At 51.1% G+C, this 69,446-nt stretch overlaps 9 protein-coding genes across 9 annotated transcripts in view; all 9 read left to right on the top strand.

The window, feature by feature from the left end:
* The first annotated feature begins 3,085 nt into the window (after window positions 1-3,085).
* On the top strand, window positions 3,086-4,273 carry LOC116997341 (inositol 1,4,5-trisphosphate receptor-interacting protein-like 1). Its single transcript, XM_033061890.2, has one exon. The coding sequence runs from the start codon at window positions 3,086-3,088 to the stop codon at window positions 4,271-4,273; it is 1,188 nt and encodes a 395-aa protein (XP_032917781.2).
* Window positions 4,274-8,953: 4,680 nt separating this feature from the next.
* On the top strand, window positions 8,954-10,495 carry LOC116997342 (inositol 1,4,5-trisphosphate receptor-interacting protein-like 1). Its single transcript, XM_033061891.1, has one exon. The coding sequence runs from the start codon at window positions 8,954-8,956 to the stop codon at window positions 10,493-10,495; it is 1,542 nt and encodes a 513-aa protein (XP_032917782.1).
* Window positions 10,496-17,312: 6,817 nt separating this feature from the next.
* On the top strand, window positions 17,313-19,120 carry LOC116997343 (inositol 1,4,5-trisphosphate receptor-interacting protein-like 1). The gene is given in 3 exon segments (XM_042779374.1): window positions 17,313-17,372; window positions 17,670-19,029; window positions 19,032-19,120. Coding segments are annotated over 3 exon segments (1,509 nt in total).
* A 4,525-nt stretch (window positions 19,121-23,645) lies between these two features.
* On the top strand, window positions 23,646-25,094 carry LOC116997344 (inositol 1,4,5-trisphosphate receptor-interacting protein-like 1). The gene has a single exon (XM_033061893.1). It carries the CDS (start codon window positions 23,646-23,648, stop codon window positions 25,092-25,094), a length of 1,449 nt encoding a protein of 482 aa, XP_032917784.1.
* A 10,723-nt stretch (window positions 25,095-35,817) lies between these two features.
* LOC116997345 (inositol 1,4,5-trisphosphate receptor-interacting protein-like 1) lies at window positions 35,818-37,359 on the top strand. The gene is given in 1 exon segment (XM_042779375.1): window positions 35,818-37,359. A coding segment is annotated over 1 exon segment (1,542 nt).
* A 4,553-nt stretch (window positions 37,360-41,912) lies between these two features.
* On the top strand, window positions 41,913-43,559 carry LOC116997348 (inositol 1,4,5-trisphosphate receptor-interacting protein-like 1). Its single transcript, XM_033061897.1, has 3 exons — window positions 41,913-42,719; window positions 42,813-42,911; window positions 42,996-43,559. The coding sequence occupies exons 1-3, from the start codon at window positions 41,913-41,915 to the stop codon at window positions 43,557-43,559; spliced, it is 1,470 nt and encodes a 489-aa protein (XP_032917788.1).
* Window positions 43,560-48,101: 4,542 nt separating this feature from the next.
* Window positions 48,102-49,644, top strand: LOC116997349 (inositol 1,4,5-trisphosphate receptor-interacting protein-like 1). The gene is given in 2 exon segments (XM_042779376.1): window positions 48,102-49,205; window positions 49,207-49,644. Coding segments are annotated over 2 exon segments (1,542 nt in total).
* Window positions 49,645-56,788: 7,144 nt separating this feature from the next.
* On the top strand, window positions 56,789-58,237 carry LOC116997351 (inositol 1,4,5-trisphosphate receptor-interacting protein-like 1). Its single transcript, XM_033061898.1, has one exon. It carries the CDS (start codon window positions 56,789-56,791, stop codon window positions 58,235-58,237), a length of 1,449 nt encoding a protein of 482 aa, XP_032917789.1.
* A 10,737-nt stretch (window positions 58,238-68,974) lies between these two features.
* The window catches only part of LOC116997352 (inositol 1,4,5-trisphosphate receptor-interacting protein-like 1), a 1,542-nt gene continuing 1,070 nt past the window's right edge, over window positions 68,975-69,446 (top strand). Inside the window, exon 1 of the mRNA XM_033061899.1 lies at window positions 68,975-69,446. This exon is cut by the window's right edge and continues 1,070 nt beyond it. Within this exon, the coding sequence (XP_032917790.1) occupies window positions 68,975-69,446 (472 nt within the window).

The raw sequence follows: 69,446 nt of genomic DNA on the forward strand, positions 1-69,446 counted from the left end.
TATTCAATGGCATTTATTTCTCAAGAAGGAGCTGAAGAAATGGAAATGAGGCCTCATCACTGTAGGAAGCCAATAGAACCATCTACCAAGAACTTCTCCACAAACCATAAATGGACAGGACTTCTGCTGGTCCAGTTCCCTCAGGAGTGCCCCACTGCCACACAACCTGTGGCTTGTGGTTACAGCAATAAGATCCGCTGGGCTGCCCGAGGCTGTGGTGGGTTGGGGTGTAGTTTCCTCGCAAGGGGTGGTGGCAAAATGTGGCAGCCATGGCACTGCAAACCTTGTGCCCAAGTGCAGTGAGGGCTGGCAGCTCCCTCAGGACCTGGGAGCTGAATGTTCTAATTCTGGTCTGTCCCACTGCCCCCATCCATGGAGCAGGGCAGACCTGGAGATTCTCAGTAGGTTCAACCAGCCCTGCTGAGTGTTCATGGAGCATGTTCATGGTGATGAGACAGGATGGGTTCAAGTCAGGAAGTCATCCTGCAGCTCAGCCAGGCAGAGCTGTGGGGACCGAGCCAGGCAGGGTCTCCTGGTGGGCTTGGCTTTTTGGGACCCATGGCTGGGCTGGGCAAGCTGGAATGGGCAACCTGCAGTCCTGCACTGGAACAAGGACTGACAGCCCTGGTTTGGGTTGGAGGTGGATCCTGGGCCAGGGAGGATAGAAGGGAAGCTCAGGTGGGCTGGTCACAGCCTTGGCAGACATGGAGACAGTGTGTCTGCTAAGGCAGTTAATTAATACTTTTTGTTCCTGAGCTAGAAGAGATCCATGACGCAGTTAAGGGACCAGAGAAGGACAAGCCATGCTGACTTTTTTCCACCTGCATTATTTACCCAGTCCGTTGCAGGGAAATCCAGGCAGTGAGATCCAGTGGTAATAGAGGGCAGGGACCATTTCCTGCCTGTAACATCGTGTGCTGGGACAGGGTTTTCTTACACTGAGTCCTGCTTTTCCTCCTCCACACTCCAGTCATACCCACAGTTCAGCCATTTTCTTTTTCTGCATATGGAATCTTGCTGCAGCATTACGCATTCTGTGTCATTAAGCAGATTATAGGCTGAAATAAATTCCAGTTTAATGGAAAATATTGTCAGTTTCCATGGCAATTACTTACCATGTGATTGTGGTTGTAGTTCCTGTTGTGCTTAGGATAAAACCATTAAATTATCTGTCATTTTACACTTTCTTACAGTTCTCCTATAAATATCTATTCATCATAACTGGTCAGAACATTCAATCTTCTAACGTGGGTCATTTTGGTTTTGATGCTGTGATTTTACACCAGATTATTAAACACTTAAGCTAAAGCTGGATTCAACAGAGATCCTCATACTTCCTAGTTTATTTCAGGTCTGCAAAGCCAAATTCCAGCAGATAGTTATCAGCTGTCAAGGAAATGGGCTGATATTCATAAGTGAAGAAAATCCTGAAGCTGATAATCTGCCTTTGGTAGCTGACTAAGACCTCTGGTGTTCAGGAGGTAAGGGCTGTTGTGTCAGACAACCCAGTATGGAGAATTACCCAAGTGCTGTGTGAGTCCTGGCCCACAGCATTGGCAGAGGTGATCAGCTGAGCCCAGGAAGAAGGGAGAGGTGTGGTAAAGAGATTTTAAGGTTTGGTTTTACTTTTCTTTATCCCACTCTGATTTGATTGGTAGGAAATTGAATATGTTTGCCCTAGATGAGCCTGAGAAATCTTTCTGTTCTTGTCTCAACCCACAAGTTTTGATCCTTATTTTCTCTCTCTGTCAGCCAAGGCCAACCAGCGATGAGCAGTGAGTACTGGTTCCTGCATTTGCTGCCAAAGTGAGGCACAGACACTCATCAGAGGAAGCATTTCCTCAAGGTGCCATTTATTGGCATATTTTCACAGGGTGAAAATTCCAGAGGGATTGAACTCTCTCAGAAAGGGAGGGCATTCAGTGTCCATGTGGTGACAGGACTCTGTAGTTCCAGGCTCCTTGCCATGGCCTCTTCATCTTTGGTTCTGACCCCCAGAGTGAGCTTTTGCCACTGGAGAAAGGTGAAGCAACAATTTCCAACGCTGACGTAGCTGTGTCTTCTCCAAGTCCTGTGTGTTCAGAAATGTGGCAACTCCTTCCCAGGGAGTCAAGGATGGGTGGATACTAGTCCTAAACAACAGTGAAGGAATAGAGGCCCATTGGTGGTACAACACACATGGACCCACCATAGTCAGATCTTCCACTCCACTGTGAATTCTATCGGCAAGAGAGCTGCTGAAGCTGCAGCCATAACCCTTGAAGAAGGTTCTCACAGAAGCCAGACCTGTAGTCCTTCCACTACTGAACTGCAGTTTGATTTACACTTATGTGTATCAAGCCTTTAATTGCTTCAATATACTCTAGTGGCTGAGTGGGGGTGGGGATGAAGGGCAGGGCTGGCTTGGCTGGGTTGTGATGTGCTGTGACACCTGTGACATCACAGGGGACATGTCACAATGGGGGCAGCTATCAAAGGCCCCAGCAGGTAACGCTGGCCCAGTGTTGCTTCGGCAAGCGGTGAGTGCACACGTGGTGGGTAGGCTGGGCTGGGGACAAGGGCCGGGGCAGAAACGCTGCACCCAGGGCTGGGTTCTCCCCCTGCATGGAGGGACAGCCCCTGATGGGAGAGCCTTGGGCAGGGCGCCATTCTACTCCTGCTGCTGTTGCTGCTGCTGGGGCAGCAGGACAGGCGTTGCTGCCTGCCAGCTGTCTGGGGCCCTGTCCTTCCTGCCCTCAGAGCCCTCAGCATTCCCATCCCTGCTGCCCCCACTGCTCGCTGCCTCCCTCACAGCCCCACTCAAGGCCTTCTCTCCATCTTCCTGCAGACCATGAATTCCATTGTTCTGCTTTTTGTGCTTTTGAAAAGCCTCATCCACTACCCACAGCTCGTGGGTGATGCTTGGGATGAGGAAACACGTTTCCGCATGGAAGTGCGGGCAAAGCAGCTGGAATGGGAGAGGATTCGGCTGGAGCAGGAGATGGAGCAGCTCACCCTAATGCAGAGTGGAAGTGCCTGGGGACACTTGCTGTTTTTCTTGCATCCCTGGCTCCTGGTCCTTCTCTTGGGACTGTATTTTTTCTGGATGAAAACAAGAGATGAGGCAGAGAGCAGTGATGAGGAAGATGAAGAAGATCCTGTTCTTGACAATGATCTGAGATGGCTTCTAGAGGAGCACATACAGTGGCCGGCACTTGACCTAAAGAAAGGCTGTGAGTGGACAACTGACCTCATGGACAATTATACAATTTTCTTTGGACACGTCTTATCAAACAGCTTCTACCCAGGCCTGCAACGAGCCATTGGGGTGGGCAGCGCCTTCGAAGGTTGGAGTCCACGTGAGCAGGATGTTGTCTACAAGGTGCTCATTCCCATGACTCCTCCCCAAGGCCACAGCTTCCACCTGGAGCTGGACTCTGCAGAGCAGAAGCACGTGAGGAACTTCCGTGTCCGCGTGCAGCTGGAGTGCACCTGCACGAAGGAGCAGCAGGCTGAGGGCATGCTGTGCTTCCTGCACCACCCCGAGGAGGAGCTGAAGAGCAATCAGGATCCCAGCCTCCTCGACACCCTGTGCACTGACTCCTACCTGGACGTGCAGAAAACTGCCCGCTGGTTCTACCAGCTGGTGAGAGCCATCTGGCCAGCATTGCCTCAGTCACACAACTGGCATTTAAAGCTGCTGCCCTCCAGACGCTCCTGCCAATTCCAGGTGACCAATGGCAGAGAAAGCTTCAGGATTGAGATTCTGTTTGGGGTGCGGAGAGGAGGCTCAGACATCTTTGTGAGCAGCCAGCCTCAATATGCCGGAACCCCAAATACTCTGTGGCCTGAAACTTATGCTGTGGCAGAGGCTAAGTTCTTCCAGTACATTTCTAGGACGGCTCCCCCTGACAGTTTACATCTAAGGTGCCTGCAGCTCTTCACCCGTGCTCTTCTGGGCATAGGCTTTTCCACCTACACAATGAAGACCATAGTCATGCACCTCCTGAACACTGTCCCCATGTCACAGTGGAGCAGAAGGCATTTTTTGCGGCGTCTGGGGGATATCAATGTGAGCCTGCGAAGCTGCCTGGAGGAGAAACACCTTAACCACTTTGTCATAGGCAACAAGAGATTTCCTCTGCATATCAGATTGCCCCGGGACATTGCTTCAGCCGAGCCACCCAATCTCTTCCATCACCTGTCACAGTATCTGGCTGCCCACTCCCAGGCGATGAATGAGTACCAGGATCTTCAGCATCGGCTCGCAAGTATGCTGCTCAATGGCCACTGATAGAGGTGCTCATGCACAGAGCTGTGTTTCTGGGTTCACAGACAACGGCAGAAAACCATCTCATAGTGCCGGAATAAATAGAGGAGAATGTGGCATGCAGAGAGAGAAGAGAAAACGCTGTGCAGCAGCACTCTGCCAGCAGTAGCAGCAAGAGAGTCATCTCGACAGTCTCCCCAGCACAGAATCCAGTGATGACTATGGTGTGGAGGCCCACAGACGGCAGTGGGGAAGGTGGGCACAGGGTGGGCGCGAGGCCCTGCCAGCTGGAGCAGAGAGTTCTGGAGTGCAGGTGGCACAGAACAGCAGGCTCCCGCACCTGATGATTGAAAGACATTCCCCTTCACAGAGCTGTGCTTGTGCTGCTCACAGCTGGCAGCAGAGAGACACCTCAAAGTACAAATTTGGTGCTTTAAGCAGAAGAGGATGGTGCAAAGGCTCTGGCAAAGGTCCCACATGGGAGGGTTTATTCTACCTCCTTGTATCATTTCATTTACCAAAGAAGGCACCCAGATCTCCATAAAGCCCTGCTGGATTTTCCCCACTCTGAAGAATGCACGTGAAGAGAGAACATGCCGTACATGCAGGGCCAAAGTCACCAAATCCCACTTATAACATGCACTTGTTCCTGGCCTTTGAGAAGAGGCAAATTTAGAATATAAAACAAACCAAAATGTGGGACAGGAAAAGGAAAAAGAAACAGAACAAAAACAAAAATAGGAAAAATCAGTGCTGCTAGGCCGACATCACTCAATGGACAGTGTCTCTCCTTCTCCCCTGCAAGGACCCCTTTAGGTCAGCATTAGAAAAACTGCCTTGGAGCTGACCTGAAATTTTGTATATATAAGAATTTAGATGTTTTTTCATAGATTGTGCATACCCATTATATACTGTAAACAGTATAAATTATCACATATATATTGCTGTAAAGAGTACAAAAAGAGTGCATTTATGTCTGGAAAGATTTTCATAAATTAGATATATTTATAACATATATAATATAAATAGTGATATAGTATTTCCATTATATATAACTATAAAAACATTATATATATTATGCAACATATTTATATATTATATTTATGATATTATTTTTATACACAAGTAAAGTCATATCCAGACTCACTATCATTTGTGACCCATATTAATGCTCTATAATTAGCGCATTTATAAGCAGCAACCTGGAAACTGCTTTGATTTTGATTCAATAAAATACAATATTACAGAATCTGGATTGTGCAAGACTCTATTTGTTTACCAGACCTATAGTACTGGTAAAAATCACTCGCTGTGAATGTGGAGTTGTGAACAGAATCATTGAACTCAACCAAACTGACAGTGCCCAACTGGTTCTCATCAGAAACTGAGCCCAGCTGCACCCAGTCCCTGTGATCACAGAATCCCAGAATGGCTTGGCTTGGAAGGGTCCTTTGAAATTGTCTTGTTCCTGCCCTGCTGCCAAGGACAGGGACACCTTCCACTAGGCCAGGATGCTCCAAGCCCCACCCAGCCTGGCCTGGAGCACTGCCAGGGACTGGGCAGTCACAGCTTCTGTGGGCAGCGTGGGCCAGGAGCTCAGCAGCCTCATTGCCACAATTTCCTGCACACCTGCAGCCTAAGCCCTCCCTGTGGCACTGGGAAGCCACTGGGCCTGGCGCTGTCCCTGCAGGCCCTTGCAAACAGCCCCTGTGCAGGTCTGTGCAGGCCCGGGCAGGCACTGAAAGGCTGCAGGAAGGTGTCCCTGGAGAAGCCCTGGCAGAGCCCTGGGGCCAGGAGTGCCACCATGAGGGCAGCAAGCGGGGCCTGGCACGGCCGGCGGGGCAGGAGGGCACAGGGCGGGCGCCGAGGCCCTGCCAGCTGGAGCAGGAGCTCTGCAGTGCGGGCGGCACAGAGCCGTGGGCTCCCGCAGCTCTGCATCCCTCACGGCTGAGGCAGCTGCCCAGGCACAGCCGGCTGGGGACACGCGGCCACCCCGGGGCCACCCGCAGGGGGACCCTGCTCTGGGGCCAGGCCAGGCTGCAGCAGGGAGCGCCCATGGGGCTGTGCCCGGGGAGGGAACGGCTCTGCCCAGGGACAGGGCTCTGCCAGCAGGGACAGCAGGGACAGCAGTGCCTGGCACAGGGACAGCAGGGACAGCAGTGCCGGGCACAGGGACAGGGGGACACGTGGCTGCAGTCACAGCCAGCAGCACACAGGAACCTTCTCACTCTCTGCAACTCCCAGACAGGATGGTTGGGCTGGTGCAGGTCAGGCTCTGCTCCCAGGAAACAAGGGAGAGGACACAGGGAATGGCCTCAAGTTCTACCACGGGAGACTTAGATTGGGTCTTAGGGAAAATTTTCTTCTTTGGAAGGGTTGGCAAGCACTGGCACTGACTGACCATGGAATTGGCGCAATTTCATTGAGGCACTTGGGGAATGTGTTGATGAGGCACTTGGGGACATTGCTATGAGGTGGACTTGTCAGTGTCAGGTTTGTGCCCTCTGACTTGATGGCAGGATCAATGTGGGCATGACACAGCCCAGGTGCTGGCAGCTGGCTGAGATGACTCAAGCCATACAGACGACCATTGCATGTCAGTTTGCACCGGTGCTGGCAGCTGAGCCACTGGCAACAGGCCACCTTACCCTGCTGCAGAACCCTTTTAGGGTCTCACTGAGGAAGGGGAGGGGGTTTGGTGGCTCTCCCAGCTCCTGTGAGCAAGGTGAGAAAACAGAAATCCTGTTACATATCAAGGTCTTGAACTGACACATGGTAACAGAGGAAAGACAGAGGTAAAGGCAAAATTTTGAGATCCATCTAGGCAGCACCAAGATGGGTCCACTCAAATCCAGGTCCCCAGCATTGAAAATGTCACAGGTTTTCCTGTAGGGGAAAAGGCTGCACACCAAAGACAGCACAAACCCCAAAGCCAAACAGTAAGGTTTGAATTTTCTGTGATTGATGGCTGAGAGAAGCTGCTGTGCAGTGCTGATGGTCTCTTCACTGCACACTCCTCATCCTTGATCGTCTCAGGGCTTCTACAAAGCCAGGTGAGGGTTTCTTCCTGCTCTTGCCTGTGCTGAGACCAAACAGCCTTGGGGTGCCCAGTGCTGTTAGCAGGAGAGCTGGTGAAGGTCACTGCAAGCCACGCAGCTTTCCCCTCCAAGGCTCCAGAGACACAAGGGCACAAAGCTGTAGCCCAAGCTGGTTTGCTGTAGCACTTTGTTGAGCTTGTCTGTCCTCTGGCATCCCTCCTTCAGGCTGGGCAGTGTAAATCTGAGCTGCTTTCACAGGGAATTCAGGGTTTGGCCAAACTGGGGCCTTGCTGCAAGCAAATCAAGGGAGGGCTCTCACTTGTGCTGCAGGTGCCATGGAAGGCCCCAGAGCAAGAGGGCATTTCTTGTCTGGTGGGACCCCCTCTTCACAGTCTGGCCTTGCAGCTTAGCAAAATCCACATGGACCTGCGGGGACATTCCAGCACTGACTTTCACTCCAAACCTTTCCATTTTCTCCTAGGAAAATTCTGAATTTTCCTTCTGCTTGGAAGGTGATGGATGCCCTCCATTGATGTATTTGGCACAAATGTTCTCCTTACATGCAAATGCTTCCAGGCAGCCTGAAACACATCTGCCCCCTGACAACCCCTTTTGTCCCACTGGATCATGTGAAGCACAGTGCAAAAGCAGCACCCTTCACTCCTGTGACAGGAGCTGGATTCACAGCCCAAGGGCCTGACACTATGTAGATTTTCCCTGTGTCTAGCTGTGTGGGGTGGTTCCATTAGTGCAGGGAACAAACAAAATGACAAAGGAAAATGACCTGAAGTCGAGCCATGGGAGGTTTAGATTGGATCTCTAGGAAATATTCCTTCAACAAAAAGTATATTATGCTTGGGAACAGGCTGTTTAGGGACAAGGCTGAGTGCCCAGCCGGAAAGGTTTCAAAGTCATGTGGATGTGACATCTGGGGACGTGGCTGATTGGTACAGTAGGAAGCGTTCAGTTTGCCATTGGACTCTGTGATCTTCAGGGACTTTATCAACCTCACTGACTCCAAGACTGAAGTGTAGCTCAAGCATGAGGAGTCAAAGCTTAGACTCAATGATCCTCAAGGAGACCTTCCAACATGGGTATCTATGAGATTGTCAATGGAGGACAGATGAGAATGAATCCAAAAGAAAGAGCAATGGCAGATCTTTGAAGAAGCTTCACTCAAAGGCTGCCTTAACCAGTACACCAGGGCCACTCTAAAGAGCTGAGCCAGGATGGGGACAAAGGGTGGAGCTGGTTGGGTTGTGATGTGCAGTGACACCTGTGACATCACAGAGGACATGTCACAATGGGGGCAGCTATGCAAGGCCCCAGCAGGTAACGCTGGCCCAGTGTTGCTTGGGCAAGCGGTGAGTGCACACGTGGTGGGGAGGCTGGGCTGGGGACAAGGGTTGGGGCAGAAACGCTGCACCCAGGGCTGGGTTCTCCCCCTGCAGGCAGGGACAGACCCTGATGGGAGAGCCTTGGGCAGGCCACCATTCTTCTGCTGCTGCTGTTGGGGCAGCAGGACAGGCGTTGCTGCCTGCCAGCTGTGTGGGGCCCTGTCCTTCCTGCCCTCAGATCCCTCAGCATTCCCATCCCTGCTGCCCCCACTGCTCGCTGCCTCCCTCACAGCCCCACTCAAGGCCTTCTCTCCATCTTCCTGCAGACCATGAATTCCATTGTGCTGCTTTTCGTCCTTTTGAAAAGCCTCATCCTGTACCCACAGCTCGTGGGTGATTCCTGGGATGAGGAAACACGTTTCCGCATGGAAGTGCGTGCAAAAGAGCTGGAATGGGAGAGGATTCGGCAGGAGCTGGAGGTGGAGCAGCTCACCCCGAAGCAGGTGCAGATCCTGCAGCTGTCAGCTGCTGCTGTGCTCGTGTTCCTTATCTCGGTGCTATGGTTGATGGGGTGCAAAAGGAGCATGAGGAGAGAAGGCCATGAAGAAGACGACAATGAAGAGGAAGTCGCCAATGTTGCTGCAGATGAAGAAGATAATATTGAGAATGAACTTGTCAATGAGGCTGCAAATGCAGAAAACAATGATTTTGCATGGGCAGTATATGAAGGTGGCAATGATTTGGAAGACAACACTGGAAGAATTCTTATGGAACACATACAGTGGCCTGTACAGGAGCTGCAGGCAGGCTGCGAGTGGTCAAAGAACCTCATGGATAATTTTGCACTTTACTTTGGACACGTGCTAGCAAACAGCTTCTACCCAGGCCTGCAACGAGCCATCGGGGTGGGCAGTGCCTTTGAAGGTTGGAGTCCACGTGAGCAGGATGTTGTCTACCAGGTGCTCATTCCCATGACTCCTCCCCAAGGCCACAGCTTCCACCTAGAGCTGGACTCTGCAGAGGAGAGGCACGTGAGGAATTTCCGTGTCCGTGTGCAGCTGGAGTGCACCTGCACGAAGGAGCAGCAGGCTGAGAGCATGCTGTGCTTCCTGCACCACCCCGAGGAGGAGCTGAGGAACAATCAGGATCCCAGCCTCCTCGACACCCTGTGCACCGACTCCTACCTGGATGTGCAGAAAACTGCCCGCTGGTTCTACCAGCTGGTGAGAGCCATCTGGCCAGCACTGCCTCAGTCACACAACTGGCATTTAAAGCTGCTGCCCTCCACACGCTCCTGCCAATTCCAGGTGACCTCTCGTAGAGAAAGCTTCAGGATTGAGATGTTCTTTGGGGTGCGCAGAGGTGACTCAGACATCTTTGTCAGCAGCCAGCCTAGAGAGGCTCACACCCAAAGCACAGCCTGGCCTGAGACCTACGCTGTGGCAGAAGCTAAGTTCTTCCAGTACATTGCTAGGCAGGCCTCCCCTGACAGTTTGCACCTGAGATGCCTGCAGTTCTTCTCCCATCTTCTGCTGGGCATTGGCTTTTCCACCTACACCATGAAAACCATTGTCATGCACCTGCTGAACACCATTCCCGTGTCACAGTGGAGCAGGAGACATTTCCTGAGGCGATTGACTGATATCAGTGAGAGCCTGCGCTTATCCCTGGAAGTGAAACGCCTCAACCACTTCATTGTGGGCAACCAGAGGCTTCCTGAGAAGATCAGTTTGCCCCAAGATGTTCAAATGGCTGAGCCACCCAATCTCTTCCACCGCCTGGCGATGGATCCGGTTGCCCACTCCCAGGGCATGGGCGAATATCTCGATCTGCAACGTCGGCTCGAAGCAGTCCTCAAACCTGATGATTGAAAGGGATTCCCCTGCACAGAGCTGTGCTTGTGCTGCTCACAGCTGGCTGCAGAGAGACACCTCATAGGAAAAATTTGGTGCTTTAAGAAGAAGAGGATGCATGCAAAGGCTCTGGCAAAGCCTCTCCAGCCGCCTCAGCAGGTTGAGGGCCACGGGAGGTTTTATTCTACCTCCTTGTATCATTTCATTTTTCAAAGAAGGCACCCAGATCTTCATAAAGCCCTGCTGGAGTTTCCCCACTCCTACGAATGCAAGTGAAGAGAGATCATGCCGTACATGCAGGGCCAAAGTACCCAAACCCACCTGTATCATGCACTTGTGCCCAGCCTTTGAGAAGGGCCAAAACTTAGAGCATGAAAGAAGCGGGAATAGGGGTCAGAAAATGAAAAACGAAACCGGACTAAAAAGACCAAGAGGAAAAGTCAGCCCTGCATGGCTGGCCTCACTCAATGGATGGTGTATTTCCTTGTGCTTGAAAGGAACAACTTTAGGTCATCATTGGAAAGACTGTCTTGGAGCTGACCTGAAATTTTGTGTCTATAGGAATCTAGATTTTTTTATTTTCATAGATGTATACATTCTATATACCTATTATATACAGTAAAGAATATAAATTTATCATATATATAGTAAAGTGCAACAAAAAAGAACAATACACTAATATAAATAATATCAAATTCAAAAATATGTAATTATTCTCTCCTGATAAAAAAAAATTTGGGAGAGTTGAATATGTAATTATGTTTAAATATTTATAATAGGGTACATATTAAGTGTCAATATCTGTTGTAAAACATTACTATGTTTAATGAATTTTTGGCTGGAAGGACTTCATAAAGTAGATGTATTTATACATATATAACATACATATAATAGATAGAGGCTACAGACATGTATTATTACAGTAAAAGAATTAATATTTTATAGCATATGCATATTATACAGTATATATATGATATTATTTTTATACACAATTAAAGCCATATTTAGGGTCACTATCTCTTGTGACCCATATTAATGCCCTAGAGTTAGTGCATTTATAAACGGCAACCTGGAAACTGCTTTGATCTTGCTTCAATAAAATACAATATTGCAGAATCTGGATTGTGCAAGACTCTATTTATTTTCCAGACCTATAGTACTGGTAAAAATCACTCGCTGTGAATGTGGAGTTGTGAACAGACTCCTTGAACTCAACCAAACTGACAGTGCCCAACTGGTTCTCATCAGAAACTGAGCCCAGCTGCCCCCAGCCCCTGTGATCACAGAACCCAGAATGGCTTGGCTTGGAAGGGTCCTTAGAAATTGTCTTGTTCGTGCCCTGCTGCCAAGGACAGGGACACCTTCCACTAAGCCAGGATGCTCCAAGCCCCACCCAGCCTGGCCTGGAGCACTGCCAGGGACTGGGCAGTCACAGCTTCTGTGGGCAGCGTGGGCCAGGAGCTCAGCAGCCTCAGAGGCCACAATTTCCTGCACACCTGCAGCCTAAGCCCTCCCTGTGGCACTGGGAAGCCACTGGGCCTGGCGCTGTCCCTGCAGGCCCTTGCAAACAGCCCCTGTGCAGGTCTGTGCTGGGCCCGGGCAGGCACTGAAAGGCTGCAGGAAGGTGTCCCTGGAGAAGCCCTGGCAGAGCCCTGGGGCCAGGAGTGCCACCATGAGGGCAGCAAGCGGGGCCTGGCACGGCCGGCGGGGCGGGAGGGCACAGGGCGGGCGCCGAGGCCCTGCCAGCTGGAGCAGGAGCTCTGCAGTGCGGGCGGCACAGAGCCGTGGGCTCCCGCAGCTCTGCATCCCTCACGGCTGAGGCAGCTGCCCAGGCACAGCCGGCTGGGGACACGCGGCCACCCCGGGGCCACCCGCAGGGGGACCCTGCTCTGGGGCCAGGCCAGGCCGCAGCAGGGAGCGCCCATGGGGCTGTGCCCGGGGAGGGAACGGCTCTGCCCAGGGACAGGGCTCTGCCAGCAGGGACAGCAGGGACAGCAGTGCCTGGCACAGGGACAGGGGGACACGGGGCTGCAGTCACAACCCAGGTGCTCTAGGGCAGACCCAACACATGGACAGGACAATGGGTCAGGCAGGACGCACCCTTGGCTGTCCCAAATCACCTCCCTGTTCTCTGTGTGCTTTAGCATAGCTTCAAGGAGGATGTGTTTGTTCTGTGATCTTCCCAGGCACACAGGTGAGGCTGACATATCACTCCTTTCCAGAGTGCTCCTTTCTACCCTTTTTTAAGATGGGTGGTGAAATGAAAGGGCCAGGAGACTCGCTCCCTTTACAGGCCTTTATTGGTGAAATCAGCTTGCGGGGAAAGCCCGAGGGGATGCACAGGCCGCTGCTGCTACTCCTGATGACGGCCTGGAGGAGGAGGAGGAGGAGTGCAGCTGTGTCCTCGCAGGCAGAGCTGGGTCTCCTTTCCTCGATGGGAATCCCTGGGAAGACCACTTTTGCTCATGGTCTAGGCATGTCACGTTGGTGGGACGCTGTCTACATCATGGTGGTAAAATCCGAGCATCTCGGGGTGGTCTACATCATTTTCCCAGCCTGCAGCCACTGGTCTCAGCTCCAGCTGTCATTTGGGCTCATTGTCCTAAGGGGTGTTAAGTCTGAAAAATATCCCAGTGTCCCTTGCACTCCCCTCACTTGCATGCGAGTCCTTGATGTCATCCCACTCCAGGTGCCATTTTTAGGGAAGCAGTAGCAGCACACCCGATGAAGGGAAAAGGAGATACACAGGTGAGACAGAATGGGGGCTGGGGGCAGAATGGGGCCAAGAGTTTAAAATTAACAATCACCAATTAACAACCACAACAGGGCAAAGCTTAACATTAATAATTGTACATGAAAAACTAATTCTTATGAACATGTTCATAACAGGTGGAGTGGGTTCAGCTTAGCTGAATGCCAGGTGCTCACTAAGCCATCTATTTCTCCCTAGTTGGACAGGGGAGAGGAAATAAGGTAGAAAAAAAGTAGGAAGTTGATTTAAAACTGGTGACTAAAGTGAAAAACTGAGAGTTTTTGCACACAAAAGTAAAGGAGAAAAAACACTTAGTCTCTGCTTCTCATAGATGAGATATGTTTAGCCACTTCCTGGGAAGAAAGCAATTTCTCTATATTTCCTCGTCTTCTTGCTCCGGCTGAGATATTGGGCCTATTGTACCCCACACACCTTAACAGAGCCGAGTGATACTTCCTAAGGAGAGCTCTGTTCAGCTTAGAAACCCAGCCGTGAGTGGCCTCTAGCTGGAGCCAGAGGTTTATGTATTGCACTCTGGTCCTGCAGAAGCATAACAAGTGAATGGCTGTTCTTGCCCTCTCCAGAACAGCAATCTTCCCTTGTCTCTAGTTGGTTCCCAGTCTTGTTAAAGCACCCTGAGCAGGGGAAGAGGGAAACAACCATTTGCAATTGCTTGACTAGCCCAAATTACACCTACAGAGGAATAAAGGATAGGAATTGTTCACAAACTACTCAATGATTTTCTCTACTCCCCTCTAGCAGCTGTTTCTTTCCTATGGTGATCCTTTCTTTTGTGGGGGTGATGCAAAATGCAAGAAAACAAGCAGTGCCAGCAGTCAGACTGCAAGTTATGTCACTGCAAAGAAAAGGGGTTAATCTCTCACTCTGAGCAAACAAGGGTTAGATGAAAACATGCCTGTGTGGAGTGTGGAATGCTGCAACAGGTGGCAAAGGCCTGAGTGAAGGGAAGGAAAGAGATCTGGGAAAGGGTCTGAAGATCAAGTCTGATGAGCAGCAGCTGAGGAGCTGGAGGGGCTGAGATTAGAGAAGAGGAGGCTCAGGGGGACTTTCTCACTCTCTACAACTCCCTGACAAAGGGTGGAGCAGCCAGGTGGGGCTCAGGCTCTGCTCCCAGGCAACACTGGACAGGACAAGAGGAAATGGCCTCAAGTTATCGCAGGGGAGGTTTAGATTGGGTATTAGGGGAAACTTTCACCTCTGAAAAGGGTTGTTAAGGGTTGTGAAGGCTGCCCATGGAATTAGTGGCAGCGTCATGCCTGGAGGCTCTTAAGGAATGTGTGGATATGGCACTTGGAGACGTTCTTTCAAGGTGGACTTGTCAGTGTCAATTGGACTTGTTTGTGCTTGGACTTTCTACAATCTTAGAGATCTTTTTCAATCTAAACAATTCCATACTACTGTGATGGGGACCCAGTTGCAACCCAAAGAGTATTTCATAAAATCATTCATAGCAACTTCACTCTAGTGCTAAACCTTATGCAGCTGCTTCTCCCTGTGCTCTCCTCATCTTCACTTCTACCCTCAGTCTTGGGCAGGAGAATTGGCTTTGGTGGGGTCAGTGGTAGTGGGAAAGCCTCATGCCAGGGGGTCATAGGTTGATTTATTTCTGCCAAGATTGGAGCTGCCTCCAGAAAAGGCTGTGATCCCTAAAGTCTCTATTCACATTCTTTGACCACTCTGAGGTGACTCAAAGGCTGCAAGAAATTTTGGTCAATCTGAACGCAGATCACAGAAAGCACTGATCTGAAACCCGGCTGAACAAGCAATAGATAAAGTCCCTTAGCCACATCAATCCCAGCCTGTGTTTGCCAAGCAGATGAAAATTACACGAACAGAAAACATGTAAGAAATGGTGGAAGTGTTGCCAACTTCCAAACAGCATGATTCTAGAATACAGCATGTTTCATGTAACAATGAATGGAAGAAGCTGGCGTGCCAGTGTTATGACCCTGTGCTGTTTGGATGTCAATTATCATAAAAGAGAGTTATTACAGTATTATTATAGTTTGATAGATAGATAGATAGATAGATAGATAGATAGATAGATAGATAGATAGATAGATATACATACTTATAAAGATCGCAATATTCCTTCAGTATTTTTAAATTCAGGCAGGGCTTTGACCAGCTGCCCGTAGCAGCAATCAATAACAAAAAGAGCCCACGCATGGAGGAGACTTGATATGCTGAAGTCCCTTTGGCTTCCCCCCTGCCATCCTGCTGCAGCCCTCTGACTTGATGGCAGGATCAATGTGGGGCACGACACAGCCCAGGTGCTGGCAGCTGTGAGCTGACTCAAGCCATACAGATGAGACTTCCATGTCAGTTTGCACTGCTGCTGGCAGCTGAGCCACTGGCAACAGGCCACCTTACCCTGCTGCAGAACCCTTTTGGGGTCACACTGAGGCAGGGGAGGGGGGTTGGTGGCTCTCCCAGCTCCTGTGAGCAAGGTGGGAAAACAGAAACCCTGTTACATATCTAGGCCTTGGACTGACACATAGTAACAGAGGCAAAAGTTTGAGTTCCATCTAGGAAGCACTGAGATGGGCACCACTCAAATCCAGGTCACCTGCATTGAAAATGTCACAGGTTTTCCTATAGAGAAAAAGGCTGCACACCAAAGACAGCACAAACCCCAAAGCCAAACACTAATGTTTGAATTTTCTGTGATTTATGGCTGAGAGAAGCTGCTGTGCAGTGCTGATGGTCTCTTCTCTGCACACTCCTCTTCCTTGCTCGTCTCAGGGCTTCTACAAAGCCAGGTGAGGGTTTCTGCCTGCTCTTGCCTGTGCTGTGACCAAACAGCCTTGGGGTGCCCAGTGCTGTTAGCAGGAGAGCTGGTGAAGGTCACTGCAAGCCACACAGCCTTTCCCTCCAAGGCTCCAGAGACACAAGGGCACAAAGCTGTAGCCTAAGGCTGTTTGCAGTCACACCTTGTTGAGCTTGTCTGTCCTCTGGCATCTCTCCTTCAGGCCAGCCAGTGTAAATCTGAGCTGCATTCACAGGGAATTCAGGGTTTGCCCAAACTGGGACCTTGCTGCAGGCAAATGCCAAGGAAGGGCTCTCACTTGTGCTGCAGGTGCCATGGAAGGCCCCAGAGCAAGAGGCCATTTCTTGTCTGGTGGGACCCCCTCTTCACAGTCTGGCCTTGCAGCTTAGCAAAATCCACGTGGACATGTGGGGACATTCCAGCACTGAAATTCATTCCACACCTTTCCATTTTCTCTTAGGAAATTTCTCTTTTTTCCTTCTGCTTGGAAGGGGATGGATTCCCTCCATTGATGTATTTGGCACAACGGTTCTCCTTACATGCAAATGCTCTGGGCAGCCTGAAACACATCTGCCCCCTGACAACCCCTTTTGTCCCACTGGATCATGAGAAGCACAGTCCAAAAGCACCACCTTTCTCTCCTGTGAGAGGAGCTGGATTCACACCCCAAGGGCCTGACATGATGCACATGGTCACTGACGGGAGGCTGTAGCTGTGTGGAGGTGGTTCCATTAATGCAGAGAACAAAACAAATGACAGAGGAAAATGACCTGAAGTTGAGCCATGGGAGGTTTAGATTGGGTCTCTAGGAAATATTCCTTCAACAAAAAGTATATTATGCTTGGGAACAGGCTGTTTAGGGACAAGGCTGAGTTCCCATCCTCAGAAAAGTTTAAAAGTCATGTGGATGTGACATCTGTGGACGTGGCTGATTGGTGCAGTATGAAGTGTTAAGTTTGCCATTGGACTCTGTGATCTTCCAGGACTTTTTCAACCTCGCTGACTCCAAGATTGAAGTGTAGCTCAAGCAGTGAGGAGTCAAAATTTAGACTCAATGATCCTCAAGGCTGCCTTCCAACACGGGTATCTATGAGATTGTCAATGGAGGGCAGATGAAAATCAATCCAAAAGAAAGAACAATGGGAAGTCTTTGAAGAAGCTTCACTCAAAGGCAGCCTTAACCAGTACACCAGGGCCACTCTAAAGGGCTGAGCCAGGGTGGGGACAAAGGGTGGGGCTGGTTGGGTTGTGATGTGCTGTGACACCTGTGACATCACAGGGGACATGTCACAATGGGGGCAGCTATCAAAGCCCCAGCAGGTAACGCTGGCCCAGTGTTGCTTGGGCAAGCGGTGAGTGCACACGTGGTGGGTAGGCTGGGCTGGGGACAAGGGTCAGGGCAGAAACGCTGCACCCAGGGCTGGGTTCTCCCCCTGCATGCAGGGACAGCCCCTGATGGGAGAGCCTTGGGCACAGCACCATTCTTCTGCTGCTGGTGTTGGGGCAGCAGGACAGGCGTTGCTGCCTGCCAGCTGTCTGGGGCCCTGTCCTTCCTGCCCTCAGAGCCCTCAGCATTCCCATCCCTCCTTTCCTCATTGTCATCTCACTCTCTACTGGCCCATTTAAGCTTTCTCTTTATCCTCCTACAGACCATGGATGCCATAGGATTCCTTTTCTTGCTCCTGCAAAGCCTCATGCAGTACCTGCTGCCCGTGGGTGAGGTTGAGGATGAGGAAACACGTCTGCGCATGGATCTGTTTGCAAAACAACAGGAAGAGGAAAGGCTTTTGCTGGAGCAGGAGATGGAGCAGCTTACCCTGAAGCAGAGTATAGTGGAGCAGTCCTTGCAGCTCTTAGTCATTGCTGGGCTCCTGGTCCTTCTCTTGGTCCTGTGGTTGATGGGGTATAAAAGGAGCCTGAGGAGAGAGCAGCCAGAAGAAGATGATGTTGGAAATGACTTAGAGGATCGTATTCAAGAGAACATAGGAAGGACACTAGTCGAGCGAATACAGTGGCCCGTACAGGACCTGCAGGCAGGCTGTGAGTGGACAACTGACCTGATCAACAATTATATGATTTATTTTGGACATGTCATGACAAACAGCTTCTACCCAGGCCTGCAACGGGCCATCGGGGTGGGCAGTGCCTTCGAAGGTTGGAGTCCACGTGAGCAGGATGTTGTGTACAAGGTGCTCATTCCCATGACTCCTCCCCGAGGCCACAGCTTCCACCTGGAGCTGGACTCTGCAGAGCAGAGGCACGTGAGGAACTTCCGTGTCCGCGTGCAGCTGGAGTGCACCTGCACCAAGGAGCAGCAGGCTGAGGGCATGCTGTGCTTCCTGCACCACCCCGAGGAGGAGCTGAGGAGCAATCAGGATCCCAGCCTCCTCGATACCCTGTGCACCGACTCCTACCTGGATGTGCAGAAAACTGCCCACTGGTTCTACCAGCTGGTGAGAGCCATCTGGCCAGCTTTGCCTCAGTCACACAACTGGCATTTAAAGCTGCTGCCCTCCACACGCTCCTGCCAATTCCAGGTGACCAGTGGCAGAAAAATTTTCAGGATTGAGATGTTCTTTGGGGTGCACAGAGGTGACTCAGACATATTTGTGAGCAGCCAGCCTAGAGAGGCTCACACCCAAAGCACAGCCTGGCCTGAGACCTACGCTGTGGCAGAACTGAAATTCTTCCAGTATATTGCTAGGCAGGCCTCCCCTGACAGTTTGCACCTGAGATGCCTGCAGTTCTTCTCCCGTCTTCTGCTGGGCATTGGCTTTTCCACCTACACCATGAAAACCATTGTCATGCACCTGCTGAACACCATTCCTGTGTCACAGTGGAGCAGGAGACATTTCCTGAGGCGATTGATTGATATCAGCGAGAGCCTGCACTTATCCCTGGAAGTGAAACGCCTCAACCACTTTATTGTGGGCAACCAGAGGCTTCCTGAGGAGATCAGTTTGCCCCAAGATGTTCAAACGGCTGAGCCACCCAATCTCTTCCACCGCCTGGCGATTGACCAGCTGCCCACTCCCAGGGCATGGGCGAGTACCTTGATCTGCAACGTCGACTCGTAGCAGTCCTCAAACCTGATGATTGAAAGGGATTCCCCTGCACAGAGCTGTGCTTGTGCTGCTCACAGCAGGCAGCAGAGAGTCACCTCATAGTACAAATCTGGTGCTTTAAACAGAAGAGGATGCGTGCAAAGCCTCTCCAGCCACCTCAGCAGGTTGAGAGCCATGGGAGGGTTAATTCTCCCTCCTTGTATAATTTCCATTTTCCAAAAAAGGCACCCAGATCTCCATAAAGCCCTGCTGGAGTTTCCCCACTCCTACAAATGCATGTGAAGAGAGATCATGCCGTACATGCTGGGCCAAAGTACCCAAACTCCACCTGTAACAGCATTTGTGCCCGGCCTTTGAGAAGGGCCAAAATTCTAAATATGAAAGAAGTGGGAATGTGGGACAGGAAAAGGAAAAAGAAACAGGACAAAATGACCAAGAGGAAAAATCAGCATTGCGTGGCCAGGATTAGTCAATGGACATTGTCTCTCCTTCTACTAAGAAATGACACCTTTAGGTCAGCATCAGAAAAACTGCCTTGGAAGTGACCTGAAATTTTGTGTCTATAAGAATCTTGATGTTTTTTACATAGATATATACATTGTGTTTACCTATTATATATAGTAAAGAACATAAATTTAACATATATATAGTAAAGTGCAAAAAAAAAAAAATACACTAATATAAATAATATCAAATTACAAAATATGTAATTATTCTATCCTGATAGAGAATAATTTGAGATAGTTGAATATGTAATAGAGTTTAAATAATAATAATAGAGCACATATTAAGTGTCTATATCTGTTGTGAAAAATTACTACTGTCAGTGAATTTTTAACTGGAAGGACTTCTTAAAATAGATGTGTTTATACATATATAACATATATATAATATATAGATGCTACAGACATGTATTATTATATAAATAAAAAAAAAATTTATAACATTTGTATATGATACTGTATATATATTAATATTATTTTTATATACAAGTAATGCTATATCTAGAGTCGCTATCTGTTGTGAGCCACATTAATGCTTTATAATTAGGGCATTTATAAACGGCAACCTGGGAACGGCATTGATCTTGCTTCAATAAAATGCAATATTACAGAATTGGGAGAGTGCAAGACTCTATTTATTTTCCAGACCTATAGTACTGGTAAAAGTCACTCGCTGTGAATGTGGAGTTGTGAACAGACTCCTTGAACTCAACCAAACTGACAGTGCCCACCTCGTTCTCACCAGAAACTGAGCCCAGCTGCCGCCAGCCCCTGTGATCACAGAATGGCTTGGCTTGGAAGGGTCCTTAGAAATTGTCTTGTTCCTGCCCTGCTGCCAAGGACAGGGACACCTTCCACTAGGCCAGGATGCTCCAAGCCCCACCCAGCCTGGCCTGGAGCACTGCCAGGGACGGGGCAGCCACAGCTTCTGTGGGCAGCGTGGGCCAGGAGCTCAGCAGCCTCATTGCCACAATTTCCTGCACATCTGCAGCCTAAGCCCTCCCTGTGGCACTGGGAAGCCACTGGGCCTGGCGCTGTCCCTGCAGGCCCTTGCAAACAGCCCCTGTGCAGGTCTGTGCAGGCCCGGGCAGGCACTGAAAGGCTGCAGGAAGGTGTCCCTGGAGAAGCCCTGGCAGAGCCCTGGGGCCAGGAGTGCTACCATGAGGGCAGCAAGCGGGGCCTGGCACGGCCGGCGGGGCGGGAGGGCACAGGGCGGGCGCCGAGGCCCTGCCAGCTGGAGCAGGAGCTCTGCAGTGCGGGCGGCACAGAGCCGTGGGCTCCCGCAGCTCTGCATCCCTCACGGCTGAGGCAGCTGCCCAGGCACAGCCGGCTGGGGACACGCGGCCACCCCGGGGCCACCCGCAGGGGGACCCTGCTCTGGGGCCAGGCCAGGCCGCAGCAGGGAGCGCCCATGGGGCTGTGCCCGGGGAGGGAACGGCTCTGTCCAGGGACAGGGCTCTGCCAGCAGGGACAGCAGGGACAGCAGGGACAGCAGTGCCGGGCACAGAGACAGGGGGACACGTGGCTGCAGTCACTGTCAGCAGCACACAGGAACCTTCTCACTCTTTGCAACTCCCAGACAGGACGCTTGGGCTGGTGCCGGTCAGGCTCTGTTCCCAGGAAACAAGGGAGAGGACACAGGGAATAGCCTCAAGTTCTGCCATGGGAGGCTTAGATTGGGTCTTTGGGAAAATTTTCTCCTCTGGAAGGTTTTGCAAGCACAGGCACTGGCTGCCCATGGAATTGGTGCAATTGTCATTGCTTGAGGCACTAGAGGAATGTGTTGATGAGGCACTTGGGGACATGGTTATGAGGTGGACTTGTCAGTGTCAGGTTTGTGCCCTCTGATTTGATGGCAGGATCAAATGTGGGCATGACACAGCCCAGGTGCTGGCAGCTGGCTGAGATGACTCCAGCCATACAGACGACCATTGCATGTCAGTTTGCACCGGTGCTGGCAGCTGAGCCACTGGCAACAGGCCACCTTACCCTACTGCAGAACCCTTTTAGGGTCACACTGAGGCAGGGGAGGGGGGTTGGTGGCTCTCCCAGCTCCTGTGAGCAAGGTGAGAAAAGAGAAACGCTGTTACCCATCTAGCCCTTGGACTGACACATGGTAACAGAGGAAAGACAGCGGCAAAGGCAAAATTTTGAGATCCATCTAGGCAGCACCAAGATGGGTCCACTCAAATCCAGGTCACCAGCATTGAAAATGTCACAGGTTTTCCTGTAGGGGAAAAGGCTGCACACCAAAGACAGCACAAACCCCACAACCAAACGCTCATGTTTGAATTTTCTGTGATTGATGGCTGAGAGAAGCTGCTGTGCAGTGCTGATGGTCTCTTCTCTGCACACTCCTCATCCTTGATCGTCTCAGGGCTTCTACAAAGCCAGGTGAGGGTTTCTTCTTGCTTTTGCCTGTGCTGAGACCAAACACCCTTGGGGTGCCCAGTGCTGTTAGCAGGAGAGCTGGTGAAGGTCACTCTAAGCCACGCAGCTTTCCCCTCCAAGGCTCCAGAGACACATGGGCACAAAGCTGTAGCCTAAGCTGGATTGCTGTAGCACCTTGTTGATCTTGTCTGTCCTGTGGCACCCCTCCTTCAGGCCAGCCAGTGTAAATCTGAGCTGCTATCACAGGGAATTCAGGGTTTGGCCAAACTGGGGCCTTGCTGCAGGCAAATGCCAAGGAAGGGCTCTCACTTGTGCTGCAGGTGCCATGGAAGGCCCCAGAGCAAGAGGGCATTTCTTGTCTGGTGGGACCCCCTCTTCACAGTCTGGCCTTGCAGCTTAGCAAAATCCACATGGACCTGCGGGGACATTCCAGCACTGACTTTCACTCCAAACCTTTCCATTTTCTCCTAGGAAAATTCTGATTTTTCCTTCTGCTTGGAAGGGGATGGATGCCCTCCATTGATGTATTTGGCACAAAGCTTCTCCTTACATGCAAATGCTTCCAGGCAGCCTGAAACACATCTGCCCCCTGACAACCCCTTTTGTCCCACTGGATCATGTGAAGCACAGTGCAAAAGCACCACCTTTCTCTCCTGTGAGAGGAGCTGGATTCACAGCCCAAGGGCCTGACACTATGTAGATGGTCCCTGTGTCTAGCTGTGTGGGGTGGTTCCATTAGTGCAGGGAACAAACAAAATGACAGAGGAAAATGACCTGAAGTTGAGCCATGGGAGGTTTAGATTGGGTGTCTAGGAAATATTCCTTCAACAAAAAGTATATTATGCTTGGGAACAGGCTGTTTAGGGACAAGGCTGAGTGCCCAGCCGGACAGGTTTCAAAGTCATGTGGATGTGACATCTGGGGACGTGGCTGATTGGTACAGTAGGAAGTGTTAAGTTTGCCATTGGACTGTGTGATCTTCAGGGACTTTATCAACCTCACTGACTCCAAGACTGAAGTGTAGCTCAAGCAGGAGGAGTCAAAGCTTAGTCTCAATGATCATCAAGGAGACCTTCCAACACGGGTATCTATGAGATTGCCAATGGAGGGCAGATGAGAATGAATCCAAAAGAAAGAGCAATGGCAGATATTTGAAGAAGCTTCACTCAAAGGCTGCCTTAACCAGTACACCAGGGCCACTCTAAAGAGCTGAGCCAGGGTGGGGACAAAGGGTGGAGCTGGTTGAGTTGTGATGTGCTGTGACACCTGTGACATCACAGGGGACATGTCACAATGGGGGCAGCTATGCAAGGCCCCAGCAGGTAACGCTGGCCCAGTGTTGCTTGGGCAAGCGGTGAGTGCACACGTGGTGGGGAGGCTGGGCTGGGGACAAGGGTCAGGGCAGAAACGCTGCACCCAGGGCTGGGTTCTCCCCCTGCATGCAGGGACAGCCCCTGATGGGAGAGCCTTGGGCAGGCCACCATTCTTCTTCTGCTGCTGTTGCTGCTGCTGTTGGGGCAGCAGGACAGGTGTTGCTGCCTGCCAGCTGTCTGGGGCCCTGTCCTTCCTGCCCTCAGAGCCCTCAGCATTCCCATCCCTGCTTTCCTCATTGTCATCTCACTCTCTACTGGCCCATTTAAGCCTTCTCTTTATCCTCCTACAGACCATGGATGCCATAGGATTCCTTTTCTTGCTCCTGCAAAGCCTCATGCAGTACCTGCTGCCCGTGGGTGAGATTGAGGATGAGGAAACACGTCTGCGCATGGATCTGTTTGCAAAACAACAGGAAGAGGAAAGGCTTTTGCTGGAGCAGGAGATGGAGCAGCTTACCCTGAAGCAGAGTATAGTGGAGCAGTCCTTGCAGCTCTTAGTCATTGCTGGGCTCCTGGTCCTTCTCTTGGTACTATGGTTGATGGGGTGCAAAAGGAGCCTGAGGAGAGAGCAGCCAGAAGAAGATGATGTTGGAAATGACTTAGAGGATCGTATTCAAGAGAACATAGGAAGGACACTAGTCGAGCGAATACAGTGGCCTGTACAGGACCTGCAGGCAGGCTGTGAGTGGACAACTAACCTGATGAACAATTATATGATTTATTTTGGACATGTCATGACAAACAGCTTCTACCCAGGCCTGCAACGAGCCATCGGGGTGGGTAGTGCCTTCGAAGGTTGGAGTCCACGTGAGCAGGATGTTTTGTACAAGGTGCTCATTCCCATGACTCCTCCCCAAGGCCACAGCTTCCACCTGGAGCTGGACTCTGCAGAGCAGAGGCACGTGAGGAACTTCCGTGTCCGCGTGCAGCTGGAGTGCACCTGCACCAAGGAGCAGCAGGCTGAGAGCATGCTGTGCTTCCTGCATCACCCCGAGGAGGAGCTGAGGAGCAATCAGGATCCCAGCCTCCTAGACACCCTGTGCACCGACTCCTACCTGGATGTGCAGAAAACTGCCCGCTGGTTCTACCAGCTGGTGAGAGCCATCTGGCCAGCTTTGCCTCAGTCACACAACTGGCATTTAAAGCTGCTGCCCTCCACACGCTCCTGCCAATTCCAGGTGACCAGTGGCAGAAAAATTTTCAGGATTGAGATGTTCTTTGGGGTGCGCAGAGGTGACTCAGACGTCTTTGTGAGCAGCCAGCCTAGAGAGGCTCACACCCAAAGCACAGCCTGGCCTGAGACCTATGCTGTGGCAGAACTGAAATTCTTCCAGTACATTGCTAGGCAGGCCTCCCCTGACAGTTTGCACCTGAGATGCCTGCAGTTCTTCTCCCGTCTTCTGCTGGGCATTGGCTTTTCCACCTACACCATGAAAACCATTGTCATGCACCTGCTGAACACCATTCCTGTGTCACAGTGGAGTAGGAGACATTTCCTGAGGCGATTGATTGATATCAGCGAGAGCCTGCGCTTATCCCTGGAAGTGAAACGCCTCAACCACTTTATTGTGGGCAACCAGAGGCTTCCTGAGGAGATCAGTTTGCCCCAAGATGTTCAAATGGCTGAGCCACCCAATCTCTTCCACCGCCTGGCGATGGATCCGGCTGCCCACTCCCAGGGCATGGGCGAGTACCTTGATCTGCAACGTCGGCTCGTAGCAGTCCTCAAACCTGACGATTGAAAGAGATTCCCCTGCACGGAGCTGTGCTTGTGCTGCTCACAGCTGGCAGCAGAGAGACACCTCATAGAAGAAATTTGGTGCTTTAAACAGAAGAGGATGCATGCAAAGCCTCTCCAGCCACCTCAGCAGGTTGAGGGCCACGGGAGGTTTTATTCTACCTCCTTGTATAATTTTCATTTTCCAAAAAAGGCACTGAGATCTTCATAAAGCCCTGCTGGAGTTTCCCCACTCCTACGAATGCAAGTGAAGAGAGATCATGCCGTACATGCAGGGCCAAAGTACCCAAACCCCACCTGTAACAGCATTTGTGCCTGGTCTTTGAGAAGGGCCAAAATTTGAATATGAAAGAAGTGGGAATGTGGGACAGGAAAAGGAAAAAGAAACAGGACAAAATGACCAAGAGGAAAAATCAGCGCTGCGTGGCCAGGATTAGTCAGTGGACATTGTCTCTCCTTCTCCCGAGAAAGGACACCTTTATGTCAGCATTGGAAAAACTGCCTTGAAGCTGACCTGAAATTTTGTGTCTATAAGAACCTTGATGTGTTTTAATAGCTATATACATTGTGTACACCTATTATATACTGTAAAGAATATAAATTTATCATATATATAGTAAAATGCAACAAAACAGAACAATACACTAATATAAATAATATCAAATTACAAAATATGTAATTATTCTATCCTGATAAAGAATAATTTGAGAGAGTTGAATATGTAATAAAGTTTAAATATTAATAATAGAGCACATATTAAGTGTCAATATCTGTTGTGAAAAATTACTACTGTCATTGAATTTTTAACTGGAAGGACTTCTTAAAAAAGATGTGTATATACATATATAACATATATATAATATATAGATGTTATAGACATGTATTATTATAGAAATAAAATATTAAATTTATAACATTTGTATATGATACTGTATATATTAATATTATTTTTATATACAAGTAATGCCATATCTAGAGTCGCTATCTGTTATGAGCCACATTAATGCTTTATAATTAGGGCATTTATAAACGGCAACCTGGAAACTGCATTGATCTTGCTTCAATAAAATGCAATATTACAGAATTGGGAGAGTGCAAGACTCTATTTGTTTACCAGACCTGTAGTACTGGTAAAAGACACATGCTGTGAATGTGGAGGTGTGAACAGACTCCTTGAACTCAACCAAACTGACAGTGCCCACCTGGTTCTCACCAGAAACTGAGCCCAGCTGCACCCAGCCCCTGTGATCACAGAATCCCAGAATGGCTTGGCTTGGAAGGGTCCTTAGAAATTGTCTTGTTCCTGCCCTGCTGCCAAGGACAGGGACACCTTCCACTAGGCCAGGATGCTCCAAGCCCCACCCAGCCTGGCCTGGAGCACTGCCAGGGACGGGGCAGCCACAGCTTCTGTGGGCAGCGTGGGCCAGGAGCTCAGCAGCCTCAGAGGCCACAATTTCCTGCACACCTGCAGCCTAAGCCCTCCCTGTGGCACTGGGAAGCCACTGGGCCTGGCGCTGTCCCTGCAGGCCCTTGCAAACAGCCCCTGTGCAGGTGTGTGCTGGGCCCGGGCAGGCACTGAAAGGCTGCAGGAAGGTGTCCCTGGAGAAGCCCTGGCAGAGCCCTGGGGCCAGGAGTGCCACCATGAGGGCAGCAAGCGGGGCCTGGCACGGCCAGCGGGGCGGGAGGGCACAGGGCGGGCGCCGAGGCCCTGCCAGCTGGAGCAGGAGCTCTGCAGTGCGGGCGGCACAGAGCCGTGGGCTCCCGCAGCTCTGCATCCCTCACGGCTGAGGCTGCTGCCCAGGCACAGCCGGCTGGGGACACGCGGCCACCCCGGGGCCACCCGCAGGGGGACCCTGCTCTGGGGCCAGGCCAGGCCGCAGCAGGGAGCGCCCATGGGGCTGTGCCCGGGGAGGGAACGGCTCTGCCCAGGGACAGGGCTCTGCCAGCAGGGACAGCAGGGACAGCAGGGACAGCAGGGACAGCAGGGACAACAGGGACAGCAGTGCCGGGCACAGGGACAGGGGGACACGTGGCTGCAGTCACTGTCAGCAGCACACAGGAACCTTCTCACTCTCTGCAACTCCCAGACAGGACTCTTGGGCTGGTGCAGGTCAGGCTCTGCTGCCAGGAAACAAGGGTGAGGACAAGAGGGAATGGCTTCAAGTTCTGCCACGGGAGGCTTAAATAGGGTGTTTCTCCTCTGGAAGGGTCAGCAAGCACTGGCACAGACTGCCCATGGAATTGGTGCAATTGTCATTGCTTGAGGCACTTGGGGAATGTGTGGATGAGGCACTTGGGGACATGGTTATGAAGTGGACTTGTCAGTGTCAGGTTTGTGCCCTCTGACTTGATGGCAGGATCAATGTGGGCATGACACAGCCCAGGTGCTGGCAGCTGGCTGAGATGACTCAAGCCATACAGATGAGCCTTCCATGTCAGTTTGCACCGGTGCTGGCAGCTGAGCCACTGGCAACAGGCCACCTTACTCTACTGCAGAACCATTTAGGGTCAAGCTGGGCCAGGGGAGGGAGGTCAGTGACTCTCCCAGATTCTGAGCACAAGGTGAGAAAAGAGTTACCCATCAAGCCCTTGCACTGACACATGGTAACAGAGGAAAGAGAGGGGCAAAGGCACAATTCTGAGTTCCATTTAGGCAGCACCAAGATGGGTCCACTCAAATCCAGGTCACCTGCATTTAAAATGTCACAGGTTTCCCTGGGGGAGAAAAGGCTGCACACCAAAGACAACAAAAACTCCAAACCCAAACAGTAATATTTAAATTTTCTGTGATTTATGCCTGACAGGAGCTGCTGTGCAGTGCTGATGGTCTCTTCTCTGCACACTCCTCCTCTTTGCTCCTCTCAGGGGTCTACAAAGCCAGGTGAGGGTTTCTTCCTGCTCTTGCCTGTGCTGAGACTAAACAGCCTTGGGGTGCCCAGTGCTGTTAGCAGGAGAGCTGCTGAAGGTCACTGCAAGCCACGCAGCTTTCCCCTCCAAGGCTCCAGAGACACAAGGGCACAAAGCTGTAGCCCAAGCTGGATTGCTGTAGCACTTTGTTGAACTTGTTTGTCCTCTGGCACCCCTCCTTCAGGCCAGCCAGTGTAAATCTGAGCTGCTTTCACAGGGAATTCAGGGTTTGCCCAAACTGGGGCCTGCTGAAGGCAAAGGCCAAGGAAGGGCTCTCACTTGTGCTGCAGGTGCCATGGAAGGCCGGAGAGCAAGAGGCCATTTCTTGTCTGCCAGAATCCCCTCTTCACAGTCTGGCCTTGCAGCTTCTCAAAATACACACGGACATGTGGGAACATTCCGGGACTGACTTTCACTCGAAAACTTTCCCTTTTATACTAGGAAAATTCTGATTTTTCCTTCTTCGTGGAAGAGAATGGATTCCCTCGGCTGATGAATTTGACACAAGCATTCTCTTCACGTGCAAATGCTTCTGGGCCGAATGAAACTCTTCTGTCCACCAAAAATCCATTTTGTCCCACTGGATCATGGGAAGCACAGTGCAAAAGCACCACCTTTCACTCCTCTGAGAGGAGATGGATTCACAGCCCAAGGGCCTGACACAATGCAGATGGTCCCTCAACTGATGTTGTAGCTTTCTGGGGATCATTATATTACCCCTGGGAACAAACAAAATATGAGCAGAGGGAAATGACCTCAAGTTGAGCCCTGGGAGGTTTCAATTGGATTTCTAGGAAACATTCCTTCACCTAAAAGAATACGAAGCTTGCCAAGAAGTTTCCTAGGGACATGGCAGAGTTACCATCCTCAGAAAGGTTTCAACGTCATGTGAATGTGGCATCTGGGGATTGGTGCAGCAGGCAGGGTTACGTTTGCCATTGGTCTGTGTGATCTTCAGGGACTTTATCAACCTCACTGACTATGAGATTGACGTGTAGCTCAAGCAGTGAGGAGTCAAAGCTTAGATTCAATGATCCTCAAGGCTGATCACTGAGATTGCCAGTACAAGGCAGACGAATACCAATCCAAAAGAAAGAGCCTTGGGAGATCTTTAAAATGATTTATTCAAAGGCAGCCTTAACCAGTACACCAGGGCCAATCTGAGAGACTGAGTCAAGGCAGGAACAAAGGGTTCGGTTGGCTGGGTTGTGATGTGCTGTGACACCTGTGACATCACAGGGGACATGTCACAATGGGGGCAGCTATGCAAGGCCCCAGCAGGTAACGCTGGCCCAGTGTTGCTTGGGCAAGCGGTGAGTGCACACGTGGTGGGGAGGCTGGGCTGGGAACAAGGGTTGGGGCAGAAACGCTGCACCCAGGGCTGGGTTCTCCCCCTGCATGCAGGGACAGCCCCGGATGGGAGAGCCTTGGGCAGGGCGCCATTCTACTCCTGCTGCTGTTGCTGCTGTTGGGGCAGCGGGACAGGCGTTGCTGCCTGCCAGCTGTCTGGGGCCCTGTCCTTCCTGCCCTCAGATCCCTCAGCATTCCCATCCCTGCTGCCCCCACTGCTCGCTGCCTCCCTCACAGCCCCACTCAAGGCCTTCTCTCCATCTTCCTGCAGACCATGAATTCCATTGTGCTGCTTTTCGTGCTCTTGAAAAGCCTCATCCACTACCCACAGCTCGTGGGTGATTCCTGGGATGAGGCAACACGTTTCCGCATGGAAGTGTGTGCAAAGCAGCTGGAATGGGAGAGGATTCAGCAGGAGCTGGAGGCGGAGCAGCTCACCCCAAAGCAGGTGCAGCTCTTGCAGCTCTTAGCTGCTGCTCTGCTCCTGGTTCTTGTCTTGATCCTATGGTTGATTGGGTGCAAAAGGAGCCTGAGAAGAGAAGGCCATGAAGAAGAGAACAATGGTGCAAATGAAGAGGAAGCTGGAAATGGGGATGCAAATGAAGACGCAGGTGTTGGAAATGCAGAAGAAGATGATGCCAATCAGGAGGAAGACGGCAACGATGATGGCAATGTACAGGAAGACGGCCACGTTGCTGCAAATGGAGAAGATAATATTGAAAATGTCAATGAGGCTGCAAATGCAGAAAACAATGATCTTGCACTTGCAGTCTATGAAGCAGGCACTGCTTTTGACGATAATATTGGTAGAGTTCTCTTGGAACGCATAGAGTGGCCGGTCCAGGAGCTGCAGGCAGGCTGCGAGTGGACACAGAACCTGATGGACAATTACGCACTTTACTTTGGACACGTGTTAGCAAACAGCTTCTACCCAGGCCTGCAACGAGCCATCGGGGTGGGCAGTGCCTTCGAAGGTTGGAGTCCACGTGAGCAGGATGTTGTGTACAAGGTGCTCATTCCCATGACTCCTCCCCGAGGCCACAGCTTCCACCTGGAGCTGGACTCTGCAGAGGAGAGGCACGTGAGGAACTTCCGTGTCCGCGTGCAGCTGGAGTGCACCTGCACCAAGGAGCAGCAGGCTGAGAGCATGCTGTGCTTCCTGCACCACCCCGAGGAAGAGCTGAGGAGCAATCAGGATCCCAGCCTCCTAGACACCCTGTGCACCGACTCCTACCTGGATGTGCAGAAAACTGCCCGCTGGTTCTACCAGCTGGTGAGAGCCATCTGGCCAGCACTGCCTCAGTCACACAACTGGCATTTAAAGCTGCTGCCCTCCACACGCTCCTGCCAATTCCAGGTGACCTCTCATAGAGAAAGCTTCAGGATTGAGATGTTCTTTGGGGTGCGCAGAGGTGACTCAGACATCTTTGTGAGTAGCCAGCCTAGAGAGGCTCACACCCAAAGCACAGCCTGGCCTGAGACCTACGCTGTGGCAGAGGCTAAGTTCTTCAAGCACATCGCCAAGCAGGCTCCCCGGGACAGTTTGCACCTCAAATGCCTGCAGTTCTTCACTCGTCTTCTCCTGGGCTTCACCTTTTCCACCTACGCCATGAAGACCATTGTCATGCACATGCTCAATGTGGGGCCCGTGTCACAGTGGCGCAGGAGACATTTCCTGAACCGACTTCTGGATATCAGCAAGTGCCTGCGCGTATGTGTGCTGGTAAAATGCGTCAACCATTTCATTGTGGGCAACCAGAGGCTGCCTCATTACATCCATTTGCCCCCAGACATTCAAGCTGCTCCGCCATACAATCTCTTCCATCAGCTGGCAGAGGAACCGGCCGCCCATACCCAGGCGACATATGAGTGCCAGATTCTGCTAAAGCGGTTCAAAAGAATCCTTCTTGGTGGGCAGTGAATGAAGGCGCCAATGCACAGAGCTGTGCTTGTGCTGCTCACAGCTGGCAGCAGAGAGACACCTCACAGAACAAATTTGGTGCTTGAAGGAGAAGAGGGTGTGAGCAAAGGCTCTGGCCAAGGTCCCACAGCCCCTGCTGCCGCCTCAGCAGGTGGAGGGCCACAGGAGAGTTTATTCCACCTCCTTGTATAATTTCATTTTCCAAAGAAGGCACCCAGATCTGCAGAAAACCCTGCTGGAATTTCCACACTCCTGAGCATGTGCATGAAGAGAGAACATGCCATACATGCAGGTCCAAAGTCAGCAAACCCCACTTTTAATATGCACTTGTGCTCAGCCATTGATAAGCACCACAATTTAGAGCATGAAAGAAGCGGGAATGTGGGTCAGAAAAAGAAGAATGATACAAAAAAGACCAAGAGGAAAAGTCAGCGCTGCTTGGCTGGCATCACTCCATGGACAGTGTCTCTAATTGTCCCTGCAAGGGACACCTTTAGGTTCAGCATTGGACAAACTGTCTTGGAGCTGACCTGAAATTGTCTTTATATAGGAATTGAGATAGGTTTTTTCATAGATCTATATATAGTATATACCTATTATATCCTGTGAATTGTATAAATTGCCATATATATAGTAAAATATGTTAAAACAAAACAATATATTAATATAAATATTATCAAAGATATGAAATATGTAGTTATTATATAGTTATTATAAAAAATAATTCTGGAGAGTTTAATACGTAGTTATGTTTAAATGATAGTAGATTACATATTAAGTGTCACTATCTACTGTGACACGTTCTAATGCTCTTAGTGCTTTTATGTCTGGATAGATTTCCATAAAGTAGATGCATGTATAACATATATGACATAAATAGAGATGCAATATAGTCATTATATATTAATAGAAGTATAGAATTTATATTATATATCATATGTGTATAATATATCACGTATATTAATGTTATTGTTACATACAAGTAAAGCCATATCTAGTGTTGCACTCTGCTGCAACCCATATTTGTGCTCTAGAGTTACTGCATTTCTGAGTGGACAGCTGGAAACTGCTTTGATCTTGTTTCAATAAAATACAATATATCAGAATCAGGATTGTGCAAGACATTGTTGATCTCAGTCCAATCGACAGCGTTGGTAAAAGTCACACACTGTGAATCTGGGCTCTTTAGCTCTCTGCTTCAACTCAACCTAACTGACAATGCTGAACAGGTTCTAATGGGAAATTAAGGCCAGCTACCCCAGCCCCTGTGATCACAGAATCCCAGAATGGCTTGGCTTGGATGGGTCCTTAGAAATTGTCTTGTTCGTGCCTTGCTGCCAAGGACAGGGACACCTTCCACTAGGCCAGGATGCTCCAAGCCCCACCCAGCCTGGCCTGGAGCACTGCCAGGGACGGGGCAGCCACAGCTTCTGTGGGCAGCGTGGGCCAGGAGCTCAGCAGCCTCAGAGGCCACAATTTCCTGCACACCTGCAGCCTAAGCCCTCCCTGTGGCACTGGGAAGCCACTGGGCCTGGCGCTGTCCCTGCAGGCCCTTGCAAACAGCCCCTGTGCAGGTGTGTGCAGGCCCGGGCAGGCAGTGAAAGGCTGCAGGAAGGTGTCCCTGGAGAAGCCCTGGCAGAGCCCTGGGGCCAGGAGTGCCACCATGAGGGCAGCAAGCGGGGCCTGGCACGGCCGGCGGGGCGGGAGGGCACAGGGCGGGCGCCGAGGCCCTGCCAGCTGGAGCAGGAGCTCTGCAGTGCGGGCGGCACAGAGCCGTGGGCTCCCGCAGCTCTGCATCCCTCACGGCTGAGGCAGCTGCCCAGGCACAGCCGGCTGGGGACACGCGGCCACCCCGGGGCCACCCGCAGGGGGACCCTGCTCTGGGGCCAGGCCAGGCCGCAGCAGGGAGCGCCCATGGGGCTGTGCCCGGGGAGGGAACGGCTCTGTCCAGGGACAGGGCTCTGCCAGCAGGGACAGCAGGGACAGCAGGGACAGCAGTGCCGGGCACAGGGACAGGGGGACACGTGGCTGCAGTCACTGTCAGCAGCACACAGGAACCTTCTCACTCTCTACAACTCCCAGACAGGACGCTTGGGCTGGGGCAGGTCAGGCTCTGCTCCCAGGAAACAAGGGACAGAACGAGAGGGAATGGCCTCAAGTTCTGCCACGGGAGGCTTAGATTGGGTCTTAGGGAAAATTTTCTTCTTTGGAAGGTTTGGCAAGCACTGGCACTGGCTGCCCATGGAATTGGTGCAATTGTCATTGCTTGAGGCACTAGAGGAATGTGTGGATGAGGCACTTGGGGACATGGTTATGAGGTGAACTTGTCAGTGTCAGGTTTGTGCCCTCTGATTTGATGGCAGGATCAAATGTGGGCATGACACAGCCCAGGTGCTGGCAGCTGGCTGAGATGACTCAAGCCATACAGATGACCATTGCATGTCAGTTTGCACCGGTGCTGGCAGCTGAGCCACTGGCAACAGGCCACGTTACCCTGCTGCAGAACCCTTTTAGGGTTACACTGAGGCAGGGGAGGGGGGTTGGTGGCTCTCCCAGCTCCTGTGAGCAAGGTGAGAAAATACAAAGCCTGTTTCCCATCTAGCCCTTGGACTGACACATGGTAACAGAGGAAAGACAGAGGTAAAGGCAAAATTTTGAGATCCATCTAGGCAGCACCAAGATGGGTCCACTCAAATCCAGGTCACCAGCATTGAAAATGTCACAGGTTTTCCTGTAGGGGAAAAGGCTGCACACCAAAGACAGCACAAACCCCAAAGCCAAACACTCATGTTTGAATTTTCTGTGATTGATGGCTGAGAGAAGCTGCTGTGCAGTGCTGATGGTCTCTTCACTGCACACTCCTCATCCTTGATCGTCTCAGGGCTTCTACAAAGCCAGGTGAGGGTTTCTTCCTGCTCTTGCCTGTGCTGAGACCAAACAGCCTTGGGGTGCCCAGTGCTGTTAGCAGGAGAGCTGGTGAAGGTCACTGCAAGCCACGCAGCTTTCCCCTCCAAGGCTCCAGAGGCACAGGGGCACAAAGCTGTAGCCCAAGCTGGATTGGTGTAGCACTTTGTTGAGCTTGTCTGTCCTGTGGCATCCCTCCTTCAGGCCAGCCAGTGTAAATCTGAGCTGCTTTCACAGGGAATTCAGGGTTTGCCCAAACTGGGGCCTTGCTGCAGGCAAATGCCAAGGAAGGGCTCTGACTTGTGCTGCAGGTGCCATGGAAGGCCCCAGAGCAAGAGGCCATTTCTTGTCTGGTGGGACCCCCTCTTCACAGTCTGGCCTTGCAGTTTAGCAAAATCCACGTGGACATGTGGGGACATTCCAGCACTGACTTTCACTCCAAACCTTTCCATTTTCTCATAGAAAAATTCTGAATTTTCCTTCTTTGTGGTAGGGGATGGATTCCCTCTTTTGATGTATTTGGCACAAAGGTTCTCCTTACATGCAAATGCTTCCAGGCAGCCTGAAACACATCTGCCCACCAACAACCCCTTTTGTCCCACTGGATCATGTGAAGCACAGTGCAAAAGCAGCACCGTTCACTCCTGTGAGAGGAGCTGGATTCACAGCCCAAGGGCCTGACACTATGTAGATGGTCCCTGTGTCTAGCTGTGTGGGGGTGCTTCCATTAGTGCAGGGAACAAACAAAATGACAAAGGAAAATGACCTGAAGTTGAGCCATGGGAGGTTTAGATTGGATCTCTAGGAAATATTCCTTCAACAAAAAGTATATTATGCTTGGGAACAGGCTGTTTAGGGACAAGGCTGAGTGCCCAGCCGGAAAGGTTTCAAAGTCATGTGGATGTGACATCTGGGGACGTGGCTGATTGGTGCAGTAGGAAGCGTTCAGTTTGCCATTGGACTCTGTGATCTTCAGGGACTTTATCAATTTCACTGACTCCAAGACTGAGGTGTAGCTCAAGCATGAGGAGTCAAAGCTTAGACTCAATGATCCTCAAGGCTGCCTTCCAACATGGATATCTATGAGATTGTCAATGGAGGACAGACGAGAATGAATCCAAAAGAAAGAGCAATGGCAGATCTTTGAAGAAGCTTCACTCAAAGGCAGCCTTAACCAGTACACCAGGGCCACTCTAAAGGGCTGAGCCAGGTTGGGGACAAAGGGTGGAGCTGGTTGGGTTGTGATGTGCTGTGACACCTGTGACATCACAGGGGACATGTCACAATGGGGGCAGCTATGCAAGGCCCCAGCAGGTAACACTGGCCCAGTGTTGCTTGGGCAAGCGGTGAGTGCACACGTGGTGGGGAGGCTGGGCTGGGGACAAGGGCTGGGACAGAAACGCTGCCCCCAGGGCTGGGTTCTCCCCCTGCATGCAGGGACAGTCCCTGATGGGAGAGCCTTGGGCAGGCCACCATTCTTCTGCGGCTGCTGGGGCAGCAGGACAGGCGTTGCTGCCTGCCAGCTGTGTGGGGCCCTGTCCTTCCTGCCCTCAGATCCCTCAGCATTCCCATCCCTGCTGCCCCCACTGCTCGCTACCTCCCTCACAGCCCCACTCAAGGCCTTCTCTCCATCTCCCTGCAGACCATGAATTCCATTGTGCTGCTTTTCGTGCTCTTGAAAAGCCTCATCCTGTACCCACAGCTCGTGGGTGATTCCTGGGATGAGGAAACACGTTTTCGCATGGAAGTGCGTGCAAAAGAGCTGGAATGGGAGAGGATTCAGCAGGAGCTGGAGGTGGAGAAGCTCACCCCGAAGCAGGTGCAGATCCTGCAGCTGTCAGCTGCTGCTGTGCTCGTGTTCCTTATCTCAGTGCTATGGCTGATGGGGTGCAAAAGGAGCATGAGGAGAGAAGGCCACGAAGAAGACGACAATGAAGAGGAAGTCGGCAATGTTGCTGCAAATGGAGACGATAATATTGAGAATGAACTTGTCAATGAAGCTGCAAATGCAGAAAACAATGATTTTGCATGGGCAGTGTATGAAGGTGGCAATGATTTGGACGATAACACTGGAAGAATTCTAATGGAACGCATACAGTGGCCGGTCCAGGAGCTGCAGGCAGGCTGCGAGTGGTCAAAGAACCTCATGGATAATTTTGCACTTTACTTTGGACACGTGTTAGCAAACAGCTTCTACCCAGGCCTGCAACGAGCCATCGGGGTGGGCAGTGCCTTTGAAGGTTGGAGTCCACGTGAGTAGGATGTTGTCTACCAGGTGCTCATTCCCATGACTCCTCCCCAAGGCCACAGCTTCCACCTGGAGCTGGACTCTGCAGAGGAGAGGCACGTGAGGAATTTCCGTGTCCGCGTGCAGCTGGAGTGCACCTGCACCAAGGAGCAGCAGGCTGAGGGCATGCTGTGCTTCCTGCACCACCCTGAGGAGGAGCTGAAGAGCAATCAGGATCCCAGCCTCCTAGACACCCTGTGCACCGACTCCTACCTGGATGTGCAGAAAACTGCCCGCTGGTTCTACCAGCTGGTGAGAGCCATCTGGCCAGCTTTGCCTCAGTCTCACAACTGGCATTTAAAGCTGCTGCCCTCCACACGCTCCTGCCAATTCCAGGTGACATCTCGTAGAGAAAGCTTCAGGATTGAGATGTTCTTTGGGGTGCGCAGAGGTGACTCAGACATCTTTGTGAGCAGCCAGCCTAGAGAGGCTCACACCCAAAGCACAGCCTGGCCTGAGACCTACGCTGTGGCAGAGGCTAAGTTCTTCCAGTACATTGCTAGGCAGGCCCCCCATGACAGTTTGCACCTGAGATGCCTGCAGTTCTTCTCCCGTCTTCTGCTGGGCATTGGCTTTTCCACCTACACCATGAAAACCATTGTCATGCACCTGCTGAACACCATTCCCATGTCGCAGTGGAGCAGGAGACATTTCCTGAGGCGATTGATTGATATCAGCGAGAGCCTGCGCTTATCCCTGGAAGTGAAACACCTCAACCACTTTATTGTGGGCAACCAGAGGCTTCCTGAGAAGATCAGTTTGCCCCAAGATGTTCAAATGGCTGAGCCACCCAATCTCTTCCACCGCCTGGCGATGGATCCGTTTGCCCACTCCCAGGGCATGGAGGAGTACCTCGATCTGCAACGTCGACTTGTAACAGTCCTCAAACCTGATGATTGAAAGAGATTCCCCTGCACAGAGCTGTGCTTGTGCTGCTCACAGCTGGCAGCAGAGAGACACTTCATAGAACAAATTTGGTGCTTAAACAGAAGAGGATATGTGTAACGGCTCTGGCCAAGGTCCCACAGCCCCTGCTCCTGCTTCAGCAGGTTGAGGGCCACGGGAGGTTTTATTCTACCTCCTTGTATCATTTCATCTTCCATAAAAGACACCGAGATCTTCATAAAGCCCTGCTGGAGTTTCCCCACTCCTACGAATGCATGTGAAGAGAGAACATGCCGTACATGCAGGGCCAAAGTACCCAAACCCACCTGTAACAGCATTAGTGTCCAGTCTTTGAGAAGGGCCCAAATTTTGAATATGAAAGAAGCAGGAATGTGGGACAGGAAAAGGAAAAAGAAAGAGGACAAAAATGACCAAGAGGAAAAATCAGTGTTACGTGGCCAGGATTAGTCAATGGACATTGTCTCTCCTTCTCCCAAGAAAGGACACCTTTATGTCAGCATTGGAAAAACTGCCTTGAAGCTGACCTGAAATTTTATATATATAAGAATCTAGATTTTTTTTCATAGATATATATATATTTAGTATACCTACTATATACTGTAAAGAATATAAATTTATCATATATATAGTAAAGTGCAACAAAACAGAACAATACACCAATATACATAATATCAAATTCAAAAAGATGTAATTATTTTATCCCGATAAAAAATAATTTGGGAGAGTTTAATATGTAATTATGCTTAAATAATTATAATAGATCACATATTAAGTGTCAAGATCTGTTGTGAAACATTACTACGTTCAGTTAATATTTGGCTGGAAGGACTTCATAAAGTAGATGTAATGGTACATATATAACATATATATTATAGATGCTATAGACATGTATTATTATAGTAAAAAAATTAATATTTTATTGCATAGGTAAATTATACAGTATATATATGATATTATTTTTATATACAAATAATGCCATATCTAGGGTCACTATCTGCTGTGACCCATATTAATGCCCTATAATTAGTGCATTTATTAATGCCCTATAATTAGTGCATTTATAAATGGCAACCTGGAAACTGCTTTGATCTTGCTTCAATAAAATACAATATTGCAGAATCTGGATTGTGCAAGTCTCTATTTATTTTCCAGACCTATAGTGCTGGTAAAAGTCACACGCTGTGGATGTGGAGTCGTGAACAGACTCCTTGAACTCAACCAAACTGACAGTGCCGAACTGGTTCTCATCAGAAACTGAGCCCAGCTGCCCCCAGCCCCTGTGATCACAGAATCCCAGCATGGCTTGGCTTGGAAGGGTCCTTAGAAATTGTCTTGTTCGTGCCCTGCTGCCAAGGACAGGGACACCTTCCACTAGGCCAGGATGCTCCAAGCCCCACCCAGCCTGGCCTGGAGCACTGCCAGGGACGGGGCAGCCACAGCTTCTGTGGGCAGCGTGGGCCAGGAGCTCAGCAGCCTCAGAGGCCACAATTTCCTGCACACCTGCAGCCTAAGCCCTCCCTGTGGCACTGGGAAGCCACTGGGCCTGGCGCTGTCCCTGCAGGCCCTTGCAAACAGCCCCTGTGCAGCTCTGTGCTGGGCCCGGGCAGGCACTGAAAGGCTGCAGGAAGGTGTCCCTGGAGAAGCCCTGGCAGAGCCCTGGGGCCAGGAGTGCCACCATGAGGGCAGCAAGCGGGGCCTGGCATGGCCGGCGGGGCAGGAGGGCACAGGGCGGGCGCCGAGGCCCTGCCAGCTGGAGCAGGAGCTCTGCAGTGCGGGCGGCACAGAGCCGTGGGCTCCCGCAGCTCTGCATCCCTCACGGCTGAGGCAGCTGCCCAGGCACAGCCGGCTGGGGACACGCGGCCACCCCGGGGCCACCCGCAGGGGGACCCTGCTCTGGGGCCAGGCCAGGCCGCAGCAGGGAGCGCCCATGGGGCTGTGCCCGGGGAGGGAACGGCTCTGCCAAGGGACAGGGCTCTGCCAGCAGGGACAGCAGGGACAGCAGGGACAGCAGTGCCGGGCACAGGGACAGGGCGACACATGGCTGCAGTCACTGTCAGCAGCACACAGGAACCTTCTCACTCTCTGCAACTCCCAGACAGGACTCTTGGGCTGGTGCCGGTCAGGCTCTGCTCCCAGGAAACAAGGGAGAGGACGAGAGGGAATGGCTTCAAGTTCTGCCACAGGAGGCTTAAATTGGGTGTTTCTCCTCTGGAAGGGTCAGCAAGCACTGGCACAGACTGCCCATGGAATTGGTGTAATTGTCTTTGCTTGAGGCACTTGGGGAATGTGTGGATGTGGCACTTGGGGACATGGTTATGAGGTGGATTTGCCAGGGTCAGGTCTGTGCCCTCTGACTTGATGTCTGGGCCTGTGTGGGGTGGGACACAGCCCAGGTGCTGGCAGCTGTGAGCTGACTCCAGCCATACAGATGAGCCTTCCATGTCAGTTTGCACCGGTGCTGGCAGCTGAGCCACTGGCAACAGGCCACCTTACCCTACTGTAAAAACCTTTTAGGGTCACACTGGGCCAGGGGAGGGAGGTCAGCGACTCTCCCAGATTCTGACAAGGTGAGAAAAGAGAAACCCTGTTACCCGTAAAGCCTTTGTACTGACACATGGTAACAGAGGAAAAGACAGGGGCAAAGGCACAATTCTGAGTTCCATCAAGGCAGCACCAAAAGGGCACCACTCAAATCCAGGTCACCAGCATTGAAAATGTCACAGGTTTCCCTGGGGGAGAAAAGGCTGCACACCAAAGACAACACAAAACCCCAAAGCCAAAAAGCAATGTTTGAATTTTCTTTGATTTATGGCTGACAGGAGCTGCTGTGCTGATGGTCTCTTCTCTGCACACCCCTCCTTTTTGCTCCTCTCAGGGTCTACAAAGCCAGGTGAGGGTTTCTTCCTGCTCTTGTCTGTGCTGAGACCAAACACCCTTGGGGTGCCCTGTGCTGTTAGCAGGAGAGCTGCTGAAGGTCACTCTAAGCCACGCAGCTTTCCCCTCCAAGGCTCCAGAGACACAAGGGCACAAAGCTATAGCCTAAGCTGCATTGCTGTAGCACCTTGTTGAGCTTGTCTGTCCTCTGGCACCCCTCCTTCATGCTGGGCAGTGTCAATCTGAGCTGCTTTCACAGGGAATTCAGGGTTTGCCCAAACTGGGGCCTTGCTGAAGGCAAAGCCCAAGGAAGGGCTCTCACTTGTGCTGCAAGTGCCATGGAAGGCCAGAGAGCAAGAGGCCATTTCTTTTCTGCCAGAATCCCCTCTTCACAGTCTGGCCTTGCAGCTTCTCCAAATCCACGTGGACATGTGGAGTCATACCAGCACTGACTTTCACTCCAAAACTTTTCGCTTTATACTAGGAAAATTCTGATTTTTCCTTCTTCGTGGAAGGGAATGGATTCCCTCGGTTGATGAATTTCACACAATTATTCTCTTCACGTGCAAATGCTTCTGGGTAGAATGAAACTCTTCTGCCCACCAAAAATCCATTTTGTCCCACTGGATCATGTGAAGCACAGTGCAAAAGCACCACCTTTCACTCCTCTGAGAGGAGATGGATTCACAGCCCAAGGGCCTGACACAATGCAGATGGTCCCTCAACGGATATTGTATCTCTATGGGGATCATTATATTACCCTCGGGAACAAACAGAATATGAACAGAGGAAAATGACCTCAAGTTGAGCCATGGGAGGTTTCAATTGGATTTCTAGGAAACATTCCTTCACCTAAAAGAATACGAAGCTTGCCAAAAGGCTGCCTAGGGGCGTGGCAGAGTTACTATCCTCAGAAAGGTTTCAAAGTCATGTGGATGTGGCATCTGGGGATTGGTGCAGTAGGCAGGGTTACGTTTGCCATTGGTCTGTGTGATCTTCAGGGACTTTATCAACCTCACTGACTATGAGATTGACGTGTAGCTCAAGCAGTGAGGAGTCAAAGCTTAGATTCAATGATCCTCAAGGTTGATCACTGAGATTGCCAGTAGAAGGCAGATGAATACCAATCCAAAAGAAAGAGCAATGGCAGATCTTTAAAATGATTTATTCAAATGCAGCCTTAACTAGTACACCAGGGCCAATCTGAGAGACTGAGTCAAGGTAGGAACAAAGGGTGGGATTGGCTGGGTTGTGATGTGCTGTGACACCTGTGACATCACAGGGGACATGTCACAATGGGGGCAGCTATCAAAGGCCCCAGCAGGTAACGCTGGCCCAGTGTTGCTTGGGCAAGCGGTGAGTGCACACGTGGTGGGGAGGCTGGGCTGGGGACAAGGGCCGGGGCAGAAACACTGCCCCCAGGGCTGGGTTCTCCCCCTGCATGGAGGGACAGCCCCTGATGGGAGAGCCTTGGGCAGGGTGCCATTCTTCTTCTGCTGCTGTTGCTGCTGCTGCTGCTGGGGCAGCAGGAGAGGCGTTGCTGCCTGCCAGCTGTCTGGGGCCCTGTCCTTCCTGCCCTCAGAGCCCTCAGCATTCCCATCCCTGCTGCCCCCACTGCTCGCTGCCTCCCTCACAGCCCCACTCAAGGCCTTCTCTCCATCTTCCTGCAGACCATGAATTCCATTGTGCTGCTTTTCGTGCTCCTGAAAAGCCTCATCCACTACCCACAGCTCGTGGGTGATTCCTGGGATGAGGCAACACGTTTCCGCATGGAAGTGCGGGCAAAGCAGCTGGAATGGGAGAGGATTCAGCAGGAACTGGAGGCGGAGCAGCTCACCCCAAAGCAGGTGCAGCTCTTGCAGCTCTTAGCTGTTGCTGTGCTCCTGGTTCTTGTCTTGATCCTGTGGTTGATGGGGTGCAAAAGGAGCCTGAGAAGAGAAGGCCATGAAGAAGAGAACAATGGTGCAAATGAAGAGGAAGCTAGAAATGGGGATGCAAATGAAGACGCAGGTGTTGGAAATGCCGAAGAAGATGATGCCAATCAGGAGGAAGACGGCAACGATGATGGCAATGGACAGGAAGACGGCCATGTTGCTGCAAATGGAGAAGATAATATTGAAAATGTCAATGAGGCTGCAAATGCAGAAAACAATGATCTTGCACTTGCAGTCTATGAGGCAGGCACTGTTTTTGATGATAACATTGGTAGAGTTCTCATGGAACGCATACAGTGGCCGGTCCAGGAGCTGCAGGCAGGCTGCGAGTGGACACAGAACCTGATGGACAATTACGCACTTTACTTTGGACACATCTTATCAAACAGCTTCTACCCAGGCCTGCAACGAGCCATCGGGGTGGGCAGTGCCTTCGAAGGTTGGAGTCCACGTGAGCAGGATGTTGTGTACAAGGTGCTCATTCCCATGACTCCTCCCCGAGGCCACAGCTTCCACCTGGAGCTGGACTCTGCAGAGGAGAGGCACGTGAGGAATTTCCGTGTCCGCGTGCAGCTGGAGTGCACCTGCACAAAGGAGCAGCAGGCTGAGAGCATGCTGTGCTTCCTGCACCACCCCGAGGAGGAGCTGAGGAGCAATCAGGATCCCAGCCTCCTGGACACCCTGTGCACCGACTCCTACCTGGATGTGCAGAAAACTGCCCGCTGGTTCTACCAGCTGGTGAGAGCCATCTGGCCAGCACTGCCTCAGTCACACAACTGGCATTTAAAGCTGCTGCCCTCCACACGCTCCTGCCAATTCCAGGTGACCAATGGCAGAGAAAGCTTCAGGATTGAGATGCTGTTTGGGGTGCGCAGAGGTGACTCAGACATCTTTGTGAGCAGCCAGCCTAGAGAGGCTCACACCCAAAGCACAGCCTGGCCTGAGACCTATGCTGTGGCAGAGGCTAAGTTCTTCAAGCACATCGCCAAGCAGGCTCCCCGGGACAGTTTGCACCTCAAATGCCTGCAGTTCTTCACCCGTCTTCTCCTGGGCTTCACCTTTTCCACCTACGCCATGAAGACCATTGTCATGCACATGCTCAATGTGGGGCCCGTGTCACAGTGGCGCAGGAGACATTTCCTGAACCGACTGCTGGATATCAGCAGGTGCCTGCGCGTATCTGTGCTGGTAAAACGCGTCAACCATTTCATTGTGGGCAACCAGAGGCTGCCTCATTACATCCATTTGCCCCCAGACATTCAAGCTGCTCCGCCATACAATCTCTTCCATCAGCTGGCAGAGGAACCGGCCGCCCATACCCAGGCGACATATGAGTGCCGGATTCTGCTAAAGCGGTTCAAAAGAATCCTTCTTGGTGAGCAGTGAATGAAGGCGCCAATGCACAGAGTTGTGCTTGTGCTGCTCACAGCTGGCAGCAGAGAGACACCTCATAGAACAAATTTGGTGCTTGAAGGAGAAGAGGGTGTGAGCAAAGGCTCTGGCCAAGGTCCCACAGCCCCTGCTGCCGCCTCAGCAGGTGGAGGGCCACAGGAGAGTTTATTCCACCTCCTTGTATCATTTCATTTTCCAAGGAAGGCACCCAGATCTGCAGAAAACCCTGCTGGAATTTCCACACTCCTGAGCATGTGCATGAAGAGAGAACATGCCATACATGCAGGTCAAAAGTCACCAAACCCCACTTTTAATATGCACTTGTGCTCAGCCATTGATAAGCACCAAAATTTAGAGCATGAAAGAAGCGGGAATGTGGGTCAGAAAAAGAAGAATGATACAAAAAAGTCCAAGAGGAAAAGTCAGGGTTGCTTGGTTGGCATCACTCGATGGACAGTGTCTCTAATTGTCCCTGCAAGGGACACCTTTAGCATTGGACAAACTGTCTTGGAGCTGACCTGAAATTGTCTTTATATAGGAATTGAGATAGGTTTTTTCATAGATCTATATATAGTATATACCTATTATATCCTGTGAATTGTATAAATTGCCATATATATAGTAAAATATGTTAAAACAAAACAATATATTAATATAAATATTATCAAAGATATGAAATATGTAGTTATTATATAGTTATTATAAACAATAATTGTGGAGAGTTTAATATGTAGTTATGATTAAATGATAATAGATTACATATTAAGTGTCACTATCTACTGTGACACGTTCTAATGCTCTTAGTGCTTTTATGTCTGGATAGATTTCCATAAAGTAGATGCATGTATAACATATATGACATAAATAGAGATGCAATATAGTCATTATATATTAATAGAAGTATAGAATTTATATTATATATCATATGTATATAATATATCACGTATATTAATGTTATTGTTACGTACAAGTAAAGCCATATCTAGTGTTGCACTCTGCTGCAACCCATATTCGTGCTCTAGAGTTACTGCATTTCTGAGTGGACAGCTGGAAACTGCTTTGATCTTGTTTCAATAAAATACAATATATCAGAATCAGGATTGTGCAAGACTTTGTTGATCTCAGTCCAATCGATAGCGTTGGTAAAAGTCACACACTGTGAATCTGGGCTCTTTAGCTCTGCTTGAACTCAACCAAACTGACAATGCTGAACAGGTTCTAATGGGAAATTAAGGCCAGCTGCCCCCAGCCCCTGTGATCACAGAATCCCAGAATGGCTTGGCTTGGATGGGTCCTTAGAAATTGCTTTGTTAGAGCCCTGCTGCCAAGGACAGGGACAACTTCCACTAGGCCAGGATGCTCCAAGCCCCACCCAGCCTGGCCTGGAGCACTGCCAGGGACGGGGCAGCCACAGCTTCTGTGGGCAGCGTGGGCCAGGAGCTCAGCAGCCTCAGAGGCCACAATTTCCTGCACATCTGCAGCCTAAGCCCTCCCTGTGGCACTGGGAAGCCACTGGGCCTGGCGCTGTCCCTGCAGGCCCTTGCAAACAGCCCCTGTGTAGGTCGGTGCTGGGCCCGGGCAGGCACTGAAAGGCTGCAGGAAGGTGTCCCTGGAGAAGCCCTGGCAGAGCCCTGGGGCCAGGAGTGCCACCATGAGGGCAGCAAGCGGGGCCTGGCACGGCCGGCGGGGCGGGAGGGCACAGGGCGGGCGCCGAGGCCCTGGCAGCTGGAGCAGGAGCTCTGCAGTGCGGGCGGCACAGAGCCGTGGGCTCCCGCAGCTCTGCATCCCTCACGGCTGAGGCAGCTGCCCAGGCACAGCCGGCTGGGGACACGCGGCCACCCCGGGGCCACCCGCAGGGGGACCCTGCTCTGGGGCCAGGCCAGGCCGCAGCAGGGAGCGCCCATGGGGCTGTGCCCGGGGAGGGAACGGCTCTGCCCAGGGACAGGGCTCTGCCAGCAGGGACAGCAGGGACAGCAGGGACAGCAGTGCCGGGCACAGGGACAGGGTACACATGGTTGCAGTCACTGTCAGCAGCACACAGGAACCTTCTCACTCTCTTCAACTCCCAGACAGGACGCTTGGGCTGGTGCAGGTCAGGCTCTGCTCCCAGGAAACAAGGGAGAGGACAAGAGGGAATGGCCTCAAGTTCTGCCACGGGTGGCTTAGATTGGGTCTTAGGGAAAATTTTCTTCTTTGGAAGGTTTGGCAAGCACTGGCACTGGCTGCCCATGGAATTGGCGCAAATGTCATTGCTTGAGGCACTAGAGGAATGTGTGGATGAGGCACTTGGGGACATGGCTATGAGGTGGACTTGTCAGTGTCAGGTTTGTGCCCTCTGATTGGATGGCAGGATCAAATGTGGGCATGACACAGTCCAGGTGCTGGCAGCTGGCTGAGATGACTCAAGCCATACAGACGACCATTGCATGTCAGTTTGCACCGGTGCTGGCAGCTGAGCCACTGGCAACAGGCCACCTTACCCTACTGCAGAATACTTCTAGGGTCACACTGAGGCAGAGGAGGGGGGTTGGTGGCTCTCCCAGCTCCTGTGAGCAAGGTGAGAAAACAGAAAGCCTGTTACCCATCTAGCCCTTGGACTGACACATGGTAACAGAGGAAAGAGATGGGCAAAGGCAAAATTTTGAGATCCATCTAGGCAGCACCGAGATGGGTCCACTCAAATCCAGGTCACCAGCATTGAAAATGTCACAGGTTTTCCTGTAGGGGAAAAGGCTGCACACCAAAGACAGCACAAGCCCCAAAGCCAAACACTCATGTTTGAATTTTCTGTGATTGATGGCTGAGAGAAGCTGCTGTGCAATGCTGATGGTCTCTTCACTGCACACTCCTCATCCTTGCTCGTCTCAGGGCTTCTACAAAGCCAGGTGAGGGTTTCTTCCTGCTCTTGCCTGGGCTGAGACCAAATAGCCTTGGGGTGCCCAGTGCTGTTAGCAGGAGAGCTGGTGAAGGGCACTCTAAGCCCTGCAGCTTTCCCTTCCAAGGCTCCAGAGACACAGGGACAGAAAGTTGTAGCCTAAGCCTGATTACAGTCGCACTTTGTTGAGCTTGTCTGTCCTCTGGCATCTCTCCTTCAGGTCAGCCAGTGTAAATCTGAGCTGCTTTCACAGGGAATTCAGGGTTTGGCCAAACTGGGGCCCTCCTGCAGGCAAATGCCAAGGAAGGGCTCTCACTTGTGCTGCAGGTGCCATGGAAGGCCCCAGAGCAAGAGGGCATTTCTTGTCTGGTGGGACCCCCTCTTCACAGTCTGGCCTTGCAGCTTAGCAAAATCCACGTGGACATTTAGGGACATTCCAGCACTGACGTTCACTTCACACCTTTCCATTTTCTCATAGGAAAATTCTGAATTTTCCTTCTGAAGGAGATGGATTCCCTCCGTTGATGTATTTGGCACAAAGGTTCTTCTTACATGCAAATGCTTCCAGGTAGCCTGAAACACATCTGCCCACCAACAACCCCTTTTGTCCCACTGGATCATGTGAAGCACAGTGCAAAAGCAGCACCTTTCTCTCCTGTGAGAGGAGCTGGATTCACAGCCCAAGGGCCTGACACTAATGTAGATGTTCCCTGTGTCTAGCTGTGTGGGGGTGGTTCCATTAGCCCAGGGAACAAAACAAGTGACAGAGGAAAATGACCTGAAGTTGAGCCATGGGAGGTTTAGATTGGATCTCTAGGAAATATTCCTTCAACAAAAAGTATATTATGCTTGGGAACAGGCTGTTTAGGGACAAGGCTGAGTGCCCAGCCGGAGAGGTTTCAAAGTCATGTGGATGTGACATCTGGGGACGTGGCTGATTGGTGCAATAGGAAGCGTTCAGTTTGCCATTGGACTGTGTGATCTCCTGGGAATTTATCAACCTCACTGACTCCAAGACTGAGGTGTAGGTCAAGCAGTGAGGAGTCAAAGCTTAGACTCAATGATCCTCAAGGCTGCCTTCCAAAACGGGTATCTATGAGATTGCCAATGGAGGGCAGATGAGAATGAATCCAAAGGAAAGAGCAATGGCAGATCTTTGAAGAAGCTTCACTCAAAGGCTGCCTTAACCAGTACACCAGGGCCACTCTAAAGGGCTGAGCCAGGGTGGGGACAAAGGGTGGAGCTGGTTGGGTTGTGATGTGCTGTGACACCTGTGACATCACAGGGGACATGTCACAATGGGGGCAGCTATGCAAGGCCCCAGCAGGTAACGCTGGGCCAGTGTTGCTTGGGCAAGCGGTGAGTGCACACGTGGTGGGGAGGCTGGGCTGGGGACAAGGGTTGGGGCAGAAACGCTGCCCCCAGGGCTGGGTTCTCCCCCTGCATGCAGGGACAGCCCCGGATGGGAGAGCCTTGGGCAGGCCACCATTCTTCTGCTCCTGCTGTTGGGGCAGTGGTACAGGTGTTGCTGCCTGCCAGCTGTCTGGGGCCCTGTCCTTCCTGCCCTCAGAGCCCTCAGCATTCCCATCCCTGCTGCCCCCACTGCTCGCTGCCTCCCTCACAGCCCCACTCAAGGCCTTCTCTCCATCTTCCTGCAGACCATGAATTCCATTGTGCTGCTTTTTGTGCTCTTGAAAAGCCTCATCCTGTACCCACAGCTCGTGGGTGATTCCTGGGATGAGGAAACACGTTTCCGCATGGAAGTGCGTGCAAAAGAGCTGGAATGGGAGAGGATTCGGCAGGAGCTGGAGGTGGAGATGCTGACCCCGAAGCAGGTGCAGATCCTGCAGCTGTCAGCTCTTGCTGTGCTCGTGTTCCTTATCTCAGTGCTATGGCTGATGGGGTGCAAAAGGAGCATGAGGAGAGAAGGCCACGAAGAAGACGACAATGAAGAGGAAGTCGGCAATGTTGCTGCAAATGGAGAAGACAATATTGAGAATGAACTTGTCAATGAGGCTGCAAATGCAGAAAACAATGATTTTGCATGGGCAGTATATGAAGGTGGCAATGATTTGGAAGACAACACTGGAAGAATTCTTATGGAACACATACAGTGGCCTGTACAGGACCTGCAGGCAGGCTGCGAGTGGTCAAAGAACCTCATGGATAATTTTGCACTTTACTTTGGACACGTGTTAGCAAACAGTTTCTACCCAGGCCTGCAACGAGCCATTGGGGTGGGCAGTGCCTTCGAAGGTTGGAGTCCACGTGAGCAGGATGTTGTCTACCAGGTGCTCATTCCCATGACTCCTCCCCAAGGCCACAGCTTCCACCTGGAGCTGGACTCTGCAGAGGAGAGGCACGTGAGGAACTTCCGTGTCCGCGTGCAGCTGGAGTGCACCTGCACCAAGGAGCAGCAGGCTGAGAGCATGCTGTGCTTCCTGCACCACCCTGAGGAGGAGCTGAGGAGCAATCAGGATCCCAGCCTCCTAGACACCCTGTGCACTGACTCCTACCTGGATGTGCAGAAAACTGCCCGCTGGTTCTACCAGCTGGTGAGAGCCATCTGGCCAGCACTGCCTCAGTCACACAACTGGCATTTAAAGCTGCTGCCCTCCACACGCTCCTGCCAATTCCAGGTGACCTCTCGTAGAGAAAGCTTCAGGATTGAGATGTTCTTTGGGGTGCGCAGAGGTGACTCAGACGTCTTTGTGAGCAGCCAGCCTAGAGAGGCTCACACCCAAAGCACAGCCTGGCCTGAGACCGTATGCTGTGGCAGAACTGAAATTCTTCCAGTACATTGCTAGGCAGGCCCCCTATGACAGTTTGCACCTCAAATGCCTGCAGTTCTTCTCCCATCTTCTGCTGGGCATTGGCTTTTCCACCTACACCATGAAAACCATTGTCATGCACCTGCTGAACACCATTCCCATGTCACAGTGGAGCAGGAGACATTTCCTGAGGCGATTGACTGATATCAGTGAGAGCCTGCGCTTATCCCTGGAAGTGAAACACCTCAACCACTTCATTGTGGGCAACCAGAGGCTTCCTGAGAAGATCAGTTTGCCCCAAGATGTTCAAATGGCTGAGCCACTCAATCTCTTCCACCGCCTGGCGATGGATCCGGTTGCCCACTCCCAGGGCATGGAGGAGTACCTTGATCTGCAACGTCGACTCGAAGCAGTCCTGAAACCTGATGATTGAAAGAGATTCCCCTGCACGGAGCTGTGCTTGTGCTGCTCACAGCTGGCAGCAGAGAGACACCTTATAGTACAAATCTGGTGCTTTAAGAAGAAGAGGATGCATGCAAAGGCTCTGGCAAATGCCTCTCCAGCCGCCTCAGCAGGTTGAGGTCCACGGGAGGTTTTATTCTACCTCCTTGTATCATTTCATTTTTCAAAGAAGGCACCCAGATCTTCATAAAGCCCTGCTGGAATTTCCCCACTCCTACGAATGCAAGTGAAGAGAGATCATGCCGTACATGCAGGGCCAAAGTACCCAAACCCACCTGTATCATGCACTTGTGCCAGGTCTTTGAGAAGGGCCAAAACTTAGAGCATGAAAGAAGCGGGAATATGGGTCAGAAAATGAAAAACTAAACCGGACTAAAAAGACCAAGAGGAAAAGTCAGCCCTGCATGGCTGGCCTCACTCAATGGATGGTGTATTTCCTTATGCTTGAAAGGAACAACTTTAGGTCATCATTGGAAAGACTGTCTTGGAGCATGACCTGAAATTTTGTGTCTATAGGAATATAGATTTTTTTATTTTTATAGATGTATACATTCTATATACCTATTATATACAGTAAAGAATATAAATTTATCATATATATAGTAAAGTGCAACAAAAAAGAACAATACACTAATATAAATAATATCAAATTCAAAAATATGTCATTATTCTCTCCTGATAAAAAATAATTTGGGAGAGTTGAATATGTAATTATGTTTAAATAATTATAATAGGGTACATATTAAGTGTCAATATCTGTTGTAAAACATTACTATGTTTAATGAATTTTTGGCTGGAAGGACTTCATAAAGTAGATGTATTTATACATATATAACATACATATAATAGATAGAGGCTACAGACATGTATTATTATAGTAAAAGAATTAATATTTTATAGCATATGCATATTATACAGTATATATATGATATTATTTTTATACACAATTAAAGCCATATTTAGGGTCACTATCTCTTGTGACCCATATTAATGCCCTATAGTTAGTGCATTTATAAACAGGCAACCTGGAAACTGCTTTGATCTTGCTTCAATAAAATACAATATTGCAGAATCTGGATTGTGCAAGATCTCTATTTATTTTCCAGACCTATAGTACTGGTAAAAATCACTCGCTGTGAATGTGGAGTTGTGAACAGACTCCTTGAACTCAACCAAACGTGACAGTGCCCAACTGGTTCGTCATCAGAAACTGAGCCCAGCTGCCACCAGCCCCTGTGATCACAGAATCCCAGAATGGCTTGGCTTGGATGGGTCCTTAGAAATTGTCTTGTTGCATGCCCTGCTGCCAAGGACAGGGACACCTTCCACTAGGCCAGGATGCTCCAAGCCCCACCCAGCCTGGCCTGGAGCACTGCCAGGGACAGGGCAGCCACAGCTTCTGTGGGCAGCGTGGGCCAGGAGCTCAGCAGCCTCAGAGGCCACAATTTCCTGCACATCTGCAGCCTAAGCCCTCCCTGTGGCACTGGGAAGCCACTGGGCCTGGCGCTGTCCCTGCAGGCCCTTGCAAACAGCCCCTGTGCAGGTCTGTGCTGGGCCCGGGCAGGACACTGAAAGGCTGCAGGAAGGTGTCCCTGGAGAAGCCCTGGCAGAGCCCTGGGGCCAGGAGTGCCACCATGAGGGCAGCAAGCGGGGTCTGGCACGGCCGGCGGGGGCGGGAGGGCACAGGGCGGGCGCCGAGGCCCTGGCAGCTGGAGCAGGAGCTCTGCAGTGCGGGCGGCACAGAGCCGTGGGCTCCCGCAGCTCTGCATCCCTCACGGCTGAGGCAGCTGCCCAGGCACAGCCGGCTGGGGACACGCGGCCACCCCGGGGCCACCCGCAGGGGGACCCTGCTCTGGGGCCAGGCCAGGCCGCAGCAGGGAGCGCCCATGGGGCTGTGCCCGGGGAGGGAACGGCTCTGCCCAGGGACAGGGCTCTGCCAGCAGGGACAGCAGGGACAGCAGTGCCGGGCACAGGGACAGGGGGACACAGGGCTGCAGTCACAGCCCAGGTGCTCTGGGACACACCCAACACATGGACAGGACAATGGGTCAGGCAGGACGCACCCTTGGCTGTCCCAAATCACCTCCCTGTTCTCTGTGTACTTTAGCGTAGCTTCAAGGAGGATGTGTTTGTTCTGTGATCTTCCCAAGCACACAGGTGAGGCTGACATGTCACTCCTTTCCAGAGTGCTCCTTTCTACCCTTTTTTAAGATGGGTGGTGAAATGAAAGGGCCAGGAGACTTGCTCCCTTTACAGGCCTTTATTGGTGAAATCAGCTTGCGGGGAAAGCCCGAGGGGATGCACAGGCCGCTGCTGCTGCTCCCGATGACGGCCTGGAGGAGGAGGAGGAGGAGTGCAGCTGTGTCCTCGCAGGCAGAGCTGGGTCTTCTTTCCTTGATGGGATCCCTGGGAAGACCACTTTTGCTCATGGTCTAGGCATGTCACGTTGGTGGGACGCTGTCTACATCATGGTGGTAAAATCCGAGCAGCTCAGGGTGGTCTACATCATTTTCCCAGCCTGTGGACACTGGTCTCAGCTCCAGCTGTCATTTGGGCTCGTTGTCCTAAGGGGTGTTAAGTCTGAAAAATGTCCCAGTGTCCCTTTTACTCCCCTCACTTGCATGCGAGTCCTTGATGTCATCCCACTCCAGGTGCCATTTTTAGGGAAGCAGTAGCAGCACACCCGATGAAGGGAAAAGGAGATACACAGGTGAGACAGAATGGGGGCTGGGGGCAGAATGGGGCCAATAGTTTAAAATTAACAATCACCAATTAACAACCACAACAGGGCAAAGCTTAACATTAATAATTGTACATGAAAAACTAATTCTTATGAACATGTTCATAACAGGTGGAGTGGGTTCAGCTTAGCTGAATGCCAGGTGCTCACTAAGCCATCTATTTCTCCCTAGTTGGACAGGGGAGAGGAAATAAGGTAGAAAAAAAGTAGGAAGTTGATTTAAAGCTGGTGACTAAAGTGAAAAACTGAGAGTTTTTGCACACAAAAGTAAAGGAGAAAAAACACTTAGTCTCTGCTTCTCATAGATGAGATATGTTTAGCCACTTCCTGGGAAGAAAGCAATTTCTCTATTTCCTCGTCTTCTTGCTCCGGCTGAGATATTGGGCCTATTGTACCCCACTCACCTTAACAGAGCCAAGTGATACTTCCTAAGCAGAGCTCTGTTCAGCTTAGAAACCCAGCCGTGAGTGGCCTCTAGCTGGAGCCAGAGGTTTATGTATTGCACTCTGGTCCTGCAGAAGCATAACAAGTGAATGGCTGTTCTTGCCCTCTCCAGAACAGCAATCTTCCCTTGTCTCTAGTTGGTTCCCAGTCTTGTTAAAGCACCCTGAGTAGGGGAAGAGGGAAACTACCATCTGCAATTGCTTGACTAGCCCAAATTACACCTACAGGGGAATAAAGGATAGGAATTGCTCACAAAACTACTCAATGATTTTCTCTACTCCCCTCTAGCAGCTGTTTCTTTCCTATGGTGAGCCTTTCTTTTGTGGGGGTGATGCAAAATGCAAGAAAACAAGCAGAGCCAGCAGTCAGACTGCAAGTTATGTCACTGCAAAGAAAAGGGGTTAATCTCTCACTCTGAGCAAACAAGGGTTAGATGAAAACATGCCTGTGTGGAGTGTGGAATGCTGCAACAGGTGGCAAAGGCCTGAGTGAAGGGAAGGAAAGAGATCTGGGAAAGGGTCTGAAGATCAAGTCTGATGAGCAGCAGCTGAGAGGCTGGAGGGGCTGAGATTAGTGAAGAGGAGGCTCAGGGGGGACTTTCTTACTCTCTACAATTCCCTGACAGAGGGTGGAGCAGCCAGGTGGGGCTCAGGCTCTGCTCCCAGGCAGCATTGGACAGGACAAGAGGAAATGGCCTCAAGTTGTCCCAGGGGAGGTTTAGACTGGGTATTAGGGGAAACTTTCACCTCTGAAAAGGGTTGTTAAGGGTTGTCAAGGCTGCCCATGGAATTAGTGGCAGCGTCATGCCTGGAGGCTCTTAAGGAATGTGTGGATATGGCACTTGGAGACATTCTTTCAAGGTGGACTTGTCAGTGTCAATTGGACTTGTTTGTGCTTGGACTTTCTACAATCTTAGAGATCTTTTTCAATCTAAACAATTCCATACTACTGTGATGGGGACCCAGTTGCAACCCAAAGAGTATTTCATAAAATCATTCATAGCAACTTCACTCTAGTGCTAAACCTTATGCAGCTGCTTCTCCCTGTGCTCTCCTCATCTTCACTTCTACCCTCAGTCTTGGGACAGGAGAATTGGCTTTGGTGGGGTCAGTGGTAGTGGGAAAGCCTCATGCCAGGGGGTCATAGGTTTATTTATTTCTGCCAAGATTGGAGCTGCCTCCAGAAAAGGCTGTAATCTCTAAAGTCTCTATTCACATTCTTTGACCACTCTGAGGCGACTCAAAGGCTGCAAGAGATTTTGGTCAATCTGAACGCAGATCACAGAAAGCACTGATCTGAAACCGGCTGAACAAGCAATAGATAAAATCCCTTAGTCACATCAATCCCAGGCTGTGTTTGCCAAGCAGATGAAAATGACATGAACAGAAAACATGTAGGAAATGGTGGAAGTGTTGCCAACTTCCAAACAGCATGATTCTAGAATACAGCATGTTTCATGTAACAATGAATGGAAGGACCTGGTGTGCCAGTGTTATGACCCTGTGCTGTTTGAATGTCAATTATCATAAAAGAGGGATATTACAGTATTATTATAGTTTGATAGATAGATAGATAGATAGATAGATAGATAGATAGATAGATAGATATACATACTTATAAAGATCACAATATTCCTTCAGTATTTTTAAATTCAGGCAGGGCTTTGACCAGCTGCCCGTAGCAGCAATCAATGAAAAAGAGCCCACGCATGGAGGACACTTGGTTTGCTGAAGTACCTTTGGCTTTCCCCCCTGCCATCCTGCTGGAGCCATCTGACTTGATGGCAGGATCAATGTGGGCATGACACAGCCCAGGTGCTGGCAGCTGTGAGCTGACTCAAGCCATACAGATGAGCCTTCCATGTCAGTTTGCACCGGTGCTGGCAGCTGAGCCACTGGCAACAGGCCACCACAGCCCACTGTCAACGTGCCACCTCTGAGGGTCACACTGAGGCAGGGGAGGGGGGTTGGTGGCTCTTCCAGCTCCTGAGCACAAGGTGAGAAAACAGAAACCCTGTTACATATCAAGGTCTTGGACTGACACATGGTAACAGAGGCAAAATTGTGAGATCATCTAGACAGTACCAAGATGGGTCCACTCAAATCCATGTCACCAGCATTGAAAATGTCACAGGTTTTCCTGTAGGGGAAAAGGCTGCACACCAAAGACAGCACAAACCCCAAAGCCAAACACTCATGTTTGAATTTTCTGTGATTGATGGCTGAGAGAAGCTGCTGTGCAATGCTGATGGGTCTCTTCACTGCACACTCCTCATCCTTGATAGTCCCAGGGCTTCTACAAAGCCAGGTGAGGATTTCTGCCTGCTCTTGCCTGTGCTGAGACCAAACAGCCTTGGGGTGCCCAGTGCTGTTAGCAGGAGAGCTGGTGAAGGTCACTCTAAGCCACGCAGCTTTCCCTTCCAAGGCTCCAGAGACACAAGGGCACAAAGCTGTAGCCCAAGCAGGATTGCTGTAGCACTTTGTTGAGCTTGTCTGTCCTATGGCACCCCTCCTTCAGGCTGGGCAGTGTCAATCTGAGCTGCTTTCACAGGGAATTCAGGGTTTGGCCAAACTGGGGCCCTGCTGCAGGCAAATGCCAAGGAAGGGCTCTCACTTGTGCTGCAGGTGCCATGGAAGGCCCCAGAGCAAGAGGGCATTTCTTGTCTGGTGGGACACCCTCTTCACAGTCTGGCCTTGCAGCTTAGCAAAATCAACGTGGACATGCGGGGACATTCCAGCACTGAAATTCATTCTCTTTTTTCCTTCTGCTTGGAAGGGCATGGATTCCCTCTGTTGATGTATTTGGCACAAAGGTTCTCCTTACATGCAAATGCTTCCAGGCAGCCTGAAACACATCTGCCCACCGACAACCCCTTTTGTCCCACTGGATCATGTGAAGCACAGTCCAAAAGCAGCACATTTCTCTCCTGTGAGAGGAGCTGGATTCACAGCCCAAGGGCCTGACACTATGTAGATGGTCCCTGTGTCTAGCTGTGTGGGGGTGGTTCCATTAGTGCAGGGAACAAACCAAATGACAGAGGAAAACAACCTGAAGTTGAGCCATGGGAGGTTTAGATTGGATCTCTAGGAAATATTCCTTCAACAAAAAGCATATTAACCTTGGAAACTGGTTGCCTAGGGACAAGGCTGAGTTCCCATCCTCAGAAAGGTTTAAAAATCATGTGGATGTGGCATCTGGGGACGTGGCTGATTGGTGCAGTAGGAAGTGTTAAGTTTGCCATTGGACTGTGTGGTCTTCCAGGACTTATTCAACACAACTGACTCCAAGATTGAAGTGTAGCTCAAGCAGTGAGGAGTCAAAATTTAGACTCAATGATCCTCAAGGCTGCCTTCCAACATGGGTATCTATGAGATTGCCAATGGAGGGCAGATGAAAATCAATCCAAAAGAAAGAGCAATGGGAGATTTTTGAAGAAACTTCACTCAAAGGCAGCCTTAACCAGTACACCAGGGCCACTCTAAAGAGCTGAGCCAGGGTGGGGACAAAGGGTGGGGCTGGTTGGGTTGTGATGTGCTGTGACACCTGTGACATCACAGGGGACATGTCACAATGGGGACAGCTATGCAAGGCCCCAGCAGGTAACGCTGGCCCAGTGTTGCTTGGGCAAGTGGTGAGTGCACACGTGGTGGGGAGGCTGGGCTGGGGACAAGGGTTGGGGCAGAAACGCTGCACCCAGGGCTGGGTTCTCCCCCTGCATGGAGGGACAGCCCCTGATGGGAGAGCCTTGGGCAGGCCACCATTCTTCTGCTGCTGCTGTTGGGGCAGCAGGACAGGCATTGCTGCCTGCCAGCTGTCTGGGGCCCTGTCCTTCCTGCCCTCACAGCCCTCAGCATTCCCATTCCTGCTTTCCTCATTGTCATCTCACTCTCTACTGGCCCATTTAAGCCTTCTCTTTATCCTCCTACAGACCATGGATGCCATAGGATTCCTTTTCTTGCTCCTGCAAAGCCTCATGCAGTACCTGCTGCCCGTGGGTGAGGTTGAGGATGAGGAAACACGTCTGCGCATGGATCTGTTTGCAAAGCAACAGGAAGAGGAAAGGCTTTTGCTGGAGCAGGAGATGGAGCAACTTACCCTGAAGCAGAGTATAGTGGAGCAGTCCTTGCAGCTCTTAGTCATTGCTGGGCTCCTGGTCCTTCTCTTGGTCCTGTGGTTGATGGGGTATAAAAGGAGCCTGAGGAGAGAGCAGCCAGAAGAAGATGATGTTGGAAACGACTTAGAAAATCGTATTCAAGAGAACATAGGAAGGACACTAGTCGAGCGAATACAGTGGCCTGTACAGGATCTGCAGGCAGGCTGTGAGTGGACAACTAACCTGATGAACAATTATATGATTTATTTTGGACATGTCATGACAAACAGCTTCTACCCAGGCCTGCAACGGGCCATTGGGGTGGGCAGTGCCTTCGAAGGTTGGAGTCCACGTGAGCAGGATGTTGTGTACAAGGTGCTCATTCCCATGACTCCTCCCCAAGGCCACAGCTTCCACCTGGAGCTGGACTCTGCAGAGCAGAGGCACGTGAGGAATTTCCGTGTCCGTGTGCAGCTGGAGTGCACCTGCACCAAGGAGCAGCAGGCTGAGAACATGCTGTGCTTCCTGCACCACCCTGAGGAGGAGCTGAGGAGCAATCAGGATCCCAGCCTCCTCGACACTCTATGCACCGACTCCTACCTGGATGTGCAGAAAACTGCCCGCTGGTTCTACCAGCTGGTGAGAGCCATCTGGCCAGCACTGCCTCAGTCTCACAACTGGCATTTAAAGCTGCTGCCCTCCACACGCTCCTGCCAATTCCAGGTGACCAATGGCAGAAAAATTTTCAGGATTGAGATGTTCTTTGGGGTGCGCAGAGGTGACTCAGACATCTTTGTCAGCAGCCAGCCTAGAGAGGCTCACACCCAAAGCACAGCCTGGCCTGAGACCTATGCTGTGGCAGAACAGAAATTCTTCCAGTACATTGCTAGGCAGGCCTCCCCTGACAGTTTGCACCTGAGATGCCTGCAGTTCTTCTCCCGTCTTCTGCTGGGCATTGGCTTTTCCACCTACACCATGAAAACCATTGTCATGCACCTGCTGAACACCATTCCCATGTCACAGTGGAGCAGGAGACATTTCCTGAGGCGATTGATTGATATCAGCGAGAGCCTGCGCTTATCCCTGGAAGTGAAACGCCTCAACCACTTCATTGTGGGCAACCAGAGGCTTCCTGAGGAGATCAGTTTGCCACAAGATGTTCAAACAGCTGAACCACCCAATCTCTTCCACCGCCTGGCGATGGATCCGGCTGCCCACTCCCAGGGCATGGGCGAGTACCTTGATCTGCAACGTCGGCTCGTAGCAGTCCTGAAACCTGATGATTGAAAGAGATTTCCCTGCACAGAGCTGTGCTTGTGCTGCTCACAGCAGGCAGCAGAGAGACACCTCATAGTACAAATCTGGTGCTTTAAACAGAAGAGGATGCGTGCAAAGCCTCTCCAGCCACCTCAGCAGGTTGAGAGCCATGGGAGGGTTTATTCTCCCTCCTTGTATAATTTTCATTTTCCAAAAAAGGCACCCAGATCTGCATAAAGCCCTGCTGGAGTTTCCCCACTCCTACGAATGCATGTGAAGAGAGATCATGTCATACATGCTGGGCCAAAGTACCCAAACCCCACCTGTAACAGCATTTGTGCCCGGCCTTTGAGAAGGGCCAAAATTCTGAATATGAATGAAGTGGGAATGTGGGACAGGAAAAGGAAAAAGAAACAGGACAAAAATGACCAAGAGGAAAAATCAGCATTGCGTGGCCAGGATTAGTCAATGGACATTGTCTGTCCTTCTACCAAGAAATGACACCTTTAGGTCAGCATCGGAAAAACTGCCTTGGAACTGACCTGAAATTTTGTGTCTATAAGAATCTTGATGTTTTTTACATAGATATATACATTATGTACACCTATTTTATACAGTAAAGAATATAAATTTATCATATATATAGTAAAGTGCAACAAAAAAACCAATACATTAATATAAATAATATCAAATTACAAAATCTGTAATTATTCTATCCTGATAAAGAATAATTTGAGACAGTTGAATATGTAATAAACTTTAAATAATAATAATAGAGCACATATTAAGTGTCAATATCTGTTGTGAAAAATTACTACTGTCAGTGAATTTTTAACTGGAAGGACTTCTTAAAATAGATGTGTATATACATATATAACATATATATAGTATATAGATGCTATAGACATGTATTATTATAGAAATAAAAAATAAAATTTATAACATTTGTATATGATACTGTATATATATTAATATTATTTTTATATACAAGTAACGCTATATCTAGAGTCGCTATCTGTTGTGAGCCACATTAATGCTTTATAATTAGGGCATTTATAAACGGCAACCTGGGAACTGCACTGATCTTGCTTCAATAAAATGCAATATTACAGAATTGGGAGAGTGCAAGACTCTATTTATTTTCCAGACCTATAGTACTGGTAAACGTCACACGCTGTGAATGTGGAGTTGTGAACAGACTCCTTGAACTCAACCAAACTGACAGTGCCCAACTGGTTCTCATCAGAAACTGAGCCCAGCTGCCCCCAGCCCCTGTGATCACAGAATCCCAGAATGGCTTGGCTTGGAAGGGTCCTTAGAAATTGTCTTGTTCCTGCCCTGCTGCCAAGGACAGGGACACCTTCCACTAGGCCAGGATGCTCCAAGCCCCACCCAGCCTGGCCTGGAGCACTGCCAGGGACGGGGCAGCCACAGCTTCTGTGGGCAGTGTGGGCCAGGAGCTCAGCAGCCTCAGAGGCCACAATTTCCTGCACATCTGCAGCCTAAGCCCTCCCTGTGGCACTGGGAAGCCACTGGGCCTGGCGCTGTCCCTGCAGGCCCTTGCAAACAGCCCCTGTGCAGGTCTGTGCAGGCCCGGGCAGGCACTGAAAGGCTGCAGGAAGGTGTCCCTGGAGAAGCCCTGGCAGAGCCCTGGGGCCAGGAGTGCCACCATGAGGGCAGCAAGCGGGGCCTGGCACGGCCGGCGGGGCGGGAGGGCACAGGGCGGGCGCCGAGGCCCTGGCAGCTGGAGCAGGAGCTCTGCAGTGCGGGCGGCACAGAGCCGTGGGCTCCCGCAGCTCTGCATCCCTCACGGCTGAGGCAGCTGCCCAGGCACAGCCGGCTGGGGACACGCGGCCACCCCGGGGCCACCCGCAGGGGGACCCTGCTCTGGGGCCAGGCCAGGTCGCAGCAGGGAGCGCCCATGGGGCTGTGCCCGGGGAGGGAACGGCTCTGCCCAGGGACAGGGCTCTGGCAGCAGGGACAGCAGGGACAGCAGGGACAGCAGGGACAGCAGGGACAGCAGTGCCGGGCACAGGGACAGGGGGACACGTGGCTGCAGTCACTGTCAGCAGCACACAGGAACCTTCTCACTCTCTGCAACTCCCAGACAGGACGCTTGGGCTGGGGCAGGTCAGGCTCTGCTCCCAGGAAACAAGGGAGAGGACAAGAGGGAATGGCCTCAAGTTCTGCCACAGGAGGCTTAAATTGGGTGTTTCTCCTCTGGAAGGGTCAGCAAGCACTGGCACAGAGTGCCCATGGAATTGGTGTAATTGTCATTGCTTGAGGCACTTGGGGAATGTGTGGATGTGGCACTTGGGGACATGGTTATGAAGTGGACTTGCCAGGGTCAGGTCTGTGGCCTCTGACTTGATGTCTGGGCCTGTGTGGGGTGGGACACAGCCCAGGTGCTGGTAGCTGTGAGCTGGCTCCAGCCATACAGATGAGCCTTCCATGTCAGTTTGCACCGGTGCTGGCAGCTGAGCCACTGGCAACAGGCCACCTTACCCTACTGCACAAACCTTTTAGAGTCAAGCTGGGCCAGGGGAGGGAGGTCAGCGACTCTCCCAGATCCTGACAAGGTGAGAAAAGAGAAACCCTGTTACCCGTAAAGCCTTTGTACTGACACATGGTAACAGAGGAAAGACAGGGGCAAAGGCACAATTCTGAGTTCCATCTAGGCAGCACCAAAAGGGCACGACTCAAATCCAGGTCACCAGCATTGAAAATGTCACAAGTTTTCCTGTAGGGGAAAAGGCTGCACACCAAAGACAACACAAAACCCCAAAGCCAAAAAGCAATGTTTGAATTTTCTTTGATTTATGGCTGACAGGAGCTGCTGTGCTGCGCTGATGGTCTCTTCTCTGCACAATCCTCCTCTTTGCTCCTCTCAGGGTCTACAAAGCCAGGTGAGGGTTTCTGCCTGCTCTTGCCTGTGCTGAGACCAAACAGCCTTGGGGTGCCCAGTGCTGTTAGCAGGAGAGCTGCTGAAGGTCACTCTAAGCCACGCAGCTTTCCCCTCCAAGGCTCCAGAGACACAAGGGCACAAAGCTGTAGCCCAAGCTGGATTGCTGTAGCACCTTGTTGAGCTTGTCTGTCCTCTGACATTCCTCCTTCATGCTGGGCAGTGTCAATCTGAGCTGCTTTCACAGGGAATTCAGGGTTTGGCCAAACTGGGGCCTTGCTGCAGGCAAATGCCAAGGAAGGGCTCTGACTTGTGCTTCAGGTGCCATGGAAGGCCCCAGAGCAAGAGGCCATTTCTTGTCTGCCAGAATCCCCTCTTCACAGTCTGGCCTTGCAGCTTCTCAAAATCCACATGGACATGCGGGGTCATACCAGCACTGACTTTCACTCCAAACCTTTCCCCTTTATACTAGGAAAATTCTGATTTTTCCTTCTTCGTGGAAGGGGATGGATTCCCTCGGTTGATGAATTTCACACAATTATTCTCTTCACATGCAAATGCTTCTGGGCAGAATGAAACTCTTCTGTCCACCAAAAATCCATTTTGTCCCACTGGATCATGGGAAGCACAGTGCAAAAGCACCACCTTTCACTCCTGTGAGAGGAGATGGATTCACAGCCCAAGGGCCTGACACTATGCAGATGGTCCCTCAACGGATATTGTATCTCTGGGGATCATTATATTACCCTCGGGAACAAACAAAATATGAGCAGAGGAAAATGAACTCAAGCTGAGCCATGGGAGCTTTCAATTGGATCTCTAGGAAACATTCCTTCACCTAAAAGAATACGAAGCTTGCCAAAAGGCTGCCTAGGGACATGGCAGAGTTACCATCCTCAGAAAGGTTTCAAAGTCATGTGGATGTGGCATCTGGGGATTGGTGCAGTAGGCAGGGTTACGTTTGCCGTTGGTCTGTGTGATCTTCAGGGACTGTATCAACCTCACTGACTATGAGATTGATGTGTAGCTCAAGCAGTGAGGAGTCAAAGCTTAGATTCAATGATCCTCAAGGCTGATCACTGAGATTGCCAGTAGGAGGCGGATGAATACCAATCCAAAAGAAAGAGCCTTGGGAGATCTTTAAAATGATTTATTCAAATGCAGCCTTAACTAGTACACCAGGGCCAATCTGAGAGGCTGAGTCAAGGCAGGAACAAAGGGTGGGGTTGGCTGGGTTGTGATGTGCTGTGACACCTGTGACATCACAGGGGACATGTCACAATGGCGGCAGCTATCAAAGGTCCCAGCAGGTAACGCTGGCCCAGTGTTGCTTGGGCAAGCGGTGAGTGCACACGTGGTGGGGAGGCTGGGCTGGGGACAAGGGTCAGGGCAGAAACGCTGCCCCCAGGGCTGGGTTCTCCCCCTGCATGGAGGGACAGCCCCCATGGGAGAGCCTTGGGCAGGGTGCCATTCTTCTTCTGCTGCTGTTGCTGCTGCTGCTGTTGGGGCAGCGGGACAGGCGTTGCTGCCTGCCAGCTGTCTGGGGCCCTGTCCTTCCTGCCCTCAGAGCCCTCAGCTTTCCCTTCCCTGCTGCCCCCACTGCTCGCTACCTCCCTCCCAGCCCCACTCAAGGCCTTCTCTCCATCTTCCTGCAGACCATGAATTCCATTGTTCTGCTTTTCGTGCTCCTGAAAAGCCTCATCCACTACCCACAGCTCGTGGGTGATTCCTGGGATGAGGCAACACGTTTCCGCATGGAAGTGCGTGCAAAGCAGCTGGAATGGGAGAGGATTCAGCAGGAGCTGGAGGCGGAGCAGCTCACCCCAAAGCAGGTGCAGCTCTTGCAGCTCTTAGCTGTTGCTGTGCTCCTGGTTCTTGTCTTGATCCTATGGTTGATGGGGTGCAAAAGGAGCCTGAGAAGAGAAGGCCATGAAGAAGAGAACAATGGTGCAAATGAAGAGGAAGCTAGAAATGGGGATGCAAATGAAGACGCAGGTGTTGGAAATGCAGAAGAAGATGATGCCAATCAGGAGGAAGACGGCAACGATGATGGCAATGGACAGGAAGACGGCCATGTTGCTGCAAATGGAGAAGATAATATTGAAAATCTCAATGAGGCTGCAAATGCAGAAAACAATGATCTTGCACTTGCAGTCTATGAAGCAGGCACTGCTTTTGACGATAATGTTGGTAGAGTTCTCATGGAACGCATACAGTGGCCGGTCCAGGAGCTGCAGGCAGGCTGCGAGTGGACACAGAACCTGATGGACAATTACGCACTTTACTTTGGACACATGCTTATCAAACAGCTTCTACCCAGGCCTGCAACGAGCCATCGGGGTGGGCAGTGCCTTCGAAGGTTGGAGTCCACGTGAGCAGGATGTTGTGTACCAGGTGCTCATTCCCATGACTCCTCCCCGAGGCCACAGCTTCCACCTGGAGCTGGACTCTGCAGAGGCAGAGGCACTGTGAGGAACTTCCGTGTCCGCGTGCAGCTGGAGTGCACCTGCACCAAGGAGCAGCAGGCTGAGAGCATGCTGTGCTTCCTGCATCACCCCGAGGAGGAGCTGAGGAGCAATCAGGATCCCAGCCTCCTCGACACCCTGTGCACTGACTCCTACCTGGATGTGCAGAAAACTGCACGCTGGTTCTACCAGCTGGTGAGAGCCATCTGGCCAGCACTGCCTCAGTCACACAACTGGCATTTAAAGCTGCTGCCCTCCACACGTTCCTGCCAATTCCAGGTGACCTATCGGCAGAGAAAGCTTCAGGATTGAGATGTTCTTTGGGGTGCGCAGAGGTGACTCAGACATCTTTGTGAGCAGCCAGCCTAGAGAGGCTCACACCCAAAGCACAGCCTGGCCTGAGACCTACGCTGTGGCAGAGGCCAAGTTCTTCAAGCACATCGCCAAGCAGGCTCCCCGGGACAGTTTGCACCTGAGATGCCTGCAGTTCTTCACCCGTCTTCTCCTGGGCTTCACCTTTTCCACCTACGCCATGAAGACCATTGTCATGCACATGCTCAATGTGGGGCCCGTGGCACAGTGGCGCAGGAGACATTTCCTGAACCGACTGCTGGATATCAGCAGGTGCCTGCGCGTATGTGTGCTGGTGAAACGTGTCAACCATTTCATTGTGGGCAACCAGAGGCTGCCTCATTACATCCATTTGCCCCCAGACATTCAAGCTGCTCCGCCATACAATCTCTTCCATCAGCTGGCAGAGGAACCGGCCGCCCATACCCAGGCGACATATGAGTGCCGCATTCTGCTAAAGCGGTTCAAAAGAATCCTTCTTGGTGAGCAGTGAATGAAGGTGCCAATGCACAGAGCTGTGCTTGTGCTGCTCACAGTTGGCAGCAGAGAGACACCTCACAGAACAAATTTGGTGCTTGAAGGAGAAGAGGGTGTGAGCAAAGGCTCTGGCCAAGGTCCCACAGCCCCTGATGCCGCCTCAGCAGGTGGAGGGCCACAGGAGAGTTTATTCCACCTCCTTGTATAATTTCATTTTCCAAAGAAGGCACCCAGATCTGCAGAAAACCCTGCTGGAATTTCCACACTCCTGAGCATGTGCATGAAGAGAGAACATGCCATACATGCAGGTCCAAAGTCACCAAACCCCACTTTTAATATGCACTTGTGCTCAGCCATTGATAAGCAACAAAATTTAGAGCATGAAAGAAGCGGGAATGTGGGTCAGAAAAAGAAGAATGATACAAAAAAGTCCAAGAGGAAAAGTCAGCGCTGCTTGGCTGGCATCACTCCATGGACAGTGTCTCTAATTGTCCCTGCAAGGGACACCTTTAGGTTCAGCATTGGACAAACTGTCTTGAAGCTGACCTGAAATTATCTTTATATAGGAATTGAGATAGGTTTTTTCATAGATCTATATATAGTATATACCTATTATATCCTGTGAATTGTATAAATTGCCATATATATAGTAAAATATGTTAAAACAAAACAATATATTAATATAAATATTATCAAATATATGAAATATGTAGTTATTATAAAGTTATTATAGAAAATAATTCTGGAGAGTTTAATACGTAGTTATGTTTAAATGATAATAGATTACATATTAAGTGTCACTATCTACTGTGACACGTTCTAATGCTCTTAGTGCTTTTATGTCTGGATAGATTTCCATAAAGTAGATGCATGTATAACATATATGACATAAATAGAGATGCAATATAGTCATTATATATTAATAGAAGTATAGAATTTATATTATATATCATATGTATATAATATATCACATATATTAATGTTATTGTTACGTACAAGTAAAGCCATATCTCGTGTTGCACTCTGCTGCAACCCATATTTGTGCTCTAGAGTTACTGCATTTCTGAGTGGACAGCTGGAAACTGCTTTGATCTTGTTTCAATAAAATACAATATATCAGAATCTGGATTGTGCAAGACTTTGTTGATCTCAGTCCAATCGATAGCGTTGGTAAAAGTCACACACTGTGAATCTGGGCTCTTTAGCTCTCTGCTTGAACTCAACCAAACTGACAATGCTGAATGGGTTCTAATGGGAAATTAAGGCCAGCTGCCCACAGCCCCTGTGATCACAGAATCCCAGAATGGATTGGCTTGGATGGGTGCTTAGAAATTGTCTTGTTCCTGCCCTGCTGCCAAGGACAGGGACACCTTCCACTAGGCCAGGATGCTCCAAGCCCCACCCAGCCTGGCCTGGAGCGCTGCCAGGGACAGGGCAGCCACAGCTTCTGTGGGCAGTGTGGGCCAGGAGCTCAGCAGCCTCAGAGGCCACAATTTCCTGCAAACCTGCGCCTAAGCCCTCCCTGTGGCACTGGGAAGCCACTGGGCCTGGCGCTGTCCCTGCAGGCCCTTGCAAACAGCCCCTGTGCAGGTCTGTGCAGGCCCGGGCAGGCACTGAAAGGCTGCAGGAAGGTGTCCCTGGAGAAGCCCTGGCAGAGCCCTGGGGACAGGAGTGCCACCATGAGGGCAGCAAGCGGGGCCTGGCACGGCCGGCGGGGCGGGAGGGCACAGGGCGGGCGCCGAGGCCCTGCCAGCTGGAGCAGGAGCTCTGCAGTGCGGGCGGCACAGAGCCGTGGGCTCCCGCAGCTCTGCATCCCTCACGGCTGAGGCAGCTGCCCAGGCACAGCCGGCTGGGGACACGCGGCCACCCCGGGGCCACCCGCAGGGGGACCCTGCTCTGGGGCCAGGCCAGGCCGCAGCAGGGAGCGCCCATGGGGCTGTGCCCGGGGAGGGAACGGCTCTGCCCAGGGACAGGGCTCTGCCAGCAGGGACAGCAGGGACAGCACGGACAGCAGTGCCGGGCACAGGGACAGGGGGACACGTGGCTGCAGTCACTGTCAGCAGCACACAGGAACCTTCTCACTCTCTGCAACTCCCAGACAGGACAGTTGGGCTGGTGCAGGTCAGGCTCTGCTCCCAGGAAACAAGGGAGAGGACACAGGGAATGGCCTCAAGTTCTGCCATGGGTGGCTTAGATTGGGTCTTAGGGAAAATTTTCTCCTCTGGAAGGTTTTGCAAGCACTGGCACTGGCTGCCCATGGAATTGGTGCAATTGTCATTGCTTGAGGCACTAGAGGAATGTGTGGATGAGGCACTTGGGGACATGGTTATGAGGTGGACTTGTCAGTGTCAGGTTTGTGCCCTCTGATTTGATGGCAGGATCAAATGTGGGCATGACACAGTCCCAGGTAGCTGGCAGCTGGCTGAGATGACTCAAGCCATACAGACGACCATTGCATGTCAGTTTGCACCGGTGCTGGCAGCTGAGGCACTGGCAACAGGCCACCTTACCCTGCTGCAGAACCCTTTTAGGGTCACACTGAGGCAGGGGAGGGGGGTTGGTGGCTCTCCCAGCTCCTGTGAGCAAGGTGAGAAAACAGAAATCCTGTTACATATCAAGGTCTTGGACTGACACATGGTAACAGAGAAATGAGATGGGCAAAGGCAAAATTTTGAGATCCATCTAGGCAGCACCAACATGGGCACCACTCAAATCCAGGTCACCAGCATTGAAAATGTCACAGGTTTTCCTGTAGGGGAAAAGGCTGCACACCAAAGACAGCACAAACCCCACAGCCAAACACTCATGTTTGAATTTTCTGTGATTGATGGCTGAGAGAAGCTGCTGTGCAGTGCTGATGGTCTCTTCTCTGCACACTCCTCATCCTTGATTGTCCCAGGGCTTCTACAAAGCCAGGTGAGGGTTTCTTCCTGCTCTTGCCTGTGCTGAGACCAAACAGCCTTGGGGTACCCAGTGCTGCCAGCAGGAGAGCTGGTGAAGGTCACTCTAAGCCACGCAGCTTTCCCCTCCAAGGCTCCAGAGACACAAGGGCACAAAGCTGTAGCCTAAGCTGGATTGCTGTAGCACCTTGTTGAGCTTGTCTGTCCTCTGGCACCCCTCCTTCAGGATGGGCAGTGTCAATCTGAGCTGCTTTCACAGGGAATTCAGGGTTTGGCCAAACTGGGGCCTTGCTCCAGGCAAATGCCAAGGAAGGGCTCTCACTTGTGCTGCTGGTGCCATGGAAGGCCAGAGAGCAAGAGGGCATTTCTTGTCTGGTGGGACTCCCTCTTCACAGTCTGGCCTTGTAGCTTAGCAAAATCCACGTGGACATGTGGGGACATTCCAGCACTGACTTTCACTCCAAACCTTTCCATTTTCTCATAGGAAAATTCTGAATTTTCCTTCTGCTTGGAAGGGCATGGATTCCCTACGTTGATGTATTTGGCACAAAACTTCTCCTTACATGCAAATGCTTCCAGGCAGCCTCAAACACATCTGCCCACCAACAACCCCTTTTGTCCCACTGGATCATGTGAAGCACAGTCCAAAAGCAGCACCTTTCTCTCCTGTGAGAGGAGCTGGATTCACAGCCCAAGGGCCTGACACTATGTAGATTTTCCCTGTGTCTAGCTGTGTGGGGGTGCTTCCATTAGTGCAGGGAACAAACAAAATGACAAAGGAAAATGACCTGAAGTTGAGCCATGGGAGGTTTAGATTGGATCTCTAGGAAATATTCCTTCAACAAAAAGTATATTATGCTTGGGAACAGGCTGTTTAGGGACAAGGCTGAGTGCCCAGCCGGAAAGGTTTCAAAGTCATGTGGATGTGACATCTGGGGACGTGGCTGATTGGTACAGTAGGAAGCGTTCAGTTTGCCATTGGACTCTGTGATCTTCAGGGACTTTATCAACCTCACTGACTCCAAGACTGAGGTGTAGGTCAAGCAGTGAGGAGTCAAAGCTTAGACTCAATGATCCTCAAGGAGACCTTCCAACACGGGTATCTATGAGATTGCCAATGGAGGGCAGATGAGAATGAATCCAAAAGAAAGAGCAATGGCAGATCTTTGAAGAAGCTTCACTCAAAGGCAGCCTTAACCAGTACACCAGGGCCACTCTAAAGGGCTGAGCCAGGGTGGGGACAAAGGGTGGGGCTGGTTGGGTTGTGATGTGCTGTGACACCTGTGACATCACAGGGGGCATGTCACAATGGGGGCAGCTATGCAAGGCCCCAGCAGGTAACGCTGGCCCAGTGTTGCTTGGGCAAGCGGTGAGTGCACACGTGGTGGGGAGGCTGGGCTGGGGACAAGGGCCGGGGGCAGAAACGCTGCAACCAGGGCTGGGTTCTCCCCCTGCATGGAGGGACAGCCCCTGATGGGAGAGCCTTGGGCAGGGCACCTTTCTTCTGCTGCTGCTGTTGGGGCAGCAGGACAGGCGTTGCTGCCTGCCAGCTGTCTGGGGCCCTGTCCTTCCTGCCCTCAGATCCCTCAGCATTCCCATCCCTGCTGTCCCCACTGCTCGCTGCCTCACTCACAGCCCCACTCAAGGCCTTCTCTCCATCTTCCTGCAGACCATGAATTCCATTGTGCTGCTTTTCGTGGTGTTGAAAAGCCTCATCCTGTACCCACAGCTCGTGGGTGATTCCTGGGATGAGGAAACACGTTTCCGCATGGAAGTGCGTGCAAAAGAGCTGGAATGGGAGAGGATTCAGCAGGAGCTGGAGGCGGAGCAGCTCACCCCGAAGCAGGTGCAGATCCTGCAGCTGTCAGCTGTTGCTGTGCTCGTGTTCCTTATCTCGGTGCTATGGTTGATGGGGTGCAAAAGGAGCATGAGGAGAGAAGGCCACGAAGAAGACAACAATGAAGAGGAAGTCGGCAATGTTGCTGTAAATGGAGAAGATAATATTGAGAATGAACTTGTCAATGAGGCTGCAAATGCAGAAAACAATGATTTTGCATGGGCAGTGTATGAAGGTGGCAATGATCTGGACGATAACACTGGAAGAATTCTAATGGAACTCATACAGTGGCCTGTACAGGAGCTGC

This window comes from Catharus ustulatus, chromosome 6, assembly GCF_009819885.2.
Source record: "Catharus ustulatus isolate bCatUst1 chromosome 6, bCatUst1.pri.v2, whole genome shotgun sequence".
Lineage (NCBI taxonomy): Eukaryota > Metazoa > Chordata > Aves > Passeriformes > Turdidae > Catharus > Catharus ustulatus.

Excerpts from the sequence above, each read along its gene's own strand:
- LOC116997341 (XM_033061890.2), top strand. The coding sequence starts at position 3,086 with ATGAAAACAAGAGATGAGGCAGAGAGCAGTGATGAGGAAGATGAAGAA.
- LOC116997342 (XM_033061891.1), top strand. The coding sequence starts at position 8,954 with ATGAATTCCATTGTGCTGCTTTTCGTCCTTTTGAAAAGCCTCATCCTG.
- LOC116997344 (XM_033061893.1), top strand. The coding sequence starts at position 23,646 with ATGGATGCCATAGGATTCCTTTTCTTGCTCCTGCAAAGCCTCATGCAG.
- LOC116997348 (XM_033061897.1), top strand. The coding sequence starts at position 41,913 with ATGAATTCCATTGTGCTGCTTTTCGTGCTCCTGAAAAGCCTCATCCAC. Across the intron at positions 42,720-42,812 it reads ACTCTGCAGAGGAGAGGCAC|GAGGAGCTGAGGAGCAATCA; the intron begins GTGAGGAATTTC and ends CACCACCCCGAG. Across the intron at positions 42,912-42,995 it reads CCCGCTGGTTCTACCAGCTG|GTGACCAATGGCAGAGAAAG; the intron begins GTGAGAGCCATC and ends TGCCAATTCCAG.
- LOC116997351 (XM_033061898.1), top strand. The coding sequence starts at position 56,789 with ATGGATGCCATAGGATTCCTTTTCTTGCTCCTGCAAAGCCTCATGCAG.